The sequence below is a fragment of the Calypte anna genome, chromosome 2, assembly GCF_003957555.1.
Source record: "Calypte anna isolate BGI_N300 chromosome 2, bCalAnn1_v1.p, whole genome shotgun sequence".
In the NCBI taxonomy this organism is placed as follows: domain Eukaryota; kingdom Metazoa; phylum Chordata; class Aves; order Apodiformes; family Trochilidae; genus Calypte; species Calypte anna.
This window is the reverse complement of record NC_044245.1, coordinates 118,973,215-119,045,303: the sequence shown is the minus strand read 5'-3', so window position 1 is coordinate 119,045,303 and position 72,089 is coordinate 118,973,215. Positions and strand designations below refer to the sequence as shown.

At 37.6% G+C, this 72,089-nt stretch overlaps 1 protein-coding gene across 1 annotated transcript; it reads left to right on the top strand.

Annotated features, from left to right (window-relative positions):
* Positions 1-26,669: 26,669 nt before the first annotated feature.
* Positions 26,670-62,536, top strand: TRPA1 (transient receptor potential cation channel subfamily A member 1). The gene is made up of 27 exons (XM_030445482.1): positions 26,670-26,789; positions 29,509-29,671; positions 31,044-31,219; positions 32,668-32,775; positions 33,220-33,328; positions 33,671-33,816; positions 35,250-35,386; positions 37,560-37,608; positions 42,067-42,166; positions 43,055-43,155; positions 44,415-44,584; positions 44,673-44,837; positions 45,878-45,992; positions 47,213-47,379; positions 48,225-48,318; positions 48,968-49,027; positions 50,257-50,355; positions 51,152-51,222; positions 51,697-51,844; positions 54,146-54,235; positions 54,422-54,591; positions 56,613-56,742; positions 56,873-57,055; positions 58,016-58,084; positions 60,423-60,533; positions 61,034-61,131; positions 62,114-62,536. Exons 1-27 carry the CDS (start codon positions 26,670-26,672, stop codon positions 62,343-62,345), a joined length of 3,381 nt encoding a protein of 1,126 aa, XP_030301342.1. The 3' UTR covers positions 62,346-62,536.
* The last annotated feature ends 9,553 nt before the right edge of the window (positions 62,537-72,089 follow it).

The following is a 72,089-nucleotide window of genomic DNA, read 5'->3' as shown; positions in this document are numbered from 1 at the left end:
TTTTTTGTTGAGTGGAAGTCTAGACATTTTCAATATATTTCATTTTACAGCATTTTAAAACAAGCAAAATTCTGTAGTACAGCAACTCTTCTGCTTCATAAGGAGCTCACTGGCAATAACTGCTTTATGACAGACATTTCCAACCTATACACTAAAAGCAACTAATCCTTGTATTGCCTTAGAGAACTGAGGTTTTGTTTAATGGCTTAGGTTGATGGTTTCAGCCATAATTAGAAGTGTCTTTCCGACTTTCATGACAATTGTAAACTACTTTAGGAAATGGTCCTTTTTTCAGTGGGCAAGGAAAATTGTTCAGAAAGAAATGTACTGCAGAGCCCAAAATATATTGTCTGTGGGCAAAACTGAAGAGGGCTGATAAACCAAAGAGTTTAGGCACTTAAATGCATCTCATGACCAAAAAAAATGATCCTCAAAATGTCTCTCAGAGGTAAGGTGGGATTTCTACTCATACCTGTGTCCAAAACAGCTGTCGTCCTGTTGTCATCCACTGAGGTGCTTATATTTCTCTCATACAGTCTTCCTTAGAAGATTTGGTTCAAAAAGCTGTCTGTCTCTCTGCTGTGGACCCAGCCTAGGATGTGAGCTTAGGCTGTTCTCAATGCTTTCTGTCTTGAGTTTCTTACAAAATGCAAAAACACATCCCATTTAATCTGAAGCAGTATCTGTCTGGCTTTTACTGTTATGTATTATACTGGCTTAAAATTAGTAGCTTTTTTAATCAGCTCACCCATGCAGCAACTGAAACGTTTGTATTTAGTTCTCTTTTAGTGCAGAAGACATCCAAAGCTGTCATTCACACTTCATGAGTGTATCGACCTGCTAGTTTAGTTAGGATATAAATATTCTCTTGCATCTTGTTGCATTCCTTCCAGAAGAGAATTCAAATTCTTCTGGCCATGTGGCTGGAGCAGTTCAAAGACATTTTAACAGAGACAAACCATAGAGTCTTAGAATCATTGAATGGTTTGTGTTGGAAGGAACCTTAAAGATCACCTGGGTCTGCATGGGCAGGGATACCTCCCACTAGACCAGGTTGCTCAAAGTCCCATCCAGACTCATCTTGAACACTTCCAGGGATGAGGCATCCACAGCTTCCCTGGGCACCGTGTTCCAGTGCCTCACCACCCTAACATTAAAGAATTTCTTCCTGATTTCTAATCTAAAGCTACTATGTTAAGTGTAATATATATTTCATGTTTCATCTATATTTAATATCAGTCTCAGTTTTAAGTCCAAAATGTGTCAGTCCACTAAAGAGCTAAATGTTCATTTCAGTGCTTCAGTCCAAATTTTATGTCTTAAAAACCTGCTGTTTCACTCTGAAAGAGCCTATGGTCTACTGTCAAAAATGACACGAGTAGAAAAAACCCACAGATGCTGCAGAAGACTCCTTAAACAAAGTTTTATCTACCTAGCTTTTGCAATGTAGGCTCAATCTGGCATGTGTACAAAAAGTTGACAGCTGCAGTGACTGTGTCCTTTTTCTTAGTTTTTAGACTTACACAGAATATGAGAGTCTTAAACCTGCAGTATTCTTCTTTCCACTAGTTCAGATTGGATATGAACCAGTTGCTTCTGATTCTCTAGGAGGAACTCATAGCCTACAAGATAGGCTGGAAATAATTTAAGTGGTACTTAAGCCATTAAGAAATTTTCACACCGCTTTTGCTTTCTTTCTGTCAGGAGAAAGGCTTAACAGGGCTCAATCCCCACATATATTATGATTTGTAATCAGTGGAAAGATACCAGGATCTTAGATATTGTGCTTTTTGACTGTAGAATGCTTTTTCTCTCATGCTAGTAGGAATTAAAAGTATCAATAGGAAGCACAAATCAAGAGCTGATCTCTTCAGAAAGTCTAAAGTATTTTTAGAGAAGTTAAATTAAGGTCCTTCTGGATCCTAATCAAGTGATACAAGTAATTTATCCTGGAAAGTCTGACACTCTTGAAACTAAAAGTACTCAAAAGCCATTGGAACCTTGTAGGAAGTAACTGTTCTTCCCAGTGCCTAAGAAAAAGGAAATTATTTCCAGTAGATAATGTATCTGCACTGGAGAACTTTACTTTGTCTACCATTCTTCAGTTTTGGCATCTCTTTAACTTTGTGCATTAGGTACATTGTAAACCTTGCTGAGATCAAATTGCACTGTAAGTAATCCATCAACATCATGTATCAAGCAGAAACTCATTCTGCTGAGGCATTTGAGAGTCAGGCATGTTTGAAAAGATAGGCATTATAAAGAGCCTCAAACATCAGAGATGTTGAAGTTCTTTAGGTTGGAGGTGGAATCTTGTATTATCTAGATACAACTGTAGAATAAATTTGTGGCTCAAAATATGCTTTATTTCTTGGCACATTTCATAAAATCATATTGTACTTGTACTTTGGATAGTGTAATTGCCTATGGAGGCAAGAGGAGGTATGGATGAAAATATAAGGCCTGAGTTTTAATCTCTGAGAAATAGTCTCCAGGGGGAAAGAAGAAGAAAGCAGTAATTGCATTTGCTTAGGGTGGATATGCTCAGTGAGGTCCAGCTGCTGGCACACACCCAGACCCACACTAGCATACAGATATCTCAGTAGACTTTCTTACCTGGGGCAGAACATCCCACTCATGTAGTTTCCCAGAGAGATGCTGACTTCCCTCTGGCTGCCTCTGGGTGGGTGGAGCAGCCATCTTACTGACTGCACCTCATATACCCCATCAATCAGTGAAACAGATTTTATACAGAAAACTCCACTTACATTTGTAGCTATTCTCTGTAATATTTTATATCTAACTTGCCATTCTCTTATTTCCCACTGTCAGTCTTCCTCTCTAAAATAGGGAGGAGGGGGAAAGGAAGTCTGAGTACTATTAACTCAGTTTTGCTTTGTACATAGCAGCTCTGTACCTTGGATATTACTGTAAATGAATGACAAGAGGTGTATTTCTGTTTTCACTGACAGAAGCATAAATTGTAGCTAAAGGTTAGACAGGTCTTTATGAATGTTCCATTTTGTTTCATTTTGATGGGAATGTGGTATACCTGCACTTTACTACCTGTGCACTTAATATGAATGTGATTTTTCCTGCATTAGAAGGCATACATAGGTTTACCAAAAGATGAAGTGTCCTGAGGGTAGATCTGTGGAAATGAAAACATGTAATTATTTAACAATTAAATAGGAAGCTAGATTAAAGGGTGGCTGCTTCTCACTGGGTTCCTGCCTCTAATAATGTGTGATCTGCCTCACTTGTATTCAAAAAGTAGGCCAGACCCCTGCAAAAGGGCTATCCCAAAACAACATTCAATACAAGGAGCAGGTACATTTAGTGCCTGTCTTATATCACCATAAGCCCTTAGTGCATCACACCTGGCGCTATTGTAAATATTATACATTGTATATTGTAAATATTATACAGCCTTGCTGTATTTAAACAGACATTTTGAAGTATAAATATAAGGGAGAGACTGTACAACCAGACCTGTAGAGCAGTAACTTATTTTCCTCATTTAGATGCTGAGTCTCAAACAACAGATGCTTTCCACAGTTGAATACAGTTTTTATAGATATGTTTAAAAAAAACCCAACAAAATAGGTTGATGGAAGAATATTTTAGTTGTCTGAGCACTGGGCTGAAATCTAATTCTTACATGAAACACATTTTCCTCCTGTAGCCTTATTCAAGCTGTCTGACCTCTCTGCACTCTGACAGGCAATCTGCAAAGCCAGAGCAGCTTTCTACTTCACTACTCTATTCAAACTACACGGTGTTTGTAATTTCTTGGAGTGAGAAATCAGTCAAGCATGGTAAAACTCCCCATCAAAGGCAGAAGAGAGCAGCTTTCCTCTGCTGCAGTTTCCAGGGTGAACCTGTGTCCTGCTTCCACTCATGCTCATAATAGTCATAATTTTCTTTTTAAATTTGATTGCTATTTGTCTCCTCAGTTTGGCAACAATGGCATTTACAAAGTCCTTTTGCCTCTCATCTACTATCCAATGGTGAATCCAGGTACTCAAGGCATGTTTTTCCTGTTCAGTAAGTATTTAAGATTTCTTTTTTTCAATTTCAAATGTAGAAAAACAGTAGTAACTACTTTTGTGATCAAATAATTAAAACTAGTTTTAATCTTACAACAGGAAGCATTTTTAAAATTTTTTCTTCTACATTTGTTGACTTTTCTTTAGAAGTAGTAATAAGTAATACAGAAAACAATTTACCTATAATCACAAAATCAAAACCGTGATATTTGGATATTTTCCATTTTGAAACAAGAGTGTTCTCTAGAGTCATTGCTTATTTCCCAGGTTTCAACACTGACATGATGGAGATTCAAGAAACAGAAGTATCCGAGGTGTATTTTACTCGCTGAATGAAAACCACAGGTTCAAAGTGTTCTATCTTACTCCTGCTGTGTCTGGGTTTCCCAGTGTAAATTTCCTCTGTTTATACACTCTTTTGAATATATGAATTCTTTTCACAGGCAAGAAGTTGTGCCAGACTGGGGATTCTCTTCAGGGCAGTTATTAGGAAACCAGTGACTATAAATCACTCACAGGCTGCTAAAGTGTCTGTAACTCCAATAACATAATACGTTTCCCACAGCAGAGCTGAAGGTCAGGGGTGATGGTTTAGAGCTCCTCAGACCTCTGGAATTTGCAGGCAGTTTGGTTATTTGCATGGTAAGTCTTTTACACTGCTAACCATGTTGCAGAAACAGCAAAATATAAAGTAACACAATCATTTTGGTTGGAAAAAACCCTTAAGATCTTCAAGCCCAACTGTTAACCTAGCACAGCCAAATCCACCACTAAACCATGTATCTAAGCAGCACATCTATATGTCTTTTAAATACCTCCAAGGATGATAACACAATTACTTCCCTGGGCAGCTTGTTCCAATGCTTGACAACTTAAAAATAACCTAAATTTTTCCTAATATCCAATCTAAACCTACCCTGGCACAACTTGAGGCTGGCAAATCTTGTTTTGTGACTTTTTAATTAAAAGAAGAGAACAACACTCACATCACTACAACCTCCTTTCAGTCAGTTTTTGTCACAGGTCAGGCCCAGCCTGTGCACTGAACCAAAAAAAAACCAAAACTGTAAATATAAATATGACTCTGGGAATTTTTCCTTTTCCCTGATGTTTTTGGATGTGGAAGTCTGTTACTGCTTTTAAAGTTTAAATATAATGATGTAAAGTGATTTTATTTTAACACCAGCAACATAGTCAACACCAGTATAAGCATGTCAGGTGACACACTGAAATAATTATTTGTTTTTCCTGATACTTTTACTAAAGCATTATTTTAGCTCCTCACTGCTCTGGTGAGAATCTGGTCTTTGTGACTTTGTAATTCCCTTTCAAATTGCCACCTTGTTGGATGGTGAGTTTGTACCCAGCTCTTCTTGTGCCACCGTGGCATTTTAGAACTAATAGTTCTTTTCCTTCCCTGGTGCTTACCCCTGAGGTATTTATAGATAACAGTGTCTCCCATCACACCTTTCATGCATACTTTGCAAAGAGGATCAAATTCTTGTTCTCACCAAATTTTTCCTTAAAACTGGTGCTATTTCACTTCCAAAACAAGACAAAACAAAACAACTAAAAAAAAACCACCAAAGAGCAGACTGTGGAATTGCTGATTTGCAGAAAATGGGAGAGGATGTGATTTCACCTCAGGGAAAGCCCTAAAGAGGACTTTCTTACTTCAGAATGCAAGTTTGTCTAAGCATTCCTAATATTCTTCCATTTGGCCTTGATACCATTTCTAGGTTATTATTGTTATTATTTAAGCACTGTGTCAGATAACTGATCACAGTAGAGGTGGGGGGTGGTTTCCTTCCTTTTTGATACCGGGACTTTACATTTGGTGTTGAAAAGCTGCACTTCAGAGTTCCCAGGAGCAGCAGGCACAGGGAGTGAGGATGCACTTATGGATTATTAAAACTGGAATTGCTGTTGTGCAACTGTGTCCCTGCAGCAACTCAAGAGGTGAACAACTAGGGCAGGGAAGAGCCTTTCTGAGTGTCATGGTTCACGCCCAGCTGGTACCAACCAGGACTCTGCTCGTTCATCCCCCACTCCCACTGTGAGACAGGGAGGAGAAAATCCACCCAAAGGCTCATTAACAGGGACAAGGACAGGGAGGTTTGCATTCACCAATTACAGTAACAGGCAAAAACCAGACAGGTTCAACTTGGGGAGAAAATGAACTAATTCAATCTACAAGGAGAAAGAGAAAACATGGCCAGATTTTCATAACTTCTCCCTTCCCCCCTCTCTTCTCCCCAGTCCCGGATCCCTTCACCGCTGCCTCCCCCTCAGGGCACAGAGAGGGGCAGGGTTGGTTCAGGGTCAGTTCCCCACATGGTGTTTCTGCCGCTTCTTCCTCCTCAGGGGGAGGACTCCACACATTCTTCCCCTGCTCCAACGCGGGGTCCCTCTCATGGGGGAGAGTCCTTCAGGAACCCCTGGGACATGAGTCCCTCCCACAGGTGCAGTCCCTCAGGCACAGACTGCTCCAGCCCGGGCTGCACACAGAGTCACGGCTGCTGCGGGAGCAGTCACCTCCTCTGGCACGGGGTCCTACATGGCTGCAGATCTACATCTGCCCCTCTTGGTGATTCCACACAGGGCTGCAGCTTCACATCTGCCACCTGTGACAGTTCAGGGGCTGCGAATCCACATGTACTCCACTGTGGTCTTTCAGGGACTGCTCCACTCTGCTCCTCCATGTGCTGCAGGGGTGCAGCTGCCATCTCACCACGGGCTGTGGGGAAACCTCTGCTCGGGCACCTTTTCCCCTGCTTCCGCACTGATCTTGGTGTCTTTTCTCTGGTGCTGCTCTCTCATTTCATCCTCTACTCTGCTCTGCAGGTCCATATTTTTGCAATTTTGACTTCCCTTTCTTGAATATGTTACTCACAGAGGCACATCCAGATTCCCAGATCTGCCTGGCCTTGGGCAGAGGCAGAGCCAGCACTCCAGGGGAGCTTCCAGAAGCTTCTCATAGAAGCCACCCCAGTGGCATCCCCTCTTCCAAAACACCACTGCACTGACCCAAGGCACTGTAAAGGTCTTCCCTTAGCCTCCTTTTCTCCTGCCTTAACAACCACATTTTCCACAGCCAATCCTCCTAAGACTTGTGCTCTTGACCCTTCACCAGTTTTGTTGCTCTCTTTGGACACACTCCAGCTTTGTCAGCCACTGTGAAGAGTATCAAAGACAGAAAGCTTTTCTGTTAGCTGGTACATCACACCTTTGGAATGGTAAATGATGACATGTCAGCATCATCACCACTTCTGGCCAAAAAAAAACCCAAACAATCCATTTGTGGTTGTAAGTGGCAATTCAAATAGCACTGAAAAGAGCCTGTACCAGTGGCAAACCATTTTGTTTACACAACATTATAAACATATATTGCCAGAGCCATGTATTGAGTACTTTTATGTTACTAACCCAATACATATTTTTCACTAATTTCCATTGCTCTTTTGACCCAAAATTTGCAAATTACTTGAGTCTGTGTTTAGTTTTTTATTTTGCTGAAGCTAGGTTATAATGTTGAACACCAAGACATAAATTTGCAACTTTTTACTTTGCATTAGAACATCAAATTGAAAGGGGACAAAACACTCTTTAAAGCATGGAGAAAAAAACACTTACATAGCTTATATGATAGTAATCATACAACTTCATGAAAAATACATGTATTTTCTGCCCAAATCATAAGAGACCAGACAGTTTTGTGATGTTAGATAAGGAGACAGTTGGTGATAGTAGAAATCTTCATGCTTGTCACTGGCACTGCTGCTAAAACATCCTCACTGATGCACTGATAATCAGATCATCATGACAATTACCTAAACAAACCAGCAGCTTCCACAAATATCTGAACATCCTAGTTCAAGCCATGTGTGGTATTTTTCCATCCAAAATTTGCATGAGCTCAGCCTCATTAATGCCAGGCTTGATTGTGCTGGAAGAGGACATTCTCTTCTAAATCACAGAACATACAGAAAAGATGACAAGTAATGGTGTCTTAGGTTGAATTCTAATTTTCAATAAAACAAGATTTAATGGCCAGAGGTACTCTCAAGTTACTGCAGAAAGTATAATGAATGTTGCATTTGTCCACATAAATACCTCAGAATCAGCATTTAAATAGCTAAAATTACTTAGAATACCTAGTGGGAAAAACATTGAACCATAAAAGTAAATTCTCAGCTACTTCAAAATGCATAATAAAAAACCCTGGAAGAAAAGGCAATAGGAATGTATTTTGAATCTACTAATGAAGAATGCTCAAATGTTTTTCCAGACAATACATAAAAGTAATAAGAAAAGTTAATAGCCAAAGTTCTGTGGTTTATTCTTTATTATGTTAACTGAATAATGTATGAGACAAAGATCCACTATCCATTCCTAACTTCAATGACATCACTTTGAAGCCAATATGATGTTAGGTGCAAAATGTATGGATTTGGGTTTCAAGCTTTTTGCCAAGGAATTAAAAGAATAAAAAATCCTTCTAGAGGTACATTGCCCAGAAAAATGAAGATTAGAGCAAAAGATAAATAAAACAGGATAACTATTGATAACAAACAGGGAGAAGGATGAGGTACTCAAAATGTTTTTACCTCAGTTTTCAGTGGTAATCTCTCCTACAACATTTAAGCCCCTGAAACTCAAAGCAAGGACTGGGGCAATGGAGTCCCTCCCATTGTAGAAGATCACATTTGAGATCACCTGAGGAATTTGAACATACTTAAGTCCAAGTGACCCAAAGAGATACATTCCAGAGTCCTGATGGAAATAGCTGATGTAGCTGTCAACCCACTCTTGGTATCTGAAAAGGCATGGCAGGCAATTTAAACCCCAGTGACTAGAAAAAGGGAAACACCGCACCCATTTTAAAAAAGGGTAAAAAGGACTAGAGAATGAGGACCAGGTTTGATATGGTCTTAAAGGGAGGTTTATTAGAAAGACAGAAATACACTTTTTACCAAGGCTTGTAGTTATGAGGCAGGGATCAAGGGCCTTTAGCTGAAAGAGATTTATACTGGACATAAGGAAAATTTTTTTACAGTGAGATTGGTGAGCCATTAGAACTGGTTGCCCTGGGAAGTTATGAATGTCTCAACATCAGAAGTGTTCAAGATCTAGTAGGGCAGAGCTTTAAGCAACTTGATCTAATGAAATATGTCCCTATCCATGGCAGGAGCTGTGGACTAGGTGACCTTTAAAAGCCTCTTCCAACACAAACCGTGCTATGATTCTATGACTCTACTCATGCAGAAGGGCTCAAAGGCCCCTTTTAAAATATACATTTCTAAACTAGAAAATCAGATGATTGCTGTGCCACAGGACAGAAAAAATCACTCACCTTAAAGTTTATATGGCACTGCCCACAAAGGCTCCAGTTAGCTGTATAGTCACTTTTATTCTGCTACCTGTTCAGTCCTGCTGTGACCTGGACTATAAGGCAGATGAACCAAGATCTGTAGGTCTGTATTACGTGCAGGGCCAGGAAGCCATGGCTCTTACATTGCAGGCAACAACAGGCAATTGCTTATTGAATCTTGTTGTGCTAGAATCAAATATTTCCTACATGAAATCACATATTGTAGTTGCATTGCCCAGTCTCCCTGTGCTGAAGGATCTACTCAGCAGCAGCCTGAACTATGGTCAGCATATAATTACATGATTTTGCCTTGGCTTTCAGACATACTGTGCTGCTATCTTCCCTAGCAGAAACAGAACTGATGGTAAAATTCTTCAACCCAGTCCTTTTTATAGGCACAGACTTTGTTTGACTGTCAGGTTATCAAATCATAGCAATGTTTCAGCTGCAGTTTCCAGCTGCTTTCTTATTACAGTACTAAAACTTCTTCCTTCTGGACTGTATATTTATTGATAGTGTCTCCCTTATCTTCTTGAGATTTTCTTCTTCCTTTATGGGGAACTTTGAGAATAACCTTTTTTTATTATCTTAGATGATTTTATCACTCAGTTTGGAGCTGAGTACTGTTAAGTATATACAGCGATATAACATACTATACATCTCTACCCATTTTTTAAGCAAAAATATTTAGCTTGATTATGACTTTGTAACTTTGTAACTGTAATTATTTTTCTTTGGATGCTAAATCTTGAGCCATTTTAATCTCTGGTCAGCACTCTAATGTCAATACATTTTTTTGTTAGCCAACTGTAGTGAATTTATGTTCTCATTATCTGGTAAGAATTTCAGCCACTGATTCTGACAGATCTGGCTTTCCTCTCTTCTGAACAAGCAAAAGCCACAGAGTATGTGCATTGACGTCACATTGTACAAACATAAGGTTAAAATGAATTTTAAATGGACAGGCTGAACCCAAGTGCCAGGGCAAATAGTACTGATGGAGTATTTATTAGATTCACTTGACAGTTAGGCTAGCTGAGCCTATTTTTAAGGAATTCTTTGAGGAGACTGTCATGTTATATTGTTTTTTCTAAGTAGTTATTTAACAACATCCAAGGTTTTACTCTTGAAACTCTACTGCATAACTGTGATTATTTTCTTCTATTACTCTTTGTATTGCTTTCTAATTACCCCACTCTCCCCTTTTTCCTTCAGTTTGTTGAACCCATAAGCATAATCTACAATGACTATACTACTTGCACTAACTAACAAAACATTCCACTGAACTCAGGTTCATCAGCTTTATTATCCCAAAATTGGTAATTGGTTTTAATCTGTTCAATGTAAGTGGCACCAGAAGGCAGAGTGATGGCCCTGTGTAGATGCATATCAGGTTTTCTCTGTCATTTAAAAAGTGCAGAAACAAATTGTGTACAAATACTGACAGCTTCACCAGCTGTGACCTGCTTCTTGTGTTGTTTTCAATAATATATTTTTTTAATTTAGGCTGAAAAGGGAAGTAAACAAAGTCACAGTTTACCATGTTTGCAAGAACGCTGTTAATATCCAAGCTAATATTTACAGTCCTGACACAATCCGTGTAATAAATTTTCTACTAACATTCTAAACACAAAACAGGGACTCGGTGTAAATGTTTAAACCACTGAGATCCTTATCCAGCCCAGGCTAGCATATATGGAGGTGGCAGTATTACAAGTCTTTCAGCCAGCTCCTGACACAGGCAAGGCATGACCTAGCTCTGATTAAGAAGCCACACAGCTCATTTTTTTCCATCATCTGATGTCTCAGTTGCCACGAGACAGCTGAAAGGCTCACAGCACTTTCAGACTTCCATCTTGTATACCTGAGACTCTTTTAGACACGAACATCTTACCATTTTTTTTCTAGCACATTCTGATTTTTCAGCAGATGTGCTTTCATTTTTCATGGCAAGCTATTTTGGGCTGGGGTGACTGATTATCCTGGTGTTTAAACAATACTTCCAGGGAAACAATTGACATGGCTTATGGCTCTTGGTAAACAGAATGAGTCATATTAAAGGATGTGGTGTTGCTTGCCACCAGCCATGAGCTTACTGATATCTTGTGACTTCCTGTGCAACCAATCTGATTCTCATATGGCTGTTAAACTATTGGTTGCTCTATTTAAATAATGCAATCACTATGACCACTCCAAACACACAGTGAGAAGTTCAATGTGGTGGGCAAACCTTACAAAGGTTGTAAAAGCATAAATCATTTCAGAGGGTCTAAGGGAGTTACAAACCCTACTTTGATGGGGTATTTACTGCCATGGGTTTCTTTGAAACTTCCTAAGAGGAAGAAAAGTAAGTTGGCTTGTGTCATGGAGGCTAAAATACCACAAAAGGTTAATCCAACTAGACTGTTTATTTATATATATATATATATATATATATATATAAAAGGTACATTCATGTAAGTTTTTTATTAGTAGTAGTACTACACAGTGGAAGAGACATTATAGGAGAAAAAAATGGCCTATAATCCTTCTTTCCTTCCACTCAGCCTGCCTCCCTCTCCCCTGGCTTCCCAGCACTTATTTCATCCCCTTCCTCCCTCCCCTTCTTCCTTGACATAGGATCTGGGCTACTTGTTTTTCTCATTGTAAAAATATCTGGAACTATACATGCAAACTTAGGTGTTCTACAAACTTGCAAAAAACAGAAACTTAGCTTCATACAAATTTGGGGTAATTTTGATGTCATTACATGGGGTTTCTGATAAAATGAAAAAGATTATTCATAGTTATTTCAGTAAATTATTTTCATCTAAAAATCCAGGATTGTTTAATTGAGAATGACTATTAGGATGCACTATAGCAGGATCTACTAGTTTTCCCAGTAACTAAGCATTGACTGTTGGCAGAATTTGATGAGTTTTAATAACTATTTATTAAATAATTACTTAATGTTAATATATTATTTTTCAGTTATAAAATATACTGGGTTTTGTAATAGGAAATGCAAAATCTAATAATATTGGAAACAGTGTCTTCTTCTCTGTCTTAAGATACAGAATAACTGAAGTTTTTCTAAAGTTCTATTTTCGCAGTATATTTCATCCAGATAAATACACACATAATTTTTGACATGTAAGTTTCCATATGTTCTTACATCAAACTGAGCACATTTGTAAAGAAGACCAGATAAAACAGGTTGGTTGCTACTTTTAATTCCTGAGTATAAATACAGAACCTGTCTGAGACTCAATGTAATATACTCAGAAAAAGCATATGAGTTGGCTAGACTTACGGGGAACAGAAATTCCCAATAACTCATACTTGTTTAGCACTGAATATGGGATATCTGAAAAATTCAGCTGTTTGTCAAGTCCTAAGTTGCTTGAATCAGTTTAGTTTCAAAATGAAATGGACACATTTTCCATTATGCCTTTTTGTTTTTGTGAAACTGCAAAAATACAGATAGCATAGCTTTTATGTAGCCAGTATCTGAGAATCCTATGCTAGGAAAGGAGTGGCTTGATGCCATCTCTCCTTCCCAGAGCAGTTGCAAAGCATGCTAATATTCTTGGTGCTCAACCTGTAACTCAAAGACTGACACAGCCAGAATATTACTGGAACAATCTGATGTTCTTCTAATATATGGTGGAAATGGGGTGGAGAAGAAATTAAGGATTTTGAACTTGCTTGTAAGGTATCTGCTGTTTGAGCAAGAATATGTGAGCTGATTCATCAGGGTTTGTACTGCAGTAGTTTTGTCAAAGTGTTAAAATTCTTTACATTACATAGTAATGACTTAAATGTACTGGATAACACTGCCCACTGAAGTCAGCTGTATCCATACTCATTGGAGTGTACATTGAGTAAAAATAAATATCTATACAAGAAGGGTGTAACGTATTGTTTGCAACATGACATCAACTTTTAGATTTTAATTAAACAAAGTGATAATCAAATGTTATTTGAAAATAATCTTTCTTCTTATGAAAACCACATATTCAGTGAGAAGATAGTGCAGACACTAAGCTTGAACTTAATACAGTTTTTTTTAAATACATATTCTACATTATTTTAGCAACCTCAGTCTTGAGTCTCGCTTTGAAATCTAGTGCAGTATTTCTCTTCCAGATAGCATATATTGAGACATTAAGCAGAATAAATGTTGAAGAAAAAGGAAAAAGGTATATTCAGCTGGAGGACTTTGGACAATATTTCTTATTAAAGTCTTGTAGTGGTCAACCTGACAAATGACTTCACCTTTTACAATGCTGAGTACCTGGTGTGTTTGGTATTATGCATGAACTATGCACAAGTTTCCTCATCTTCAGTGTATAATGAATCTCATTAAAGCATTTATATGGTATTTTACTAGTTTCTCAACTACTTTTGTTCTCCCTTATACACAGTACCCACATATGAAGACAACCTCTAGAAGCTCATTATCCTACCTTTTCATTTATCATTTTTTAATTTAATTTTCCCGTAATTAATGGCAGCTTTAAGTTTATTAGATGTGATATCTAAAATCTTTACTTTGACTTTACAACTTCCTGTCCCTCACACTTTCTCCATTCTGTGAAAGGTATTTTCTCTAAAATATCTTTGCATTTATCTTTTCCCCCTTTTTTTTTGAATTTTGATCTCTTTACTTTTTCTATTGCTTTTGATTCTCTAATACCATATAATCTTTTCTCTGGTACGGTGTATATTGCTGTCCTTTTCTGCTGTTCTATGTATATATATTATCACCAATTGCCACATGAGTTAGGGAATGCTAACAGTTTCTCCCCAAACTCTCTGGCTTCTATCACTCCTGCAAAGGAACAATAAGCTTTTCACAGCTACTCTTTCTAATCTTGTAGTGTCAATCTTACAAAATGAATTCTTGAAATGGGTAAATAATTTAGGTTTACATTCTTGTGGCATTTTAGCATCTAATTCCCATTCATTTGATCAGGGACTATTTTTTAATTTGGTACATAATGACTTTTAAATATTAAAGAATGCTTTTAATACTGATGTGATGACATCTATAAAAGATGCTGTAATGTTCATTTCCACACTGTGCACCTCCTAGGCACTCCTCTGGCTGACAAAGCTGCATTCCAGAGATCTCTGCCTTCATCACCTTATACTGCCTCTTCCTTGCTTTTTCCTTAAGATGAGTATCCAGGAGTTTGCTATGCAAATTTCCTTGAATAATGGGTCCCAGTTGTTCTCAGTCCTCATTCCTGATTTACAAACCCCTACTGCCAAAGGGACATGAGAAAAAAATAACAGACTTACCATCAGGGAAAAAAAAAAAAAAAAGAAGAAATGAGGATGTTTTGGGAACACTGCTAGTCTAGTTCTGAGTAATTAAAACATGACTTCACTCTCAGGACAAAAGAAAGCCTTACAATTAGTTCACTAGACCCATTAAATGTTCTGAAATTAAGTCCTAATGCACACCTAGAACTCTTGAAAATGCTGACACTTGCATCGCTGTCTGTTTTGATATTCACAGAAGAAGAAACCTACAAACTGATATTTGGAAACAGTAAGAGCAAAGAGGAACAGGTCCCAGGAGGTTGATAGGCTTTATGAGAAGAAGATGAAATAATAGTTTGGTTTGCTGAGTCTGAAAAAATCAAGGCTACAGCGAGTAGCTTCTTCAAAGTAAATGAGGACAGAAAACATGGAGAGGGAATAACAGCTTAAAACAGAAGACAATGTTAACCAAGGGGAGACACTCGTATCCAGTTCACTAAAAAATTTAGATGGAAAATTACAGAAAAAAATCATAGAATGGTTTAGTTTGGGAGGGACCTTAAAAAAAATTCCCCCTTTTGTGGTTTCCAACCCTGCATAGGCAGGGACATTTTCAACTTCAGCAGATTGCTCAAAGCCAGCTCCAGAATGCCCTTGAATACTTCCAGGGAGGGGGCATTCCCAGCTCCTCTGTGAAACCTGTTCCAGTGTCTCACTACTCTCTCAATAAAGAATCACCTCCTTCAATCTCTTGGTTACTCTTCTGATGCAGCCCAGGATATGGTTGGCTTTCTGGGCTGCAAGTGCACATTGCCAGCTCACGTTGAGCTTTTCCTCCACCAGCCACACAAGTCCTTCTCAGTAACTCTCAATAATTCATAACTATGAAAGCAGTAAGGTATTGGAGGACCCTTGTAGCAGAAGTCTGGGTTATTAGGGTTATTAGGTTATTATTATATTATTTATTAGGGTTAATAAATGTAACTGGCCTTAAGGTAGAATTTGTTCACCCAATGAATGATATGGTGTCAGCACTCAGGTTGTCAGATGACTGAATTTAGTGAATGCAGAAGTCCCTTTTAAAAATACAACAATTTTGAACTTTCCTCACAGAAAATGCAATGGATTTTTGATTTTGAGGAAATTAGGACTGTTCAATATCCACAAAGTTCCAGCCATGTCCCTATTAATGAACTGATGGACTGTATCATCTTGTTACCTGATGAAACAAGAGTCTGTGAACCCAACACATCTCACTCTCCAAGCACTGTATGGTAACACTGGAGAATAGCTCAAAGTACACTGGTGAGAATAACTCAAAGTGCACTGGTAAATCCACATAATCTATCCAGACCACTCTTTCTCAGATTACATATTTTTAAAAGACAATCATGTTGTGCTGTAATGCTTTATATCTTCAGCTGTCATTTAGATGATTTTTGTGTTTGCATCTGTTTTCTCCTTCCTGAGGCAGAGGCTCCATACCCAAAGTTGGATTTCTAAGTTGGATTTTCTAAGTTGCTTGACTACTGAGAGGTTAGAAAGATATTTTTCATCTGTCTCCTTGAGTGTCTCAGCTATCCTGGTCACAAACTCAGCTAGACTGGCTGAGTTACAGTGGTTGGTGGGTTTCAGCAGGATGGGAAAAGAAGAACTGAAGAATCAGAAGCTTCATCGAATGTCAATTTAGGAAGCTTTATCTAAACTTAAAATAAATATTTAATTATTGTCCAGCTTCTTTGTGATAAAAATGATTGAAAAACTTGGAAATGTGCCTTTCTGAATCACGAAGAGAATTCCGTGTTTGAAAATCAGTACCACACATAGATTCTAAAGCAAGAAGATGGAAATATACAGAATTTAAGTTTGTGATGCTGCTTGGAGCATATCAGCTATTTTCTCCAGATTGCACAATTATGTATTTTAGTATATGTGGAAAAGACAATTTGATTGATATGTGCTAGCACAAGGAAACATTATTCTCTATCAAAATGCAGACCAGAGTAACTGTTCCAGCATCAGGGAACTGTGTTGTCCGACTTTCAGTCTAATGCATATGGGGCCAAAGTGTCATTTGAGAATTAGTCCAAACAAACTGAGCAATTTTGTGGCACTTTGATGATAAAGTGCAGAAAAAAAATTATGATTTGTATTTCAAAAATAAAGTGCATGCAACTCTTATGGTGCCCTGTGTTGCATTAGCTATTGATCATGGTCTGCTACTTTATATATGGCAATTCTTATTTTTGAAACATTTATTAGTAAAGTGAATCTTCATAAGTAGACAGTACTCCTCTTCAGTGATTTTTAGACTTTCCATTAGAAGCAATTAGTTCATTGCAAATAGGTAAACAAATACCCTCCAGTGACCACCTTACAAAACTGAAACTACTCTAAGATAGCGCATTAGAAATACACTTCTGGTATGGAAGGTGCATTTGCAGCCAGAAATGAAAATGGATGGGTCTGGATTAGATGCATGAAAAAAACAAAAAGCTTGAAGGATCACTTGATGAGTTTAGATGCTCCTCCCACACTGAGCAATGCACACCTACCTCTTTTAAATAAGAGTCTGTCTACACAGCATGAGCTACCAGATGGCACAGGTGGTGGCTTCACGTGACACAAGAACTTACTGATATAAGCATCAGATAAGGATGCAGATAGTCAGATCTCTGTGTTCTTATATATGTGTTGCTTCAGAGAGAAATCACCTGCAAACTCCTTGAATGGTAAGCGTGATACAGTTTTCCTCTAGCTCAGATTCTGTCGCTCAAATTTTTGTTGGGCCTGGTTTTCGTTTGCTTTGAGGGAGATTTCTGTGTTAAAAATACAAGGTAGACTACTTGGAATTCATACTTAAATGTAAATTTGGCAGAACTTCATCTAACTGAAGAACTGTATGATACATATATTAGTGAATTTTAATAAAATCCACTTTTTCCAAGTAGGAAAATGCAAGTAATATACGAATAATACAAGAACCTTTCGTGTTCTGTGTATCTTTACGTTTCTTTTTACTGGTAAAATATTTGTACGATCTGTTTCTTATTTTGGCCACCAGATATTGTTGATTTTCTCCATTAGATCCATATGAGAACATTCTAATATTGCACTTTCCTTACTGAGAGATATTACCTCTATTTTCAAGTAACATTTATAAAAATGAAATGTTTTTTACTTACACTATTGTAACTGAGGGTCTGGTCAGAGTTTCTGCTTCTGCTATTTAGTATCTACTAAAAGAGATTAAAATTATTACTACTAAAAAATTAGCTATTAAAATTTAAATATTTTTTTAAAAATCATATGTATTCCATCTAATAAGCATATAAAACTTAAATCTTAGGCAGTAAAACACAATATCTGAATGATTTTGATATGACTATCACCCTTCAGTTAGAACAGGCATGCCTAAGACCTGGGAAATGAAGTCGCGGCAGGAAGTCTGAAAGACAACCTGAGATATACAATATTGTACTCAAAGGAATTTCATTAGGATACATTGGCCTTTATCTTCTTGTCTGAATTATATTTGTTTACACTGCCTCATTTAGAAAGAAGCTTTATATTTCATTACTTAACAAATTCAGGTATGTAAGCATTTTCACTCAATTATATATGTAGTAATTTTCAAGGTAATGTTTTCTTTCATTCTAAAATAATATATAGTTTACATGTACTATGTAACATAAATTTTAATAATTCTAGTTTTCTAGTTTTTCCCAACCTGATAGAAATATAGTTTAATATACCGGAAGTTCAGCATCACAATTTCAGTGCAATTGCACGGGCAATTCTTTGAGAAGAAATAAAAGCAACACAGATATCTTGCAAAGTAAATTATGGATATCTGAAAGAAGTGAAAACCTGAGGTGTAATCTGACATATATAATAGGATCTGTAGTCTGTTTTGAAAAACTTATATTTTGCTTCAATTACCAGTCTGTGATGATCCACAGAAGCATATATTGAAGACTTCCAGAGTTGTCTGCTCCTGTGACATAGATTCAATTATTTATTCCCAGTTATTTACACAAGAGAGTCAGGTTAACCACTGGAAAAGGAGGATCCTTGTGACTCTCAGCTGTTAGAAATGGTGGAAGCATTCTCATAGAATCATAGAATTGGCTGGGTTGGAAGGGACCTCAGAGATCATCGAGTCCAACCCTTGAACCACCATTTTCTCAGAAAATGCTTGTACATAACAGAGTTAGACAGTTGAGTGAATCCTCATAGTTCAAGAAGTGAAGGCAAAGTCAGCAGAAGCTAAGGGGAAGACAGACTTTGGTTGGCTAATATGAAAAGAAAGAACAAAAATAAGAAGAAAGAAGAAAGGAAAGATAAGAAAGAAGATTAAACAGCCTCGAAATAAACAAAGGAGAACAGGGAAGAGGGGACATAGTAGAAAGGATAGGGATACAATGATAAAAATAAATTTGAAATGCCAGTGTGAAGACAGTTGGAAATAAAGTGCACAGTTATTCTACTAATGCTGCTTTCCCATGACTGAGGTTGCCACCCTCCATTTTCTGTGCCTGCAAACTAGTGACTGGGGAAACGTCCATGAGATTTTCCATCAGTCTTTCTCCAGAATTAGGGCATGAAAAATTTGAGTACTCTGGTTTAGCAGTGAGATGCGCACTGCACTTATCAAGGAAGATAGCATCAGTATGTCCTCCCATGAAAATGCTGACAGGCATATTTCCACAATTTTACCTGTTTTTGTGATTGTATGCCTGGTTCAGATATCTCTGTTGATTTGGGTTCTCTACCCCCTCCCTTTCCTAGCTGAAACTTTTCTATTTTATTCTGATTTCAAGTACTTTCTTGCAGAAATTCTCTGATATAATAGTTAATTTCTCTAAATATAATAAATAGGGATAGATTCCCAGTCACCTATTAATCTGTAAAATCTTTTCATCTCTAGTTTACTTTAATGATGAATTTTCTTTTGGAAAAGCATTTTTATATATAAAAAGTATAAAAGTGCACATACAAAAAAAAACCCAAAAAAACACCTTACAAGACAGTGAGCTCAAAATATACTGCATATTTTCATTAGAAAATAATGAGTTCATGGAAACATTTAATAGAAAGATAAATAAAGAAGTTAATGTCGTTGTAGTAAGGAATTATTCCTACTTATTTTGCCCTTCGGTTAATGTATATAATAAACTCAGTTAGATTCCTTAAAAAAGTTATGAATTACTAGGATGCATTCTGACAAGTTTTCCTTCATAAATTCATTTTTAAGAACTTCCATCTTTAAAGATGTTTATCAATAACAGGCCAATATCAATAACAACCAGTTATTGATACGTATAACAACCAGACAGTATGTCTGAAAGAACAGAAGTCATCAAAGGCTCTTTCCAGTTTTCAGATAAGAGGGATTAGAGTTGTGTCATTAAGACATCTTTAGAGAGAAAGACTTTGCTGGATGGGATGCTCAGAATATAAAGTGGTTTCTAAGCAGGTAGATGAATGAAAAGCACCATTGTAATGAGAGTGCTGTTCTCTGACACCACATATATGTGTAGGAGAGGTCTATGGATGCATGTTGGGACAGCAGTGGCAAGGTAAAATACATAGCTGATGAGAAAAGACCAAGTAGTCCTAGAAAATAATGCTTTCTGAATGTATTATTGGTCAGCAAGAAAGTACTTAAATTATGTTGCAGGTAGGATTTACAATTCTGAAATCTAGAAGTGTCTTGCCTAAAAGAATTCCTTGCCTAGACCTTATATGTACGAGTGTCCTGACACACTTGCACTTCAACCTGGTCTCATTGCAAAGCATTCTCCTGGAAAAGCTGTCAGCCCAGGGCTCAGACAGGAGCACCCTGTGCTGGGATAGGAACTGGCTGAAGGGCCGGGCCCAGAGAGTGGTGCTGAATGGGGGGGCATCCAGTTGGTGGCCGCTCACCATTGGTGTCCCCAGGGATCAGAGCTGGGCCCGGTTCTATTTAATATCTCTATTGATGATTTAGATGGGGGGACTGAGTCCATCATTAGCAAATTCACGGACAACACTAAGTTGGAGGGGAGTGTGGATCAGCTGGAAGGCAGGAGGGCTCTGTAGAGGGACCTGGACAGACTGGAGAGTTGGGCTGATTCCAATGCGATGAGGTTTAACACAGCCAAGTGCCGGGTCCTGCACTTTGGCCACAACAACCCCATGGGCGCTACAGGATTGGCACAGAGTGGCTGAGAGCAGACAGACAGAAAGGGACCTGGGAGTCTGGATTGACAGGAAGCTGAACATGAGCCAGCAGTGTGCCCAAGTAGCCAAGAAGGCCAATGGCGTCCTGGTCTGTATCAGGAACAGTGTGGCCAACAGGTCCAGGGAAGGGATTCTGCCCCTGTACTCAGCCCTGGTGAGGCCACACCTCGAGTCCTGTGTCCAGTTCTCGGCCCCTCAGTTCAGGAAGGAGATTGAGGTGCTGGAGCGGGTCCAGAGAAGAGCAAGGAGGCTGTGAAGGGATTCAGCATAAGTCCTGTGAGGAAGGGCTGAGGGAGCTGGGGTTGTTCAGTCTGGAGAAGAGGAGGCTCAGGGGAGACCTCAATACCCTCTACAACTCCCTGAAAGGAGGGTGTAGCCAGGGGGGGTTGGTCTCTTCTCCCAGGCAGCTATCAGTAGGACAAGAGGGCATGGACTTAAGCTCTGCCAGGGGAGGTTTAGGTTGGATATTAGGAAGAAATTCTTTACAGAGAGGGTGATCAGACATTGGAATGGGCTGCCCAGGGAGGTGGTGGATTCTCCAACCCTGGAGGTTTTTAAAAAGAGGCTGTATGTGGCACTCAGTGCCATGATCTGGTAACCACAGCAGTAGTGGATCAAGGGTTGGATTTGATGATCTCTGAGGTCCCCCGGCTGATTCTTTGATTCTGTGAAGATATCCTTGTTCATTGAAGGTGGTGTGGACTAGATGACCTTTAAAGGTCCCTTCCAGCACAAATTATTCTATAAATCTATGAATTTTATTACTAAGATTCTCCAGGTTTTTAGAGTTGATAGAACTAGAGGTGTATCTACACAATATTCAGAACTGAAATAAACTTTTCCATAATAACCAACGCAATACCATGCCTCAGTCATTTTGAAATTCATGGACCAGAAAGTTTCTGAAGCAAAATAATTAAGCTTTTCCTAAAATCCTAGTTCCTAGGGAAGCCCAGGGCTGATCACAGATAGTTGCTGGATTTGGTCAGAGGTAGCTGAATGTAAAACTACAAAAACAGTCCTGAAAGCAGGAACAAGAAGGAAGTTTTACAGTGTGGTAGGGGACCAGACTTCAGCACTGTGACTCTGACAGTCTGTGGTTGTGCACTGGCAAAGTTTCTACTGGAGAAGGAGAGAGCATCACTACCAGAAAGCAAGCTGCTGTTTGATGGCTGTGATAGCTTTTATCAAGGAGAGAGTGGATGTTTAATCTCTTTTAGCTTGAGGTTGGTGTATGATGCCTGGTATGTAAGAGGCCTCCTACCTTTTTAAAAGATAGTGTGTTAGATATAGCTTGATTTCCATCTCCACAGGAGGATTACTGTCTGAGACTACTGTCTGAAATGGGTACCTAAGTCTTTGCTCACCTTACACACTCCACTCTGAAGCATTCAGTTCTCACAGTGACAGGGACTGCAGTGACTTTTGCTATCGTACCATAAATCTTGCCTAGGTTCAGCTTATGTGCTTGAAATCTTCTGTCTAGGAGTGAACTTGAAGCCAATAGTTAGTTGCTGTAATTTATGTGCTGGACACCTTGGGAGGTATCCTTATCAAGAATAATCATTCAAAGCATAGATTATATCCTATGGGCCTCTATTTAAGCTTATTCTTATCCAAAACATTAAGAGCGGGACACAAAATCTGTCAGATATTTCATGTCTAATTACCATTAGAAGAAAAAAACCCAAAGTGACTCTGCAGTGAATTCACTGGTGAGTCCACACCATGAGTATGGTGTCCACTTTTGGGTCTCTCACTAGAAGACAGACTTTGAAGTTTTGGAGCATGTCCAGAGGAGGGCAACAAACCTGATGAAGAGTCTAGAGCACAAGTCTTATTAGGAGCAGCTGAGGGAACTGAGCATGTTTAGTCTGGAGACAAGGAGGCTGAGAAGAGACCTTATTGCTCCCTCCAACTACCTGAAAGGAGATTGTAGTAAAGTGGGGGTTGGTCTCTTCTCCCAAGTAACAAGTAACAGGATGAAAGGAAGCAGCCTCAAGTTGTGCCAGGGGAGACTGGATATTAGAAGAAATTTCTTCACTGAAAAAGTTATCAAAGTCAGGAACAGGCTGCCCAGGGAGATGGTTGAATCCCTATCCCTAGAGGTGTTAAAAACACATGTAGATGTGGTTAGGGATATGGTTTAGCACTGGACTTTCTAGAGACAGGTAATGATTGGACTCCATGACTTTCAGGGTCTTTTCCAAGTGAAACAATTTCTGTGATTTTGTGAATAATTGTTTTTTATTTCCTCTTTTTTTTTTTTTTTTTTTTTTTTTAATAAGGCATATAATAAACCTCTGAGTAACTTAAATCCCTCTGTTGACTGCATGTAATAGCATGCATGTAGTAGCAAATCCCTCTGTAGTAGCATGTTCCATACTACAGTAAAATCTGATGAAGAAAAAATGCCAAAAAAAAAAAATCCATCAGATCTAACAATAAAATATAAGTCAAAGTCACCATGCTGGTTTGAGAAGACAGTAGGATTTTTGATTTATGTTAAGTACAAGCATGTTTCTGAAATCTCATAGGAGGCAATGCATCCTTGCTTGTTTAGGCAGGAGCTTGGATTAATTTCTGGGAGACTGTAGTAGATACCTGAAGTAGATTCATGAATTCATCTGGCTTACTGAATGAAGCTGACAATACAAAATCAAAAATATCATTTTACACATCATATTTGTATGTCACTGTTGCCAAAAAAATAACTTCAAAAGAAAAAAACATCCACTACATCCTTTTCGTTACTGATATTTGTTTGAATTTATGATTCCCAGGTCTGCAAAATTAACAAAATTGCAGTACTGTATTACTAAGGCTACAGGACTGGAATGGTTCATATTTACTGTATATACAATTTAATTATTAAACAATCATGTTTTGTAATGAAATGCTACTCTGTGATTACCTTTAGTGAATTTTGCTTGTACTAATGGATCCACTATTCTAGCATTAGCAAGATCATGTTTGAAATAAAATGGTATCAATGTATTTTAATCCACTCTTGGGAAAAACAGCTCTAAGAAAGGTTACTCTTGGAGTAATTACGTGAATTAGTTCCTTATGTCAAATCATTATGCAGAAGTAAAAGCTGTGGTCAGCCCACTTAAAATTCCATTTCATTCCTCCTGGGAATGGAAAACTTTTGTATTATTTTTCATGCTCTGAACATTCTTCTGAATATTTACTAGAAGACTGAGAACTAACAGTAATTTTAAAATATGGGGACTGTACTATCAGATTCAAGAAAACGAGTAAAACTATGGGTTTTCAAGGATCATGACTTTTATTTTTTGCCTAGAATGTGGGCTGAGGAAACTTTTCTTCTGCCATTTTATAATGTTGCCTGATAATTGATAGGAGTAAATCTCTACACCACAAGCACTTACAACCACCCCGTTAGTCTCAGGACTTTCCAGTCTTATGATCTTAAGACAACATAGTTAAGGTTGTTTAACTTAAGCAATGTACTATAAATTATTCTGGAGTTAGAGACTCTAGGGCCAAGACAATAAAAACAGCATTTGTAGGCAGAAATCTGGCGATAACACATGCCAGTGAAACTCTCTGAAAGAATCAGAGAATGTAAAGGTACAAATGAAGACAGTGATAAGTAGATTTGAGAAAGTTCTTCAACAAAGTTCCTCATCATAGTTTCTTAATGAAACTGAACTGTCACAGGACAGGCAGGAAGGATTTCCTGAATCTGGCTAAAGGTTGAAAATATGGAATAGGAATAGACGTTTGCAAAGCAGGGAGGTTTCCTAGGAACCCTTTAAGTCAGAGTTGAGATCAATGGTGTGAAAACATTCTGGTGATCTGAAAAGTGCTATTGAATTTTTCAGAATGACCAAAAATGCAAATGATTGTGGGAGATCCCACAGGATTTGGTGATACAGTAAATAAATATCAGATTAAATTCAATGTTGATAATTGCTAGGTGGATATTCAGAGGAAACATAACTCTAATATGGTATGAATGAGTATAGCACGAGTTGTATCTATACTAACACCACTCAGAAAAGTGATAGGAAAAATTCTCAAGAAAAAAAAAAAAGGAAATCTTTTTTTGAGTATTTGAGAGGGTATGAAAAAAAACATGGAACAAAAAATTAGTACTGTTAGTCAAATACACCATGACTTTAGCATGTACGTCTTGATGCTCCATTTCAAAATTTATGTGGAACAGATGCAGGGTAGCATGATGAGGATGTTCAGTGATACAAAATGGCATCCTGAAGAAGGAAAACCATATGAACAAAGCCCCATCAGTGTGCAAACACTGATGAAAGCTGAATGAACTTTGTGAAATTATGAGCACTAATAGGGACTTTAAAAATGAGGAAAACTCTCCATTTCTCAAAATAAAAACACTAGGGAGGCGGTAAGTGAAGCTAGTGGGAAAAGAAAGCGTTTTTCCCAAACACATAATGAAATTATGGCACTTAGTGCCACAGGATGTTGTGGCATGGGCAGTATAAAAAGGGTTCAGAGAAGGCATGAGCAAAGTAATGGAGAACTGCCAGCTGACGGCTGTGGAACACTCTGGCTTGGGGTGCCACACTTGGATCTGGAAGTCCTTAAGCTGCCGGTTGCCACAAACCATGAACACGCAGGCAAAAAAGTCATCCCCAATTCCTCGGGTTGCTTTTCCTAAGAGTCTGCCTCAACCGCTACCTGACCTTTGGTGGGGCCGTTCCTATCTCATTAAGTAAACTGTTAGTTCTCTGAGTTACAAATGTTTCCCTTAAAGACAGCAAGAATGACTCAGTTAAAGTCACTTTAGTAATTAACCCTTTGAATTACATCGTGCTCCTTCTTCCTAGACCCTGCCTAGAGATTCGCTGCACTTCTCCAAATTTGCTGGTAAAATAAATCCTGGGGACGAAATTTTATGACGGCAAAATAAATACTGAGAAATTAATCATAGAAAAGTTGACCGAGTGTGATAGAGACTCAAGGCTGGACCTCTGCCCCCAGCTCCCTGTCCCCACAGTAGCACTGCCCTGTCCCCTCACGACACGGAGCATGGACAGGACAGCTTTTTTCCTCACAGGTGGCACCACGGGCACTGCACCTACTCCAGCTTCGCTGCGGACGTTCCACGTTGCCTTTATTTATTGCGTTTTTCACACGTCGAGCTCTCTGAGCTGCGGTTCTTGGAGGTAGAGGAGCGCTCAGCTCCAAGGGACCTCTGTCACGGTCAGGTACTCAATCGGGGAATGAAAAAATAAACTAAATTAAAAGAAAAAGAAAGAAAAAATTAAAAACCCAAACAAACAGACAACCTCCCCCAAACTTAGAAATAAACAAACAAAAAAACCCCTAAAAAACTAAGGCTAAAAACAAACAAACAAACAAAACCCCCTAAGAAACAAAACTCCCGAAACGCAATGGTGATCACTCAGCCCTCCCCAGCACCATCTCCCCAGCCGGTTCCGGGGACAGACGCCGACCCGCTCAGCGCCCACCCGGCACTACTTCAGGCGGTGATCCCTGAGGGGACCGGAGTTCCGCGCCGTTCCCCCGGCATCTCCCAGGACCTGCCTTCCGACCAGAGGATCCGCCCGCCCCGGCGGGGAGAGGATGGCTCTCCGGGGAGCAGCGGCTGGAGCAGCTCCCCTCCGCCCAGCTTTCCCCGCCTCCTGCCGCCGCAGCCGCCGCTTGGTCGGGGTGTCCAGGCGCGGCCTTGGCACCGACCGCCACTTGTTCTCTCTCCTCGCAGGTCGGCGGAGCGGACGGGGCTGAGAGACGGGCTGGCGGGCGCCATGAAGCGCTCTCTGCTGCGGCTCTGCCAGTCGCGGGAGAAGTCGGCCGTCTCCAGCTCCTACCAGGGCGTCGTCTGCGAGGCAGATGCCGCCTCCGTCGCCTCGCAGGATGTCTTCAAGGTGACTGAAAAAGAGGGAAGCGGAGGGGCTGGCGACTCCGAGGGTCAGCGGGAGGGTGAGGAGGCGGCCGAGCGGGCAGAGGCAGCAGTGCCGGCATGGGACAAGGTGGAGCCCAAGACTGGAGCTCGTGTGTAGGCGTCGGGACAAGGAGGGGTGAAGGTGGAGAGCAAAGTGGGTGAGGGTGAAGTGGGGCTCTGGAGGTGTCTGCGTGAGTTTGGCGTTGGTTAAGTCCCAGAGAACCTTTCCTCCAGGGGTGCCTTTCCTCTCACTTTGCAGCAGAACCATGAGGGAAGAGTGGTGAGAGGCAAGAGAGAGGTTGGGAGCCACTCTGGACATTGGTTTGCCATCTGAAGGCAACAGAAGATTGGGGTGCTGGGTGACAAGGTGCAGAAGGGGACAAGCAGAAATAAGGGAGAGGAGGTGGTGAAGGAGGATGCAGGGTGGCAGGGACACGTGGTGAGTGGAAGGGGCACACATCCCACACATCCCACCCATCCCCAGAAGTAGTCCCCTCTTAGAGAGAGGTCCCTCTAAGGTCATGATGAGAATGAATAGATCATCTAGCAAAAAGGTCTCTAAATGAAAGCTTGGAAGCAGCAGAACTGTTAATAAGGGAAGGGGAACCATCAGCACAGCCTACAGAGGCAAAATTTCTGCCAGGAAGGATGTAATCTCATCCCTTTTCCATAGAGAGTAGGACAAAAAGTGATGTATTTATATTGCAGCTAGGGAGACCTAGGCCACATGGTAGGGAATTCCTTTTTTAATGCTAAGAATAATTCAGCAAAGGCTGAAGTTGCTTACAGGATATCTGACTTGGGTAACTTTAGAGGCTTTTAAAACTAGGCTAAACATGTGGATGGGTTTGAAGACCTTTCGAGATAGCTTCCAGACTTGTTTTCTGTGAGCTAGCAACACCTTTTCAGTGTGCCAAGGCTTGTCACCCTAGTGGGTCGTCTGCCACTGCACACCAGGCAAAGTTCAGGCAAAGTGCTAAGGAACTGATGCTGTTTAAAAAAGCTTGCTTTGCTTTTCTGAGCCAACCAAAGTACTATGGGCACCTAACTGATTTCTTTTTTTTACTGTTTTGTTTCCTGCTTTGTTTTGTTCCCATTTGCTGTTGTTTCAGCATGGGTTGAAAAATCTTTCTGTTGATAGATACTTTTTTTTCTACATTTTACCTTACACTGGCAAAAATTTCCAGTGCAGAGTGGTAAAATATAGGCTAAATCAGTAGAAAGATTTGAAATTCATTGCAGTTGAATATATATATATATATAACAATAATATAAGAAGAATTAGAAGATACTGGGGTCTATAACAAGGTTTTCCTAAAGAGCCTTTTAGTCTGTGTAAAATATATAGACATTTTTGTATGTAACTGAGCTCTTATTTTTATCATAGTTGAGTCATTGTAGATACCCTTTCTATAATGATATCACTTGTTTTCTATTAGCTTTTTCTAATTGCACATGTGCATCAGATGCTTCCCCCTGTGTTTGGCCCCGGTCTTCTAAATACTTAGACACATTTATAACATTTGTCACAGAAGAAACCTCACTGAGGTCAGTGGGACTATAGAGCTGAAGAAGGTTAAACACATGCTGAAGTGTATGAATGGGCTGCCCTGTAATGTATGTTTGCTTAATGACAGAAAAAATTGCTGACTCCTGGTGGCTCAGGGGATACTGGAGTGCAGTTTTCCTTTTCTTTTGCAGCTCAGAAGAGAGCAGTAATTTTAGGGGATGTTTCCTTTTTTTTTTTTTGTTTTATCCTTTGTTTGCTTACACATCTTTAGGAAAGTTTGCATTACTTTTATTATGCATTTTCTCTCTTCGTTCTCCCAGTTTTGGTGAATTATTTTTCTTTTTGATTCACTTTTAATTTTTTAATTGTTTACATTCCTGCCCATTCTACTACAATAATTTATTTTCTATCACTTCATATAGAAATAGGGCTTTGAAACACTCTAGCAAAAATATGTGGAGAACGTCATTAATGAAGAATCATCAGGGTTTCCATAGCAGGCTTTTGTTGCAAAGCACAATATCAGGGAGGTATCAAGGTGTGAGACAGATGAGCTGTTGAAGGCTTTTTTCTATTGAAATTTGTTTTTCTGGGTTTTTGGGGTTTTTTTGTGTGTGTTTGTGTTATGCTGTGAATCTGTTGAGTTGTTTCAGACAGTAGCATCTGAGATGCTCTTAGGATACTGCTGAAACTAAAGATTTTATTGGTTCCTCTGACGTAAAGAATATCACAGAAACCCAATGGCTGAACTAGAAAGCCCAGGATATAATATCAGTCTCTGTAGACAGGCCTAGAAAAGGAATTTATCAGGATTACAGATTGTTCATCTCTGTTGAATTCATTTGGCATACCCACAGCTGGAGAGAGCATAGAACAGTAAGTGATGCATTGGCTTATTTGAGATTTTCTGTGGTGAAGGAAAGATCTTTAGTTCAGTACAAAGTAATGTATTGAAGATCATTTCCATTTTTGTTAATTTTGCACTGTTCTTCATCCGATTTTGCAATAATTTGAATCAATCTGAGTATCATTGTTGAGGCAGCCTGATCAGGATTTGTGTACTTCTGTATGAACCTAAACAGCTGGGAGGGAATTACTGGGTGGCAGCTTGCCCAGAGTAACACATTATAGAATCACTAGCATCCTGCCTTTTAGGAAGATGAGAAAATGAGAATATTTGTGTCTGAAACAGGTAATTTCAGATGGAAGTGCCTGTAGGCTACGGAGTTTCATTAAGAAGAATCGTTCTGGGCTTACCAAAGTGGATGAATTAAATGCCACCCCGCTGCATCATGCTGCTGAAGGAGGTCAAATAGAACTAATGCAGCTGATCATAGATGATTCTTCCTGTGAAGGTAACACAGATTTTATAAACTATTTTATTAAAGAGAATTTAAAAATTCAATAATCAAAGTCTCTATTACCCAGCCGAAGCAGAACTTGTATGTATTTTCTGTATTTATTAACGCAAATGTAGTTTAGACTGCCACAGTTTGCAGTGTCTCAGGAGTGGTTTGGATCACCCATGTTGTGTTAGGATTGTTTTCTCTCTAATTCAGTGATTCAATATCTCTTATTTTGCTTGGGAGTCCAATTTACAGTCTTCAGTTATGAAAAAGAAAACTGCAGTCAAGCACAGTAGGCCTGACTTTTTATCTTCCTTTTTATACATTATGTATCTTTTGCTACATTTAACATGCTGGAAATGTAAAAGAGAATTAATTTGCTTTCTCATGCTTGCAACTCAGGTGGTCATTACACTTGTTTACTTAATAGTGAAGAAGAATAAATATTTGATGGGACAGGCTGTCTAAAGAAATTTAGGGAACAAGAGATAAGTAGGAGAACATGGGGCTTTGAGTGATTGACACTCTGTGCAGAAAATGTTGTTTAAATTAATAAGAATTGTGAAACTACATGCAACTCCACTGATAGACTGTGGGCCACTGAGTAAACATACAGTGGTCCTAAAAAGCTAATTTTTTACCTAATGATGGCCAGTATTTCAGATTAATCTGTCTGAAAAATACTCTTTTTATTTTCAATATATAGTTTTTTTCTTAGTTTTTGAGAATGTTTTTTGAAGTTTAGTTTCAGCTTTGAAGCTCAAAACGTACATGCAGTTTTTAAACCAGCGTTTATTGATTTGCCTCTGTGTCCTTAAGTGGACCAGAATGGATACTGTCTTTAATCTTCTTATAATTTACAAGCACTTATTTGCCATGTCTTGATTTATTTTTTTACACCCCCTTGTTCCATGCAGCCCCTAAAGCAATGGCTGCAAAGTCAAAGAAGGTGGGAAAGTGAAGAGGCAAGGAACGAGAGAAATAAAGTAACTCTTGGGGACAGAAAAAAGGTGTAGAATTATGAGCAACAAATAGACAGGTGTTTCAACCCTCCTATCTCTCCACTATTATAATTTCAAAAGATCTAATCAAAAGGTTTATTGCTATTTGCTAACCTTATCAAGCCTCCTCTTTGCTATTTTAGTGTATTAATATTAATTAATTAATAATAGAACCTTTTTTTTTTCTAATCAATACCATGTGTTCAGCACAATTTTTAATAAATTCAACAGAATATACTTGGTGACATGCAATCTTTTCACTTTAAAGAAACATAGCAGCCCAAACCTAAACCCTCACTGAAGACAATTTTGTTTGTGTGTGTATCTGTGATCAGAACATTTGATGGTTTTGTTTTTTCTCTTTATCTCCTTCAACCTAGTACTAAATGTGATGGATTCTTCTGGAAATACCCCACTGCACTGGGCCACAAAGAAAAACCAGGTTGAAAGTGTTAGGTTGCTTCTCAGCAGAGGAGCCAACCCAAATATTCTGAACTCCAATATGATGGCTCCTTTGCATATGGCTGTGCAGTCCTTACATAATGAAATTGTTAAGGTAAGTCTAAATCCTCATAAATATACACACCTGATATGTTTCTCAACAGCAGCTGTGTGCAGCACACCAAGACCTTGACTGTGAATGCTATGAAGCCTCATATGCTTTGTTTAGCAAACATGATGTTCATAGATGTGTTTGTGTCTGCATAGCACAAGTAAAAAGTAACTTACTGTTTAATATAAACACTGATGCTTGTGCTACATAGTAGTCGTTATGTTAACACTTGGAAGTATCTTTTTTTTTTCCCGAAACTATTGTATTTTTTTTATTAAAACTAAAATAAAATCAGAAATCACAGTTCTTGAAAATGACATTTTAATAATCATTTGAATAATAGCAGAACATTTAAAAATCACAACCTTGTAACGCAAGAACAGTATCAAGATTTTAAGTAGTGTATTTTTTCTTCATATGTCCAAGTGGAAGAATGTTTTCATTCCATATGAAACACTTGGATAGAATTTTAGAATTTTAAAATTTCTTGATTTTACCACTTTTTCACTTTAAAGTTCTGTTCATCCAAACAATAGAAAGAAAAACATATAACTGTATTCAAGACTTAAACTTCCTTAGAGATTTTCAGTGCTAAAACATCTGTCTGTCCTCATACCTTTTAAAAAATCTGTATTTACTACTAATTGAAAACAATAAAATCTGAAATAGAATTACAGTTTTTTACATGGGCTTTGTATCAAGTTCTCTATTTTATATCTCTTGTATAAATAAATATGTGCTCTCATTGTTTCCCCACTCTGTTTATTCAAGCTGATTCTCCTTTGGTTTCTATTGTCAAATTGCCAGTGACAAAAACATGCTAGTTCCTCCAGTACACAAAAATTAATTGGAATTAATGAAGGAAAACTAATAAATCTGTAGGTAGAAAAATAAATATGCAGTGCAGTATGGTAATAATAATTTCTAGATCTTCTCAAAAAATTCTGGAAGCACTCATAGAGATACTTTGGTAATACTGATAGCTCAGTGTTAGCTGTTAACATAGGGACTGAAACAGGAATTCAGGACTGGAATGTTTTCATCAAGTCCATCTCCTATAATCTTATGTGGCTGTCCAATAGATGCCTAATGGAGCAGGATCTACAATATTGCCACTTTCAAGGGAATACAGAATATTACAAGACATTATAACAACCTTCAGTGGAAAATCCCCATCTGCAATTTGCTACAGAAAAGATTTTTGTTCCAATGTTAGGGAAATTTTTAAATAAAATTGAGATTTTCTGAAGCTATATGCAACCTCTATCCTATCTACCTAGCTGTCTGCTGTAAAGAATATTGCTTTATTTTGACTGTTCTCACCTGCTTTTTATATACTCAAAAAGGACAAGTCACAAGACTGCTATGGGTGATAAACAAAAAAGTAATAGAATAGACCTTTCTTTTTGTATTTCACCTACAGTTGACTGAATGTTTTCTTAACCATTTAGATTTTAGTCCAGCATAGCAGTACAGATGTCAATTTGGAAGGTGAAGCAGGAAACACACCTATAATTGTAGCATGTTACAAGGATAATCCTGAAGCACTGACAATCCTGGTAGGTATAATAACCCATCACCTTCTGGCCTGATTCCATTTATCTTGTTGCAGTGTTATTCTGTTCCTGTATTCTGTCTTTTTTCAACAGAGGAAGCTCAATCATGAACCTTATATTCAATTTACTTTTCATGGGTAACTAAGAAACTTCAGTCTTTTAACAACAAAAAAAAATATATCTGAGTGGCAAACAGAAAAAAACTTAAACTCATTTTGCAGTTTGTCAGAAGACAAAGTGAAGCACACATATATTTAGGTATATGGATATAACATGAGAAAGATTTTTGCATATAAACTTCATAATGCATAGACAATACAGAAAAGGGAGACAGCTACCCAGGAGTCTGTGTTTGTTATTACAGATATTCTATGTGTCTATTGTTATTTGTTCATTACTCAGAATTTTCAGTATGTCATCAAGGTATATCTAGGCATTATCTTTCAGATTGAAAATGGAGGAAAAATATGTAAACCAAACAAAACAGGATGTATGCCTATCCATGCAGCTGCATTTTCAGGTGCAAAAACATGTATGGAAATTCTTTTAAAAAAAGGTAAGTACACTGTTCCCAAGCAGCTATTTATAGTAGCATTACCAATTCACTTCTTTAATCCTCAAAGAATTGTGGAAACAAGCACTTATACCTGTGATTGAACTTACAAGAAGTTAATGCAATTATTTTTATGGGCAATTGATATTTCTAACATTTCTAGGATTGAAGCAGCAGCTTTTCTAAATGTATGTCCATCCATTTTTCAATGATAGATGTGAAAGGTTTGTACTTTGAGAGGGGAGAATATTATTCCACAGTTAATATGCTTGTTTTTTTTAAGCCTTTATACCTTTTGTTGTCTCATTCTTGCTTGGAATAATTTCACTTATTTTCATTTCTAAGGTGAAGAATTGGGTCACTCTGCTAAAACCCACATCAATTTTACCAATAATGGAAAGTGCAGTCCACTGCACTTGGCAGTTCAAAGTGGGGACCTCGAAATGATTAAAATGTGCATTGAATTTGGAGCCCAAATTGATCTAAAACAGGTAAAACTTGGAGTGTAGTGAAATATAATTATGATAACACCTAGGCATCTCTCAGTCTCTGAATGGTATGTAAAAAAGATTAATTTTTGTTAAGAAGATTAATTGTTGCTTGTTGTCTTCCAATGATAAAAACTAGACTCAATGCAAAAACAAGACCCAAGTTCAAATCAGATATAATGTCAGATTTCTTAGCACAAGTTACAGAGGATCTTGTGGGTTTGAAAATTTTCATGGATTAAAAATGCATTTGAGCAGATCCATAGATGAAAATGCAATCCTCAGTTACTGAATATAAAAGCATCCCCTCTGGCTCAGGAAGTCCTGAAGTCATAAACAGATGGAGTCTGGGAGAGTACTCTAGAGAATGGTATGACCTTCTTCACAAACTCTTTATTATGGAGCTGCTATTATCCCTTTCCAGCAATGGGATCTTCAGTCTAACCCTTTCTCATCATACTAATTGGATGTAATTAGTACTAATTGTACTAATTTATCCTCATCCTTGCCCTGGCATTTACCTTTACCTCCTTACATTTGTAAGGAGGCAGAAATTTGGGACACTGCTGCTGCTACCATGATACTCTTGGTGCGAGGGCTTGTGCCCAGTTTCATGATGAATAAACATTTCTGAAAGTATCTGTCATTAACCAAAGGCTGGAATCAACTCATGAGAGCAAAGATAAACGTGGTTTAGCCCTCTTTTATTGGTTTGATTCTTTGAACATACAGACTTTGAGTGAGATGATTTATCCTGATGATTTTTTGATGGGTAAGAGTGTCTCTAGAATGCTTAAGGCATTTGTGGAAAAGCCCATTCCAATGCATTGACTGAAGTGTTCTTTTCCAGAAAAGGAGGAAGAAATCCCTCAGGCATATATAAAAGCTAGTTTATCCCATCTAGCTAAAAGAAATTGGCAAAAATTTTTTTACTAATTTATTGCTTAATAATTTTAGGACTGTCTAGCTAGACTGTCTATGTTAGACCATGTTATTTTTAACATGCAATTTTATTTAAGAATGACATCTAAGGAAGACTCTATTTAAGCAAATAGAAACCATTTCAAAATTATGCATTTTCTTTATTTAATAGACTCATTTGTTTTCTTATCCATTTGTACTGGTCAACCTTTTGGTTTTCTGTAGTTTTTTTCTTCTATTAAAGAGCGCTCTGTCCATTTCTTAATCCAACCACAAAAGATTGTTAAGACTGTAATTATCTCATATCTTAGGGACTTGCAGTGATACTTCAAAACCTCTTTAGTATTATCTAGTCCTTAAGAGCTCTTTAAAAGACCGAAGTTTCATTAATTGCATAGAAATTTTGACATTTAGGAGTTACGAATCCTGGGCTAGGTCACTAGGGTGTTTAATAGGTTGGAGGTTAGGTTGTTTGGTTTAAATACATAAATGTTGTATTCCTTTCCTGTTTACAGAATGAAAAGTGCACAGCACTTCATTTTGCTGCCACTCAAGGAGCTACTGAGATTGTAAAATTGATGATGTCGTCCTATGCTGGTGAGGAATCCATTATTGATGCAGTAGATGGGAATAAGGAAACATTGCTTCACAGGTACAGTGCCAGACTTCAGTATAAGTTGTAAACAATGACGTTCTTACCTATTCTCAGCATCCAATTACACTTCATATAGTATACTTTGGAGCACCCTTCCACCAGTGTTGGAACTTCTCCATGGGATAGGGGATGGTTTTAGTACACTATGAAAGGGTCATTAATTTGTTTAGAAAGGCAAAAATTTTGGTGCCCATCTCAAAATCAAAACAATTCCAACTACCTTGGAACTGTGGCAAGGAATGGTCACTAACAGTTTGTACTGAAAATTTACTCAACTAAATTAGTAGGTGGACAAGTTTATGGAATTGTTAGCAGCTTCTGAAGTTGTGGAAAAAATGCCATCTAATGGAGTTATGTTCTCTAGTGGGGTGATATTCTGAATGAATGAATGAAAAAAAAATTATAAATAGTTTATTAAAATATGACTTTAAAAAAATCTTGTACGTAATCAGCTACAAGTAGATGTTAGTACACTTCTGTATCACTACAAAGTTGCAGATGGCATTTATGTTTGTAATAATTCTCTAGACTTTTAGTCTGTCACAGTCCATTTGAAACCAGAACACTAAACTGTGGAGAAGTTTCCTCAGTCTTCTTTAGCAAAAAGATGCTCAGCCAAGTATGATGGCAACCCACTGTTTGGAAGATAGTATATATCCCCATTTATACATCTTTGCAAGAAAGATATGTGTCACTTCATTTATGTGTGATCGTTTCACACATATGAAATAACTGGTAGGTCAGATGCAGTGAATATGATTATTCTTTGGACATGTGGAATGGTTCAATGATAGCTGAAGAAGTTAAAAAGGGGTTGTGTTGTCAAGTTAAGATAAGGTTTCAGTACACTTGGAAATGTCACTGCGGTGGAACACAATTGAAAACAAAGTGGTGACAATGTCAAAGAAAATTGTGCAGACACAATATACTACTTAATGGATAACTGGCTGTCATAGGAATGAAAATTATTGTTCCTGGAAAAGGTTTGGAAAAAGCATGATATGCTTTTACTCCCTGTGTTAAATTAAAAAAATATTATCAAGGATCATCAGAAAGGTAGAAAGTCATCCATATTCCTCAAAATATGAAAATAGGAACATTAACTTGTTGAGAAGTGAAGAACCAGTGAAGCATGAGTGAGACTTGGTCCTTTCACCTTCCATTTAAATGTTTTATAAAACTGTTTTGCTTTCTCTTTAGTCATACTGCAATTCATTTTGAATGTATATTCATTTGAATGTATATGCTGTAGACAATGGAAGCATCTTTACTTGGAACCACAACATGATTTTTAAGATACATCTTTTGAGTAATCAGTTCTTGCTATAGTACACCAAGTGTTATTAGCTTTTTTATGCAAGGGGAACTGTTATCTCTGGCATACAGTACCATCTTAGACCTGTGCTTCTGTGTTGTTCCTTGAGTCAAAATATTTAACACAAGTCTGACTTCTGAAAAGATTTAGAGTGTATTAGTTGTGTTGAACATTTTCTCTGTAAAATATAATACAGTGTCTTATTGTGGAATAAAACTTGGGATTTTTTTCATGTATATAGACAGATTTAAAATATTTTTATTAAATTAATATGCCACAACATTTTATATCCATATATTACAATTTTTCACAGGGTTTTTTGTTGTTGTTTTTTCAAAGTAGTCTTGCCTGCTACAGTCAGAATATCTGTACAGCAGCTTCCACTTTAACCTGGCTCTATAATTTTTACACAAACTATACAGCAAGTTATTTTTGAAGATCAGATCAGTGAAATGTTTTTGAGGCTCTTAGCCCTGTATAAAACAAACTGTCTCAAATTTATGGAATTCTCTATTGACCTTGTGTAGTACCTATTCTTCTGTTATCTGACATTGAGTTATATTAAAAATCAGTGATAAAATGCCTATTAACCTACCAATGAGGTCTTTGTTTCCTGCAGTGAGTTTTTTCCATGTATTAATTGTTCTGAAATTAGTTTAAAAAGAAAACTCCATGACAAAAATAAAATAACTTATTCAAATTAATTATGGAATAAGGTATCCCTCTCTCTTTATTATAAGGTGTATTTGTTTGAAAATAGTATAAAGTGCAGCAAGTGAAGACAAATACTACCATTTGGCTTGAAACTTCAGTATCCTTTCTAATGTTACTGTATTTTTGCATTTTTTTCCACAGGACAGCATTGTTTGATCATTATGAACTGGCAGAGTATTTGATTTCAATGGTAAATATTTAATCAAGCAACATGTTTATAGAGATTATTGCTATCTAATACTACAGATCTGTACAGAGAAATTCATAAAGGAGAATGTGTTCTCAGGTAGAGGTTATTTATCTATGTATATTTCATAATGCATAATTGACACTTACAGTACAACAGTAATTGTATCTCCATAATAGCATCCCACAGTGACAGAGGATGAAAACTTGCATTTTAATTTCCATTGTATTTATTCAGAAAGTTTTGTAAATAGCTTTTGGCAGATAAGAAAGGCTGGTTCAGTCATCGTCACTTTGAGGGTATAAAATAGGAAATTAATGATAAACTTACAGAATCACAGAAAGTTAGGGGTTAGAAGGGACCTTGAAAGATCATCTAGTCCAACCTCCTGCCAGAGCAGGGTCACCTACAGGAGGTCACACAGGGATGCATCCAGGTGGGCTTTGAATGTCTCCAGAGGAGGAGACTCCACAACCTCCCTGGGCAGCCTGTTCCAGTGCCCTGTCACCTTCACAATTAAAAAGTTTTCCTTAGATTTATGTGGAACTTCCTATGCTTGTACCCCTTGTCCCTTCTGCTACTGTTGGACATAACTGAAAAGAGCCTGACTCTGTCCTCCTGGCACAGACCCTTCACATATTTATAATCAGTGAGGTCACCCCTCATTCTCCTCCAAGCTGAAGAGACCCAGCTCCCTCAGCCTTTCCTCATAAGGGAAATTTTTCACTCATTTAATCATGGCTGCTCTGTGCTGGACTCTCTCAAGCAGTTCCTGGTCCTTCTTGAACTGAGGGGCCCAGAACAGGACACAATATTCCAGATGCAGCCTCACCAAGGTAGAGTAGAGAGGGAGGAGAACCTCTCTTGACCTATTAACTACTCCCTTCCTAATACACCCCAGGATGCCATTGGCCTTCTTGGCCACAAGGACACATTGTTGGCTCATGGTCATCCTTCCATCCACCAGCAGCCCCAGGTCCCTTTCCTCTGTGCTGCTCTCCAACAGCTCAGTCCCCAGCCTGGTACCTGGAGTTGTTCTTTCCCAGATGCAAGACTTTACACGTGTTGTAATTCATTAAATTTCTCCCTGCCCAACTCTCTAGTCTGTCCAGGTCCCTCTGAATGGCAGCACAGCCTTATGGGGTGTCAGCCACTCTTCCCAGCTTTCTGTCATCAGCAAACTTGCTGGGAAGACACTGTCCCATCATCAAGGTCATTGATAAAGATGTTGAACAGGACTGGACCCAGCACTGATCCCTGAGAGACTCCACTAGTTATAGGTCTCCAGCTGGACTCTGCACCATTGATACATAGAATTTCACCTGTTATTTCCAGGAATAAATTTAAAGTATAAACAAATCATTGTTTTAGGATCACATAACCTTATACTGAATTATGTGCATCATTGAGAAGTATTTTTTTCTGCAGTTTGGTTATATTTATTCACTGAATATTTATGAAGGGAAAGAAGGAATGAAACCAGGAATGCTACTGGCTATGATCCAAGTGTCCATTTATACCAATTAAACTGAGACTCATATAATCATTATGTACTGTGCTCTGCTGAGGAAATTTTCATAAGTCATCAAACTTTTATTTTTTGATTTTAGGTTTTTATTTCAATTCAAGACAACTACATTAATAAATGATCTCTTCTACCTTCAGTTTTGCTCTTCTCCAAACAAATGTTAGGGTTTGGATTATGTGAGAACTTCCAGTTGTGCTTATTTTTAATTCAGTGATGAAAAGATAAGGTTGAACTACTTTAAATCTTGCCTGACAAAGACAATGTAACTACAGAATGCATTACCTGAGAAATTCAGGCACAAGTTTTTCCATGTGGAGGCTTGTGTGTACAAAGTATTAGAGGGTATATTTTCAATGTGGCATTTGCTGAAAACAAACTTGAATTCCTTGGATGCCATTTTAAATATTTTGTCCTCTTCCATAGAATCTGTCATAAGGATTTCACTGCTTTTCCATTTGAAGTATGCTACTTTTCAAGCTTTAGGACTGCCTTCATTTGTCCTGTCTGCAAATGGATCAAAATATGCATCTTAAGTTAGAATGATTACTTTTATTATCTCATTCTTGGTGCTTTTGTGTCTGAAAATAAACATCACTGTAAACAGACACAGTGTTAAACCTAGCTCTTCTGGACAGAGAAGATAAGATTACCTATGCCAAGCAGAATTTTCCAGCTTCAATATGTATGCTATTTTCACTTAAATTACCTTTTTTTTTTTCTTTTTTCATTGTCCATCAATGGCACAACAGAAACCAGAAACAGAAACAGAAAACCAGAGAATCAGACTCACACAGTATCAACATGATTATGAGTAGATGCCATAACTGAAGGCTAAACAAAGCCTTAAAAAAAAGAGGAAAAGACAGAAACCTACATCAGTTTTCCCAACTTTTAAGCACTGCAAAGCTTTATAGCTTTAAAGAAATATTTTTATCAAGTGCAAATTAAGCATTTTAATCAAAATGGCTTTAACAGGTCAAAGTCGCCATGTTACGTTTGGTACACAGTATCTTCATTGTATTTGAAAACATTGTACAACTATAAAGAATAATAAATAGATGAAAATTAAAAAATTCCTATTAAGTGGCTAGTATCTTAGAAATTTCCCTGTAACTTTGCACTTTTTTTAATTGTGTACTGAACAACTTAGCATCGAGGTTCTGGTGCTTTCTGAGTTTACTTCATTAATTTTATTGAAGGATGCTAATTCAAAGTAAATAAGATGTAATTTTACACTTTTTCTGATTTTTCTTTACTGAAAGAAAAGTAAAATATACAAATATCAATTTAAATTATGTATATTAACATATAAGTATTAATGCATGTTCACATATGCATATTTTTTTCTAAATATAAGCTTGATTCGTACATTTTAATGTGTAAATGCAAAAGTAAAAGTGGCTCAGAAACTAAATTTACCTCCTCTTAATTGAGCTGTATCATAAATGTAGCAAATACATGTGGCAACATATGATTTAGTCCTTGCTGTGATAAATAATGATGAATGCTGCTGAATTCATTTTGCTGAAGACTGAACAATAATGTTAGATGGAGGGAAAGTGAATAAAAATTGCATTGTTAACTGGAAATTGCTCCCTTGTATTCACTGAAATGAATGAGCCTCTTGGATAAAGAATGCTCTCTGTTTCTTTGATGAATAAGAACAATTTTAAGAGATTGTCTGACCTGATAAAAAGGTAATTGAGGAAAGGATGCTGCATATGTTATTCCCAAACATTTCATTAACATTAATTGGAGACTTCCTGTTCTCTGTGGTAAAGTAATCATAGTGCGTTTATTAAATATTTCTTATTACTATATTACAGGTTTTACTGTCCTAAAAAGTAAATATTGCTCATGATTGTGATTAATTAACTCATGAATTAGCAATGGACACAGAGATTATTCCAGCTAATGGAAAAAGTCAAATTGATTTTTTTTTTCCAATCATCTTTGGATATTATCTGAAATAAAATAGATTTTTCTTTTTGGTGTACTTTGTTCAACTCATCCAGTTTGATTTTCAACTCAATATCTAGAAAAATTATATCTAAAACATCATAAAATATGCATACATCTCATTGGTTTATTTACTTGTAAGTTCATACTCCCTTGTTGGTGACAATTTTAGATAGTTGTATATGCTCATAGCAGTTTTCTGATGTGAATATAGTGGTACTGTGATCATAGTGAACATACTGTCCTGGCAACATGCACCCTGTGCATAAATGGACAGAAAAGAAAACCTGGGCTTTTGTCAGAATATCTCATTCCAGTTGTTTTGCTTCCTCTAAGAAGAAAGCTCCTATCAAAAACCTCGAGTTCGTAGAATAAAAAATTGTCTGCTCTTGGTACAGCTTCTTTGGGGTCAAAATTAACTTGGTTCATATAGGTTACAATGAAGAATAGAAAATGAAGATAGATCAAGCTATACAGATCAAACTATATTAATCCTTGCATGCATTACTTTTTGAATCACATTCTTATAACGTAGATTTTCAGAGGGGTTGTGTTCTGGTAATTGTTTGATGGGCAAAGCATCATTCAATAGTGTTGCAATTTTTGTATTTTTCCAGAGCTTCAGTCCCAGTGTTTCCAAGTTATTACTATATATTTTGAGTATTTAAATGCATGAAAAGGTACCCTACCAAAAAAAAAAAAAGAGTTGTGAGTTCAGCTTACCTAGAAGTAGGTCATTATTATTATTATATTAGGCATCAAATTGATCTTATGTAGATGACTGGGCTTTGGCTCGTAGTTTGAGAACAGCAGGAGTTTTATATAGAGGTGTAATGTATTTATTCAATTTCTTTATCTGGAGCATCTGGAGTTACTAAGAATGCCTGCAGTTCTGCTATGCTTATAAAGGGCAGCACCATGTTAAAATTTCATTTATTCATTATTCATGATAAATGTGAAATTCTTTCTTGCAGGGGGCTAATATTGATAGTGTTGACATAGAAGGTCGATCCCCACTTCTGTTGGCCACTTCCTGTGCATCATGGAAAATTGTGAATTTACTGCTCTCAAAAGGTAAAAAGGAGTGTGCACATATGATATACTTCCTTTGAGCAGGGTTCATATATGTTAAAACTTTGTTTCTAACATTCCTCTCACTTTTCAGTTCAGTACTTCAGCATGTAGTCCAGGGGCAGCTGTAGTTAAACAGCTGCACAGTACTGGTGTCCCTTGAGATAGTGGAAGATTTATGGTGATGATTTCACCCTTTTTTAATATAGAGTGAACAGGCTTTAGAAAAAAAAAGTATATGCTGTGTGTCATGCTTGTCAAGGTAGAGGTGGTACTGGCAGTCCATCCCTTCTTTTCTTAGCACTTCACAGTGTAGACAGAACTGTGTAATAAATGCACCCATTTATACAGAGTCATGTTTCATACCAGCAATTAATCTTTAAGTGTTAAAGCCCACATTTCAAGCATGAGTTGTGATTTAATGTAATCACAGTCAACTTCAAAATGTCTGAGCTCTATCTTTCAATTTCTACAGTTATGGTGCAGGATAATTATTATTTTCTCTCGTTGCTAGTAACAACTATTTTTGTTTTGAAGTTACAACAAGGTTACAACTTTAAAAGATGACAAGGGCTGATCATCTGCATCTTTAAATAACCTCTTGATCTGTGGGTGCTCAATATCTCTAAATATAAGGGCCTACATAAATCCCAGTGCTGCAATAAAATTAAAATAGCATACACACAGGAGATAACAAATAAGTCTGAGTGTCAGTAGGGGGTTTTTTTGTAAGTAAAATTACGTGTTCTAATGCTTACTTGAAATAATATTTATTTTATAGATGGATAAACACATTTATTCAACATTTGTTCCTTTGTCTTAAGCATCATCAATTAGTGCCAGGGGCCAGAAGTTTTGAAGTTGCTGGTGTTTTTTTCCATGTTTATCTAGGAGCAAATGTATCATTAAAAGATCACCTGGGTCGGAATTTCTTGCATTTGACGGTATTGCAGCCTGGAGGATTACAGCATCTGAATGAGAAGTTTCTACAGGTACAGTAAGCACCAAATTATTTCTTTGTTACCCTTAATAGAAAATGTAAGGGGAAAAAAAAAAAGCAGCAACCATTTTATTTTGGAATATTTGTAAAGTTTGTAGTACTTGTTAAGTTTCCCAGTGTCACAGAAAAGAGTTTGAAGAGGTTCATACCTCTCATGAAAACATTTCAAAGCAAATAATACAGTTTTCTTATTGCCAGGCAAAGGAATAACATAATCCCATAAATTATTTTGCTGTTGGGGGATTGAATAGCTCATGAGGTAGGCAATAAAATACAGAACTTTTCACTTCTACTTTCCCAGCTTGCATGCAGTAAAGCTAGGGGATGTGCTCATATTCAGTCAAGCTCCAGGACAGGAGCTTTCTGTGGACTGGACTGTAGTCAGTCTTGGATTTTGTTTTAAGAAGGATTTTAAACATGGATTTGTGTTTCGCTGTGCTGAAGTGAAGCACTCATGTTGGTAGAGTCCAAACTTGCTTGAAAGAATTAAATTTGCTAGCCTCCAGAGCTCCGGAAACAGCTTTGTAAATGGGAATCAGGTATTAACTGATCTTGCAACATCTGCTGAAATCTCTAAGCAGATTTGTTTAGTAAACCAGAACCTCACTTTTCAGCAGAGGTAGTGAATCTGTTTCAAACCAGAGTGATAATTCTCCATTGTCAGCATTGACTTTCTCATTATTGATCATACTAATAGTTCAGACAAAGGAGTGAAGAAGAGTGGGGGAGCAATTTTTGACTGCTTTGAGCAAGGCTATATATATATTGGATGGCGTTAGAGAGGGTACAGAGGAACAACAGGGAAATGAAGATGAGAAAGAGAAATGGGGGAATCAAAATTACTCTGTAAACCAGTGAACTGATAGTTCTTGACAGCCAGAAATTTTGCTGCTCCATGTAGGCTACAGGTTGCCATTGCATTCTGTACAGGCCTTCTGCTGGCAGCAATGAGCATCACAGCTGACTGGCAGCTCAGAAGAATCTCCTGTATTAGAGCTGTACTGTGGATGGAGAGTGGCAAACTGCTGTGTTCTTCAAAGCATAGATGTTTGGAAAAAATGGTGACCAGCAATGTTAAATGATGATTGTTGCTAAATTTACTTTTCCTAAAGTTTTTTTTTCTTATTTTTAGATACTGCTTTAAAGTATTTAACACTATTGTTAGAAGATATTGTTACGAAGCTGAGGAGCATTAAGTGATATAAATGTAATTCTGTGCTTTTGGGATTTTTTGGGGGGGGGGCATCACAGATGGAACACATTAAAAATCTTGTTGTGGATGAAGACAATGAAGGATGCACCCCATTGCACTATGCATGCAGACAAGGTGTGGCCCTCTCTGTAAATAATCTACTCAGCCTCAACGTTTCCATCTACTCTAAGAGCAGGGACAAGAAGTCACCATTACACTTTGCAGCCAGGTTAGTAGTGCACTCTAAGCAATGGAATTAATGGTGTTTTCTCCATCTGTATTTTGTTGACATTAATATGTATGTTTATTTTTCAAAGTTATGGGCGCATCAATACATGTCAACGTCTTATAAGGGATATGAAAGACACGAGGCTCTTGAATGAAGGTGACAAGAAGGGAATGACTCCCCTTCATTTGGCAGCCCAGAATGGTCATGAGAAGGTAGTTCAGTTTCTTCTGAAGAGAGGGGCTCTTTTTCTTTGGTAAGTACACAAATTTCCATTAATTAAGGTTAAAAAGACTATCACCCTACATTTTATGTCCACTTGCCAGGAAGTTTATGCAATATGATTATGTAAATTATACTAAAGATATATGAAGATATATGAAAATATTTGATATATTAATATATACAGATATAAATATACAGTATCAAAGGATATTTATAAAATATTTGTAAAACTAAGGTGATTCATGCATGATCTATGTATTCCGTCTGATGCTAGGCTATTAGTGATGCTAGCCTATTCAGTCTGAAACAAGGTGGGGAAACACCATTGGTGGGGAGCTTTCTCTAAATCCAACAGAGAGAAGAATACTGAACTTCTGATGGAAAAAATATTTTGGTAATATTATAATCATGTCAGCCTCACCAGTCATACATTAATTTTTTTGTGACTGTGGAGGACCTACTAAGTGGACTATTGTCCAACCCTTTATTTCCATTGTCCTTAGCTGGACTAGTACATGTAGCAAGGACAGAAATTATTATACATATAGATACATATATGTATGTGCACATGTGTATATGTGTATGTAATTAGACTTAATTTAGAATTAAACCTGGCATTATTAAAAGAAATATCCTGGTAGGTTCTATGTGATAAAAGGCTTAGAAAATTTCAGTATACTAAGATAAAATAATATTAAAAGGTATAGCTTTTTGTGCTTATAATCTTCTGTATATTCACTATTTTTAAATGCAAAATTCCATAATATGGCCATGATCTATGCCACATCTGTTGCCAAGAATTAGTAAGAAAGCCTTTGTGTCATTTTCAAGGGACATATAAGAACATGGGTGCAATCCTGATGTATACAGAAGCAGAGAGAGAAGAAAATAATGGCAGTCCCAAATACTGTTCTTGAGTTGAACCCTTTACTTCCAAATGGTGCATTAATAATCACAGCTCTGCAATTCATTATGCCAAAACCAAAAAGTTTGAGTCAAAGGAGTCATTTAAATTTACTTTATAAAAAAATTTCCATCTATTATTACTAATTTTATACCACTTTATGCCAGTGATTATAAAGGCTGGACAGCCTTGCACCATGCTGCCTTTGGAGGATACACTCGCACAATGCAGATCATTTTGGATACAAATGTGAAGTGTACAGACAGAGTGGATGAAGAAGGGGTATGTGTTCATGTAACATGATTTGTTTCTTGCCTGCTTTTACTTGTAGACCATTTTTTCATGGTATGATATTAGTATATTTCTGCTGTGCATTACATGTGTAATATTAAACTTCCTGTGGCATATTTAAAGCCTTTATATTTCACCACTGTTAAAGTTTATTGCTTAGATTAATATGTGATTAATGAAATTGTTATGCAATTCTTGTAACTGGGAAACAAAAAAATGCAATTAGCCTGATAGAAAACATAAAATGCTGAATATATTAGAGATGTCCTTCTTGCCCCCTTTAAAGTGCAAGAATATTTTACTAAAGTAGTACATACATTGGTAATTTAAATTTTAAGAGTTTATACAGATTTTTTAAAATCCTCTATCAACTCCTGCTTTAACATACACTTTTAAATCCATCTGTTCTGCACAGCAATGTCCAGCAGATACAGCTTCTGTCTTACTCTGAATGCAGTATCTGTTGGGTCAAGAGAGAGACTTCTTGTATGAATCTGCCCAGCAGTTTCCCATCAGAAAACATAGGGTGGTCATTCTAAGAACTACAGAGTTTTCTACACAGGTGTTGCCAGTTTCTCTGAGAACTGGTGATGGAAATATTTAGAATTATTAGTTTAGTAACAAATCTTGCCTGGCAATTAACGAGAAGCCAATGTTCAGGTTTTAGATTTCCCTCAGAAAAATCTGGATGAGTTGGAAAGACTTTCAGAAGCCAGTTTCAGTGTGACTTGATTCCTAAAGCACTCGTTCTATGAAAATGAGCAAAGAAAAAAAAATGTTTTCATAAAACTGTGCCTGCAGATTCTCTTGTAGATTTGCTTTCATGAGCATATCTGGATATAATCGGATGGTTCTCTCCCTGATTATCAAATGCAGGAGTTCTGTATCTGTAGATACCATCCTTTTTTACCTATTCGTGACTTGCAGTTTGTTATTTACAAAATTAAAATGTATTAATGATTTGGCCTTTCTTACCTACAACTGAGCTTCCTCTTCAGGTTTGGCACTCGTGTATCTGTAGGCACAGAATTAAGAACTTGCCTATAATCTCTATAGAATCTCTGATAATATTCTGCTTTGTAATGCTGCTAGAAAAAGTATTCAGGCCTCACAACTGAGAATTGCATGTGTGGGGAAAAACTGAAATATGTACTATTTTGTGGTTTTGGTAAATGCTTCTCATGGATGCATTGTTGCACTGTTCTGCACAGAACACAGCTTTGCACCTGGCTGCAAGAGAAGGACATGCAAAAGCAGTAAGGCTGCTTCTTGACTATGGTGCAAAAATTCTGTTCAACAAAGCAGTAGCTTCTTTTTTCCATGAAGCAATACACAATAGGAGGAAAGATGTGGTGTCTGCTGTCATTTTGCACAAAAGGTAAGTTATACAGAAACTGCTTTTTGAATTTATTTCCCTCTGTGGGTTTTTTTGTTTGGTTGGTTTTGGTTTCGGTTTTGGTTTGTTTTTGAACTTAAGTTACATTCTGAAAACCTGTAGTTTAATCAGCAAAACTGAGTACTTATTTCAATATTCCATAAAAGATTATGTTTTGTTCTAGTGAGAGTGAATGAAAAATGCCATGATTGTAATGAACATCAGATATGTGGCATGTTGTTTTCCATTTTAGATTCTGTTAAAAAAAGCAACCCACATAGAAGCCATTAGAAATAAATAATCCTTCACATCTTCCCTCCTATTATATACATGAGTACAACTGATACTATTCAGGTGATTTAATTTAAAACTGTTGCTTTAAATCTGGCAAATATTTTAAAATGTGGCAGTTCAGCTGTAGTGTAGAATATTTTATGTTACAATATTGTGAATCCCCACTTTGGCAATAAAAGTGTTTCACTTATCTCTTCGTATAAATTGCAGGAACACTACCAACATTTTACTGTATTTATTCCTACTTGCCTAATCCTGTAAGCCAGGATTTCAGCTTTAGTTCAAGTGTCATATTTTTTAGAAGGTCTTTGAATAGCTTAAACAATTTTGTTTAAATCATACCAGAATTAAGTATGAATCATTCTTAGAGAAGCACCCAGGATGTTTATCAGTTACTTCCCAAACAACGGATTTTCCATTTCATGGTATGTAAACTTGTGACATACTGTGATTTTCAAGATAATATCTTAAATGAAACTTGAATAATTTAAATGTCTTTAATTTAAAAGAGAAGCATCTAATTTGTTTTCCCTGATCTCAACTCATTTCTGCAGATGGGAAGAAGCTGTTGTGGCATTCTCTCACTCTTCTAGTGCCAATAAATGTCCTTTGCTGGAAATGGTTGAGTATCTTCCTGATTCATTTAAAGTAAGTTTTCTGCAGATTTTAAAGAAATAACTGCTCAAAGAAATCTAAGTGATGTTGCATTATTTGCCATTTCTTTTCCTAATGCTGTCCTCACTGATACATATTATTATAAAATAGCAACTGTAGAAATTAACAAATTGATTTAATTGTATTTTAGTGATAGTTTCACTTTGGCCAGTTTTATTTCTTTATTACAAGAAAAAGTTCTTATCTACCTGAGGTCAGTAGAGCTACGAGAGTATAAAAGCAGTATAAAAAGGAGTATAAAAGTGATGAAAGTCAAGAGAGAATCGAGTTCAAAACTATTTGACTTATTTTCACCTTCTGACCTAACTGTTTAATGATGATATAAAAATGTTTTTTATGAAAGAAGCAAGTGACTTGGTGTGTATGTGTTCATAACCACACCACATTTTGTACTTGTAAACTATCATGTAGTCTTGTTAAACACTTAGTTTCATTATTTAATTCCTACCTGTAGACTCTGGAGTTTTATGTCTTCAAAACATGCATGATAAAATCTGACTAAATCCTCACTTTTGTTAGATGCCTGCTGTATCTGGAGGTCATTTTCTTCATGTACAAACATGTACTTTCTGATGAGTGTTAACTATATCACTTTAATTCATTTTTCTGTTCTTGTGCAAAGCTGGTGTTGGACAACTGCATAATCGAGTCTTCAGAAGAAAAGACAAGTAGAGACTTCTATGTAAGTGGATGAAAAAATTTATTAAGATAGTGCAAAATCATCCTTTTAGCTTGGAATATGTCAAAAAGTGCTTCCTCTGCTTGGCAAATTGAAATCAGACAATACTTTAACTTGATTTTTTAATAATTCAGTAGTTATTCAGCAATAACTGTATTTGAATCTGTGCTTTTAAAATATATTCTACAAAAAACTCAGAATTTGGATGAGTTTTAAAAATCACTTTCTCAGATACTGGCAGCCTTCAACTATTAGTCTCTTTTTTTGTTGTTTCTCAGCAAAACCACTGATTTAATTTTCTTTTTTGCCTTTGTGACACTGAAAAGAACTAATTTTTTACTTGAAAGTTTGGGAAGTGCACAGTATGTATAATTTAATGTACAAGTCAAGTTCATGTTGATAATATACACTTGTATGTCAGATCTTAAGAGGAAACACAGGTCTTATTTGGGCTGTAAACAGCTTTAAAGTTCAGTTTTTGTAATCTTCATGCTTATGCATTTTAACAAGTGTAACATTAATCTTGAGCAACTATAAACTTTATCTCTGCTAAATCCTTGCAATCAAGCTGGGTAATTAGTTATGAATATTTCAAAATAAAAGTGATAGAAGGCATAATGTTTATACTGCATATCAAAAGCTTGCCTGCCATAAGTACTACAATTGCCACCAATAATTCAGAGTCCAGTGTGTTTCTTTTTTATAAATTCTTATGCAAAATCTTAAGCAGTAGATTGCTTTCACAATGCTAAGGAGGTCTGAATGTTCTGAAGTTACAATACCTTTGAAACTATACTGAAAACATCCCCCATCAATTGGGCTGTGCCTCTGCCATTAATGAAAAAGTTACAAATTTTCTACTAGTAAACATGTTCTTTGTATTGTCTTTTCAAAACTTTTAAATAGAAGCTTTTCTTCAAAGTCAACATTAAAACAAAATACAGTTATGAGAATTCCCTTTCAAAAATGTAGTATTTGAAGAAGAAATGTGTACATTTTATTTTACAATTCAAAATGGCTGTTTAATCATCTTTGTCACAGATGTGTATCTTGATGGCAGGTGTTTACTGGCTGGGTAACTAACAACCAGTACACATCAGTGTTCTAACTATTTAGACAAAATATGCCCTTTTTTCTCTAAAAGATAATTTTTTAAAAAATTAAGTGCATTCTCTCAGTCTCAGATTATCAACTTCATCACATTTAAATGCTGGCGTGTGTTTATTATTCAGATTGAATACAACTTCAGGTATCTTCAGTGTCCCCTGACACTTAACAAGAAACTAAAGGAAGATGAAGAAATTTTCTATGAACCACTTACCACTTTAAATGTGAGTGATTTGTTTTACTCTGGCATAATTCCATGCTTGTCTTGCTTTAAATAAAATCAAAATGATTGTTTTTTCACACCTTCTTTTCCAAGGCCTGTAACTCTGAATATTTAAAGTATACTGGAATGAAATATGGGCCAAAGATCTTATAGTCTAAGTAATAAATTAAAATTGTTTTGATTTAGATAGAGGTTCTTATTTTATTTAACAGTTTTATATGAATATTTCAAAGGAACATGAATATATCCATCATAATCCAGTGACTGCATTGACCACGGAATGGAATGTAAGGCATTGAAAAGCCTGACAAAGCTGATATTTTCATACACTAACTGGAGTAGAATTTATGTGCCTAAACCAAATTTTACTCTTTTTCACATTGCCAGTCTGTTCTCTCATTCTTTGTCTTTCTGGTTTAATGTTATTACTGTTTGGGCTTCCTGTTGGCAATTAGACTTGATATGCTATCTAATAATAAATTAATAAATGTTGTCTCATTAAATGTAGATAGAAATCTAGGTCATCTCACAGCTATAACTGGCAATAGTCTAATTTTTTTAAAAAACTTGAAATAGACCAACAAAGCAGGACGAGAGAAGCTGAATGCCTCAGTAAGAAGCAAAGACAAGACAGTAATACCTTTGAGCTACTGTGTGTAAACAGAACTTTACAATATTTTACAGCAAATTTAGTTTTCATGGGGCTTATTTTCAAGTGAAGAAGGTGACTTAGCCAGGTTTGTAAGCCTTGTGCTTAGATGGGGTAAGGTTGATCCCTCTGGTGTCTTGTTTTGTAGGCCATGGTACGCCACAATCGCATGGAGCTACTCAGTCATCCTGTGTGTAAAGAGTATTTGCTTATGAAATGGTAGGTGTACTTCAATGTACATAAAATATAACATTGCATGACAGGGTAAAGGCTATTTTGTCTGAGTCTTGTTTACTAAGATATAAATATTTACAGTGTTGACTGAAGCAAATGTCTTTTCCAGCCAATCTTTCGTAAGCATATTTAGAATATTCTGGTGACTACCACAAATAATACAGCTTAGTATTTCGTAGTGATTCTTTGATATTTACAGCAAAGTCAACCACTATCTTTGTTTCTGCTTTATTGCAAAAATATGTTGGAGGATTGCCAAGCTAAAAGGAAAAGGAACATTATTTCAGAGTGGCCAGTGCACTGTTCTACACATGAAGCTCAATGAACACATTTGTCACAGAAGGATGTTTCAAGAAATGTTTATTTCCTCATCTTGAAAGCAAGGTTGGCTGTTACATTTAAATGGATGCTCTTCTAAATTTGTAAAATGTTATAACTTTAACATTCTTACTCTTCAAGGATGGCCTATGGGTTTCGAGCACATCTGATGAATTTAGGCATCTATTCTCTGGGTCTCATCCCACTGACTCTTCTGGTCACTCACATACAGCCAGGAAGACCCTTGAATGGAACTGAGACCTATGAAGCAAGACCATTAGAATATGAGGTACTGAGCTTTCTTACTAGTTACAACAAATTATGGATTTTTGTGGTAAAAAAGTGTGATTATTTAACTTATTTTTACAATTATTTATGATCTAGTAACTCTAAGGAATAAAACTTAACTGTGTATTTTCAAACATTCAGTAGCAACTTCTGTAGATAATTTTCAGTTCTCATTTCTTATTTTTAATCTTTTCTGAAAATCTACATCTTGCATATAGTTACTTTAATTTCTTCCCTGAAGTGCATATTTCTTCAATTTTGAAGAATAAAGATTAATGTGTATTTAACTATGAAAAGACAGAAAAGTGTGGATTATTTAGCTTTCTATGTCCTTTCAATTTTCAACCAAAACAATTGGATATTGCATATTTAAACTTTGACATTGAAAGAGTAGTAAAAAGGAAGTGCCTTTAGGTATTTGAATGAAACTTTTTTTGCCTTTATTATGTATTAATTTTCCTTGCAGGCCCAGTATTTCTTCACTAGGCTCATAAACTGTGAGGTTAAGACAGAACAATTTTTGCCAGTCTTTCTGTAGTTACTTCATGTACAACAATAATGAAAAAGGTAACATCAGATTTCAGTCATATATGGATGGAAAGCTTTCCATATATGGATGGAAAACATATATAGATGGAAAACTTACATCCATATATGGATGGAAAACACAATTGTGCTGTGCTGAAATGTGAATGAGACCTCATAAAGAAAAGCTTGGTTACTTAGCAAAGTACAGATGCATCGTAGTTACCTGAGTATTTTTATCTTAAGCACATCTGTGATAGGTCTGGGGCTACTCTAGTAGTTTATGAATATTGATCTCATTCATGATATGCATTGAATGGAAATGATAAATTAATTGACAATCCTGTGTCCTTGTGAGGGGCAGGAGAGTCACAGAGCTCTGTCTGCAGAATATCAAGTCATAAATACTAAGAGACACCTGTATCATCAGCCCTGAAACTCTAATATGCTGATCTTAACAGTGACAAGTTTTTGTTCTGTGGCAAATTTTTCCAATGATCGACTTCAAGTAAGTGATTTTATCACAAAACTCAAGGATTTTTACAAGGAAAAAAAAAAAGGCAAGTAAATATTTTACAGTCATTTTCAGTTATTTTGGGGCACAAAAGGCATAAAACCGCAATAGGAACTCAAAAAAGATATCGTAGTAGAAATATGAAATAAAATAAACTAAAAGGATGTAAAAAGTTCATGAGGATATCCTGATGTAGGAAGAAGCCTGGAGAATCCCATGCCCATCCCACCCAAGTACATGTGGGATCCTCAAAGATTCAGAAGCCAGAAGGACTCTCAGGACTGGAAGGATTCCTGCTCTTCTAACTCACACCTCTTCTCAGAGGAAGACAGAACGCCAGGAGCTGCGTACAGCAGGCAGAGGAATGGCTCAGGCTGACAGGTCCTTGGATCATCAGAGACTGGGTGGAAGAAGCTTTAGGTGTAAGAGGGAGTCCTGGCCTTCAGGGAGGGATGATTCCAGCTGGTGGAGAAACAGAGTGCACGGAACAGGAGCTTGGAAGCTCCTGAGCTGCTTGAGACTGGAGCAACAGCAGCGTGTATGAGATGTCATGCCCTGGAGGAGACATTGCCTTAGAGACATATTAAAGGGAATGGAGTGGGGAATGCCAGGTCTGTAAGGAGCACAGACAACATAACAGGGCAGATGTGGATGTGAGTTGCAACACCACTGAAAAGTGAGTGCCATGAATTTATGGCCTCCCTGTAAGTCAATGAACGCCTAAGGCGAGGAATTAGCTCTACAAGTTGGAAGATGAGATTCACTGTTGTTATTTATGCCAACTTAAGGGGTTTTTTTGGCCTGTGCTGGTTGTAAAGGGAGACATCAAATGGAGCAGCCACAAAAGGATGACAGGACTTCCCTTTGTTCAGTGACTTCTATTGCCATTCCAGTTACTGAAGTTATGGACAATAGAATCCGACTTCATGTTCATCTAGCAACAAAGCATACTGAAAATGTGGCATAAATATTGCAGTTTCAGTTCCCAAGCTTGAATTGTAGTAATAAGGAAGCTACACAGAAGATATTTATCATGGGAATGCATGATAATCCTACTTGGTTTAAATTACTTAAACACAATATGCATGACATGATTTTCACAATAAATATTAATAGAACAGAATTTATATGGTAATAATTTCATTTGAAGCAAACTAACAGTTTCTTTCTTAATTTGGTAACATAAAGTACATGCAGTAGAGCTTAGAAAAGCATTCATTTAATAATTTCTAATTTGTTTTGTGCTCTGATTTTTTGTTTCAGAACTCATACTTCACAAGGGTGTGCATGTGTTTAGTTTTAATTATGAGTTTACTTGGAATTTGCAAAGAAATATTTCAGCTCATTCAGCAGGTAAATACATTGAGAAATAGCATTAACCAGTGTGCATGCATAGCAGTTTGTGTGAAACTGAAATAAATCTGATTTTTACATAATTAAAATGGAAATACCAAGCTATAAAAATTAAACAGTGTATTGAATTCAATCATTTAATAATGCACAACTTGTAAATATGTATCTGTCTCTCTTAAATCCTAGAAATTGAAATACTTGTTGGATTACTCCAATCTACTGGACTGGACTATTTATACTACAAGCATAATTTTTGTGTCTTCTTTATTTATTAACACACCAGCTCATTTGCAGTGGGAATGTGGAGCTATTGCTGTTTATTTGTCTTGGATGAACTTCTTGCTTTACCTTCAACGGTAAAAGTTGCTCACAAGCTTTGCAATAACATATTTTCAATATTTTCAGATATTTTCCTTATCCTAAGGCCTGACTGATCAAGTTTGGTAGCCCTATTTTTCAATTTTATTTTTTTCCAAGCTGCACAAATTTCCAGATTAGGATCACAGAAACATTTTATTCTGATGAACTGTAGCTTTTAGTGTTTTTCATTAGAGAATAACAGCATGTGTTATAGCAACTAAAAAAATAACAAGATCTATTTTAATGTTAAGTAAGCAAAGCCCCCTCTTACGTCTTTTTAAAAACATTTTTCATTATACTGTATAGACTTTGACTTCAAAGAAAAAAAAAAAGTGAATTGCAAAAGAGAGAAGGAAGTCTGTTTTCATAAGAAATACCCAAGAGAAGGTAAATTTTTGTATCCTTTTACAGACTGAATGGCACACCCCCCTTTTTTACACCATAGTGTCCCATCAAAGAACTATAAAGGATGAAATTATTTCTTTAGTTTACCTGGGGTTTATTTATTGCCATTAATGATCTTAATGTTCTCCAATAGTTATGGCCTGCAGGAGTGCTGGGTGGAGGGGAAAATAGTGTGGATGTAATACTTGAAACTAATAAATTAAACGTGTCTGTCCCTGAGCAGGACTGTCTTGAACAAAGATGAGGTATGGCTTATTAGCAAAAAAAGTGCTGATTTGGAGCTGATCAGAAAATAAGGATGACATCTGTAGTACCACTGCATATGTGCTCTTCTGTTGCTTATTGCATGCATCCACTAATCAGTTCCAAGAGGTCTGGCAAACAGACAAACACAACATTTGCTGATTACTTCCAGGATCATTTTACTGTACTTAAGAAGTTTAAAGGCAACATTTGTAAACAGAGTTAATGTCATAAGGACAGATTATTTTTACAGTACTGCCTCTGCTGGCAAACCTCGTCCTATGTGTGTCTGACCTCAGATGATGAATGAGCATGTCCTCTCCCCTCTGCTGTGGGTAAAATAGGAGCTGAACCTAAACTGTAAAAAGTAAACTCATGATTCCCCAAACTTCCTGCTTCTGCTAGATGAAATACCTCCCTGGCCTGAAATTTATTTTTTTTTTGTTTGTGTAGCAGTAGAACTCTATACATATATTTTTTTTCTGACTCATTCAGGTTGTCTATTATTGAAGCAACCCTTAGCTCCATTGACTTCAGGGGAGTTTTGCCTAATAAGCCCTTAATGAGTAGAAGATCAAGTTACTTTACTTCCAGCTTGATCTTTTTAGCTTTGCTTTTAAGGGAGAAAAGCCTTTGAAGGGATTTTCTTGGTAGCTACTGCTGTAGCATATAATAGTCACCTGGTTCCTGAATCTGACAGAGGATGTGAATTCCTAGGTTTCGGGTTTGGGGGAAAAAGTAGCTTAAACCATGTTTTGAAAAGTAGTTTTTGTTTAAGCAAAGAATGGGAGGCTTCCCAGATGACAGACTCTTGGTGGAAACACAGGAATCCTAAAACTGTGCTACTCTTCTCTCCCTGAGCAATGTATTTCTTTTTGCTTGCTTGTTTTCTGTACTTTGTTATGTCAGAAGAAACTAAACTTTTTGAATCAGGCATGTGGCATTAAGATGGATCATGGTACCAGTTTCCCTTTTTTCCTGGTTGCTAATTTGCTTTCATAAACACCAAAAAAATCATATAATTTACTAACATTATTCTGAGTGTAAGAGTGCTTCAATATTGCACTGTCAGTGGCTCTTGAGAGAGTAGAAGTTGTTCATGAAAAGTTGTACCTTAAAGATGCACTGCCATGGTGCATTAAAATACAAGATTCTGTAGTTTAGGCTTTTTGTAAATCAGACCACTTGCTTTCTTTTGAATGTGAAAGATGTTCATGTTCATACCCTCTCAGAATGTCTCTCAGAGAAGCAAAATATGACTTTTCACTCATGAAAATCAGGATTACTTATTGTCTTACATAAAAACCTGCAAGGGACTCTAACTTCAGTTTTTAATTTTACATATCTTTTCTGTGTACTTCTTGCCTAGATTTGAAAACTATGGCATCTATGTTGTGATGTTCTGGGAAATTTTGAGGACTTTGATTCGGATTGCTGTTGTTTTCTTTTTCCTGATACTGGCCTTTGGACTCAGTTTCTTTGTCCTTTTGGGTTCACAGGTTAGTTGAGTGGCAAATTTAATTTTTTTTAACTATAAATATTATTTTTTACTAAAGAATCTCAAAGGTATTTACACAATTAATCAGTTCAAGTTTTTTTCATACATTTTTGTATTTTTTATTTTTGCAGCAAACATACAGCACGCCCCTGCTTTCTGTAATGAAGACATTTGCAATGATGCTGGGAGATATTAATTACCATGATGCATTCCTTGATCCACTATTAAGCAGTGAATTGCCATATCCATTCCTGAGTTACACAGTTCTCATTATATTTACCTTGCTTATTCCAATCCTTCTTATGAATTTGCTAGTAAGTAAACTACTTGTTAATGTATGAAAGTGGTTAAGCACATGCTTATCAGTTTTTGCAGATACAAGTACTTCAGTGCATATTCATTAGATTCACTGATTAATATATGAATTTATATTTTCAGTGATGTGTTAAAAAGTTCTTTGCTCTTGTTTTGCATCCAGTTTACTGTTCTGTGGAGTTTTCCATAGTCGCCTCTTGCAAGGTTTTCTTCTATATCTTTATGTAATTCGAATTGGAGCTGCAGTGCATTATTATGAGGTCTTGACAAAAAATATTGAGGAACAATGATTTAAAGAAATACTTTGGTAAATTTAAGCCTCCTGGGCTGGGTATAGTCTTAATGGTTCAACCCTTGTTGTATCACACCCTAGTGTAATGCTAATGATGTTTAAAAAAAAAAAAAAAAAAGTCAAAGCCCAGATCTTCATTGCATGCAAAACAGTAGTCAGTGGTACTGCTAAAACTAATGAACCTGACCTGAACAGAAAGAATCAAAAAACCTGGTAATTGTGAGAAATGGAGGAAAATATATAATACATCTTCAGTCATGTTCTTGAATATACAGTTCATGCTCATTAACATATTTTTTAAAGAAAATAAGAGCTGAGAAATAAAAATCAAACAATTCAGGTTTTTAAATGTATTTCTTGCTGCCATGATTCTATTCAATCAGGGGATCCACAAAATTTTTAACTTAACAGCACTAATGAAGAATCAAAAAGAAGGGATGTTATCCTTGACAAAGCTTTGAAGTAGCTCTTCAGTGCCCTACTGCAGACAGATAAATGGCATTAAAAAAGTGCATTATCTTTCTTGGTTTTCCAAATATTCACAGAAGGGGCGTGTTTCCAAATTGAGTTGAAACAAGATTTATTTTATAGTAATTTTGGATTTAAATGTGAATAAGAAAGACAGATTGGGGAAAAACAAACCTGAAATATTTCTTGGTATTTTTAGATTGGTTTGGCTGTTGGGGACATAGCTGAAGTACAAAAATATGCTGCACTCAAAAGGATTGCAATGCAGGTGAGTAGCATATACCATAAAAGCACCAACTATGGGTAGTAGATATGGCTGTTAGCACATTATTCACATAATTATCTGCTTACATCCTTAACTAACAGCTTAGCATCAGCAGAGCAACTGGGTGAACAGAGACATCCCATTCTGAATCTCATTTTCAGTCATGTGAGGCATTTTCAAGGAAATGTTAAGCAAATGCATTTTTAGGTAACTTTTGAGCAGATAGTTAAACAAATTCGGAGTTCCAACAACAGAATTGAGTGAATTTGAAATTGAAGAGCTGCCTTTTATGGAGAGAATTGATACACTGGAAAGAAGGTTAAGATGAGAAAAGGAGGGGTGACCTCATCAATGTTTTCAAATATGTAAGGGGTGAGTGTCAGGGAGATGGAGTTAGGCTTTTCTCAGTGGTGACCAGTGATAGGACAAGGGGTAATGGGTGTAAATTGGAGCACAGGAGGTTCAAGTTGAATATTCGAAAAAATTTTTTTCCTGTAAGGGTGACAGAGCCCTGGAACAGGCTGCCCAGGGGGGTCGTGGAGTCTCCTTCACTGGAGACATTCAAAACCCGCCTGGACACGTTCCTATGTGAAGTGCTCTAGGTGGCCCTGCTCTGGCAGGGGGGGTTGGACTAGATGATCTTTCGAGGTCCCTTCCAACCCCTAGGATTCTATGATTCTATGATTCTATGATTCTATGCCCAGAAGTCAGAAGAATGCCAGATTCATTGCAGAATATTTAAGACTCATGGTGGACTCTGTACTGAGGAGTTACTATGCAATACTGAGTATAACTAAGGAAATTAGCATCACAGTTCAAACTTTTTACTTATCTTAAAATGTATTAAGACACTTAGCACTTTCTGTTCAAATCTAAAGAGTTTAGTAACCAATATGCTATTGAAAACAATATACCTTTCAGATATTTTCAAAGAAGCCTTTGCAAATGTAGCCATTAGGGCTGACATACTGGGCCTAGGGAAATAGCACAACTTCATAAGAGTTTCATTTTAAAATATGATAAATTTGGCATACAGTTTCGAGAGCTTTTTTTCCTTGTGAATTGTATATCAAGCTTTACTTTCGCAAGTAGAAATATGTATACTGTATGTATAATGTGTATACTGTACATATGTACATACATACATTATGTACATATGTACAATATGTACAGTATACATCTGTCAAATAAAGATTACTTCTCACAGTTCTTAGAAAGTGTCTGTCCACATGCTCCCTGGAACTCCTGCTCAAAGTCTGTGTCATGAAAGAAAGAGACCATTCATAAAGTTGACTCAGGAACTGGCTTTGCCTGTGTTTCCTGATGGGTCTGCTTTTCCTAAAAAACCCCACAGCCTAGGTAGTGTCTGGCCATAAAGAAGGGAGACATGCACAGACAGAATACCCAAGATCAAGAACAGCTCAATTATAACTTCTGGAAGTCATATAACTTTCAATTGTGTCCTGTATTTGCTTAGTTCAAGTGTATTTGAGGAATTCTCTTTTGGATTAAAATTTCTTCTCGCAAGATCTTTCTTTTGCTGGAGAAAAAAATTACCAAAGTAGAGGGGCAGTTCTTGTATCAGTTAATGCTTTTCACCTGTTTAGGTGTTCCTTTGCCAGCAGAATGCTCAGGAAGATTGATGTCTTATAACTTCAGACAGTACCACAAAATCTTATCAAGCATGTAATCTTCTGTATGTTTGAGAGGATTATGGCTGTCTGCAGGAGACTGATACTGTCCATCCTGTTTTAGACACATGTGTTCTGTATTTCTGTAGTAATTTGAGAATGAATGGAAAGGTAATACCACCTGAAAAGATACTCATATATAACATACTTGTTTCTACCCAAAGGAAAACTCCTTTTCTCATAGGCATTCCACTAGCACTTTTATCTATACTGACTCTGTCATAATCTTGTAGAAGGCTATAGCACAATTACAGATAGAAAGATCACTTTCACATTGCTATTTGCTTTTACAAGCCATGGCTGTGATGGATATTCTGTCCTTTGAATGGGTGTTTCTGCTCTGTAATTCTACACGGCAACCCACAGGATACTAAGGAGCTATTTAATCCATTACACAAGAACTAACTCATTATTGGAAACAGTTATAAGAGTGCACATCTATGTGGAATACTTAATTCTGCTATAATACTTACTACTGCTGTGACTTGATGGTTTCAAGTGTCTGGGATGGACCTCAAATATGCAATTCTTTTCAGAGTAGCTATCCTCTAGTAACTGTGATTTCTATATAATAACATGATGCTTATTTTGACATCAGTGTCTTTATCTTGAGAGGATATATCTTATTCTAAATACAAAACTACTTTTAGGTAAATCTTCACACCAACTTGGAGAAGAAGCTGCCATTTTGGTTCTTAAGTCGAGTGGACCAGGAATCAATCACTGTCTATCCCAACAGGCCAAGATACTGTGGATTTATGGTAAGATGGTGAATCTTGACTAAAGAATTCATACTGAAATGTCATGTGGTTGACTAAGTTTTTACACAGATTGCTAGGAACATTGCATTAAGAAGACTCAGTCATTAACTGACACTTGTGGAATCGTGATTATGCCTTGATTATCTTCAATGTAAATGATAAGTCTGTTTGAGTGCATAAGTTCTGCACTGTCTGAGTTCTCAGTGACCTGTGACTTTTTTAGTCCAGACAAGCTACAAAAGTTATTCAGGCAGAAGACAGAATTACTCTTTTTGCATTTCTTCTTTTATTTGTTTCCTTTTCATTTCAGCTGTCATTGTTCGGCTGAAAATTCTGATTAAACAAATTTTGCAAAACAAATGTTTAATATACAAAAAAATGGCTCTATAACATAAACTCCTTTCACTGCGTAGAGACTGATGCCATTCACTTATTTAGGATTTTTAGTCTATTGTCAGACTATAATATCTGAGTTCTGTTTGGTTCCATGCTTTGTTTAGAGTGTGTTCCAGTATTGCTTTGGGTGTGAGGACTCTACCACAGATGCTCAGAGCGCTGATACATCATTAGAACTAGAAGTTCTGAAGCAGAAATACAGGTATTTGTTGTGTTAATTTACTGCTGTAAAAGTAAGTAGAAACAACATTACAAATATAATCCTTTTTGTTGTTGTTGTTTAAATAGTATTTTAAAGCTCCATACTATACCTAAAAAGTAAAATTCAGTGTATCTATCATCCTTAAGTCAATATGGTAACTATGGTAACTTAGTATTACAGTAATCTTAATATTGCAGTAATATTAATATTACAGTATTATGTAATGTAATCACCTACAAAATTCTTCTGTGGTAGAGAAATATTTTTATTCTGTGGCAGAAAAAGAGTACAAGTGGTTTTGCTTATAAATATAGAATAAAGTGATGGAGAAGGCACTTGTTCATTTCAAAATTACAGGTTTTCAAGAATTATTTTAAACTCACAGTTGAAGTAATTTCAGTTGGTTTGCAAATACACACAATCTCTATTTGACTTTTCACTGATCCAAAGCCTTACTTTTATTTACTATACTTACTTTTTTTAAACTAGTCTTACCACTATATCCATAAGAATGGTTTCAGAAAAATATTTTCTGAATTTACAAACAGGAAAATCTGTACTTCCTCACTCTATCTCACTTTCTCCTGCTGTCTTTTTCTCTCTCTCTTTTTGTTTTCCACTCTCCTTTATTTTAATCTAGTAAATTTTTGCCTCCCTGTACACATTCTGATTAAGTTGGGTTTTTTTGAATGAAGGATTCAGCAAGAGTTGAAGGGGTGAGAATACACTCTACAGATGCTGGCAAACCATTGAATTTAAAAAGTCTTTCTTCAAATCCATACTACTTCAATATATTAGTAACCAGCATAGAACATACTCTTTTCTTTTTTTTCTCTGCTTTCTTCTACATCTTTGTTAGCAGAAGGGTGAAGGTTTAAGAGCAGAAGCTGAGGATTTCCAGGTTTTAATGACTAAAATGTCCCTTGAAACCAAATTACAAAGCCTACTGCGTGCCTATTTTTTTCTTTTTTCTTTTTTTTAGGCTCAAAGATATATCAACACTGTTGGAAAAGCAACACGATCTCATTAAACTGATTATCCAAAAAATGGAGATAGTGTCAGAGGCTGAGGATGAAGACAGCAATGATTTATTTCAGCACAAGTTTAGAAAAAGGCAGTTAGAGCACAAGAATAGTAAATGGGATACAGTGTTAAAAGCTGTTAAAACAAACGTGCCTAACCCAAGCACAGAAAAGAACAATGTCTTATTCTAGACAAGGCTATGATATCATGTTGCATCCTCATTTTGTTTTACTTTAGGGTCACTTCTCTTACTGTCTGTGCATAATGTTAATGTGACACATCATGTATTCAAGTGTAAAAAAGGTCAGATCTGAGAAAAGGATGCAGGTGCTCTAAACAGTGTTTAAGGTAGCTGACGATGTCTGCATCCCACACCGTGATCTGGATCAGGAAAGTGCCTCACTCACCATATGCCAACCTTGCTGTCCTGACAGTTCCTCAGTTCTTCTCTCTACATCTGTTTCTGAATTTGGCCCCAATGCTCCTAATTACATTCTTTTCTATTATGACTGTTTTTAGAATTTCCAAATTTTTAGAACTTCAGGCTCTAGACATTGAGTATTCAGATGTTTTGAGAGAGCCAATGGGCTTCATGTAGCTTAAAGGAAAAGTAAGAAGCTAACCTGACAGATTGCATTGGAGGTTTTGCTGAGTAAGGACTGCAGGATCAGGCCTGAAAGGTAAGAAATAAAAAGGTCATGAAAATGTAATGTAAGGGAAGGACAGGTTTTTTTTGTAGATAACTATATGCAATTCTTAAAGAGATCATTTGTACCTAGCATGCTCATAGCAACAGTAGAATAACCTGTTAGATATTAGTCGTTTATAACTTGCTGTCCTTATACTGCTAATGTGGTTTTTCCCTTCCTGTAAACCCAAAAACTGACCTTGCTACTTCAAGCTGCACTTTCATTTTGTTATTTATTGACTGGATATTCAGTGCATTATGTAATATACAGTAATGTACCTAATATGGAAATGAACATGAATTAAACTGTGTTTAAGTAACTGAGTAATATTTGTTTCAAAACCAGTGCTAATAAACTAATTATGACTCTATGTGGTTGTAACGCTATGTGGTCTGCTTTTGAATTCAGGCATTTTCTTTAAGAACTCAATATATGTTATTTCTTCATGTAAAGAACCAATTTTTATTTTAGAGGTACCCACCAGAAGGTAATTCACACTGTGCAGAACTTGTCAAATCTTAATAAAGCAGAGGAAGATGCACTGTAAATTAGTGAGACTGGTGTCTTAAAACTAACATGCATGACAGGCTCTTTGGTAGGAAAAATGCTTTCCCACTCAACTGCTTTATCCCAGCTTTCAGAGTTAAAGTCCTTGCCTGGTAAACAGAGAAATGAGGAGGTCAGCACTGCTTTTTGCCTATTCTATTATACTTTGTAAGGTGAACAGCTGCTTGATATCAAATGGTGGGTGGCATCTGTATAGGCTTGGGAGGCATTTTCTTCATTAGCAAGATTAATTGAAACCCATGGCATAAATCCATGACAGTTGAAACTGAAGATGTTTGTTGTTAAAAGTGAAGTTCTATTCTGGATTTGACTCCCAGACTCTCCGTGGGCATTTTGCATTTAAGTGTGACTGGAGTAGTTTAGTTAAGATGCATGCCAAGGCAGGAAATAACCACCTGGCTGCTCCATTCATACAGAAAACTGGGGTGGGGGTGAGGAGTTAGGAGATGAATATCTGCACTGCTGTGTCCATAAATGTACTCCTGGGTGCCTCAGAGACCTGGTATCAAAAATAGAGAGAACCAAGAATCAGGTTAAGAACCAAGAGAGTAAAGTTGAATGTAATATTGAAGTTTCATTGTGGCCTGTTCACTGAAATCTGTTCCTATGAATGAGCTCTTTTGGATTTTTTGATTTACTGTGCATCTGCAGCTCCCTCTGTCTGTGGGAACGGGTTCCCAGGATAATGACAAACTTGAAAAATGTATTTTTTTTTGTTCTTCGGACCAGAAAATTCTGAGTTAATGACGATCTGTACCATCAACACTAGATGGCAGTGAGTGATAACGTTTTTTAATAAGTAAATTGGATTTAAATGCCTAGCTTTAAGTTAAGAGGAACATCAGTAGGGTTACAACAGAAGCAAAGTAGTCAATCTTTATAATTTTAAAGGTTAAGCTTTTCAAGCCTCTTTAAACGGAACTCTGAGACCTGCATACACAGCAATCTCTTAGGACAGAAATTTAATTTACAGTTCCTGAGATGTTCCAAAGCTGACCCTAACACCATTGCATAGTTTGCCTGCATGGAGGACTGTAGTCTAAGAAGGCAACCAGGTGCCACTAATTGCCAGGTAGAGGGCGTGAGCTTGTGTTAAGCCCAACTGTGCCTGATCAGGCCTCACCTTTTATTGGCCCCCTGGTTCTGCTCATGCGCAGTTGGGGCCCACCCTTACCAGGCACAGGTGGGCTTCACACAAGCTCACGCCCACTACCTGGCAATTAGTGGCACCTGGTTGCCTCATTTCACTACAGAGGACCATTTGGTAATGGATGCTAGGAAATTCCAGATCATGAAGTGGTTTTGTTTTGGTTTGGTTTATTTTCTGTGACTTAGCTGTAGTAGCTTCACAGTCTGGTGAAATTCTTAGCAACAGCTCTTCCACAAATCGGTGACTAGACAGTTTGGACATGCAGTATGGATCTCTTGGCACATTATTAGGAAGCCAACACATGGCATGGCATGCAGAAGGGACTTTGGTTATGGAAATACTTTTGACAAGCTCCATGGTGTGTTGTAATGCTATTTATAAAGGTAAACACATCCATACAATTAACTAAATTATTCACCTTTTCGTAATGTAAAAGCTATTATTAAAATTGACCTGTAATGTTTTCATCTCTTGATTTAAGGGAAAATTACTAAAGAATCATTTACTGGGTAATTTGCAGGCAAATAGGTAGGTGGATAGACATTAGGATTTATGATGCACTGTTTTAGGTAGCTGCTCCTGTGTGTGGACTGCATTCTCAAGCTCCCAAGGCCACTGAGATAGATTGGCAGAGAAATGGTCATGTCCATTCTGGTGACAATAGGACTATGCAAAATAAGGGTGGCAGAAAAGTTTCTGGTGGTTGGGATATGGAGAGTGCCTGCAGAGCAGGACTCTCTTGGTTCTGTGCTGAACCAAAATGGACCATTCCTGGATAGAAAAGATAGAAGCTTAAATAAGATGTTTCCTGTACTTCGTGGTAAATATGCAGGGTTAGAGCTCGGCTTTAAAGCTTCATGAAGAAGCAGTTCTCAGCAGATACCAAAATCTCAGTGGACAGAAAACCACATGTATGCCAATTAACAGGCAAACAAACAAAAAAAAAAAACCAGTTTTATTCAATAGCTTTTATATGGAAAGACAGAATGTATTTTCTAATTAGCTAGCATTACAGCATTGAAGTATTTATTTGACTTTCTGTCTAAATCATAAGACTGTGATTTAGTTATGGAAAGAAAAGGAAGTGAGAGCGCATCCTTAATCCATGCTGGAGGACCCAAGATAAGAAACCAGAGCCAGATTTTCCTTCAGGTTAATGCCTTTTACCCATCCCTGTCAGCATAAGGAATCATTAGGCTGCAACGTGGTATGCATTGGTTGTAAGATACCATTGCATAGATTATCCTGTGGGCAGGAATTAGGCCCATGTTGAATGAAGAAAGAAAAAAGAATGAATAAAGAATTCTTCAATGAATGAAGAAAGAACAGGAGTGTAGCAAACCCCACCCTGGAGCTGCAGACAGCAGGAGAGGTTTTTTGAGCTTTCCTACAGGAATGATTGAGAAGGATGGCACAGGAAAGAATAAAATCTCTGATACCAAAAGTAAGAGTACTGCTTAAATGCAGTATTTTCTGAGCAATACCAAGATACCAAGTGGTGCCAAGGAGTAAATCCTCACTGGCATGTGAAGTACAAGAGAGCTCCATGTGAGGCCAGGCGTCTCTATTCAGTATTTCTAGTTTCAGGGTTGATCTGTGCACAAGCCACTTAGGGGTGTCTGAAGCTGTTAGGTAAATGTGTTTGGCTTCCATATAGAAATGCAGCAAAACCAGTGTTGCAATAATCATGAGAGAAGGTGGTTCAGACACTGAAGTAGCTCAGGAAATCCCAGCAATGATAAGATCTGATTAAATAGTCAGGATGGGAAATAATGCAAGTGATGAGAAGCACTGCATTTGATGTCATTTCATGACTGGGAATCACAGTTTAGATAGCTGAGCAAAGTTTAAAGCTACCATTTCAGAAATTAGTAACATTATTGCTAATCCTTACTCATTCAGAGGAGTGACTGCAGTCTCAAAACCATTCAGCAGCAAGAAACTGGGGAATTAGAAACACAGCGAGTTCGAATAAGCCAGTAACTTGGAAGAAAATGAACATGAGAAATGGGAGAAACTGGGAGTGTCAGATCACACTGACATTTGTGTGATCACACAAAAAAGGACCAGAAGCTCCAAAATGACACTGGCCCAGTCTGAATACACTACTGGGATGTCAGGTTCAGCAGAATTCAGCTGTCTGAGATTGAGAACAGGGACACTTAAGATCATTCAAACTTTTAAAAACAGAAAGCATGCTTCTCAGCTCAGTCCTGATGATAATCCCTGGAGCTGGCAATGTCCACGGGAATGATTCAGCATCGTGGAAGTGGTGCTGTGCTAGAGATTCATAATGGACTTCAGAGTGATTTCTCATCACTCGAGCTGACTCACTTCCTGTGGATCCCTACTTTAACATTTATTGGCATATTTTCTTAGCCTGTGGGGTAATTACAGTTGCATTAAATGCTTGAAAGTAATCATGGTTAAGAGCTACCACCAGCACTGATGGATGATGGTTTTGAGGAGTAGAGCGTGCATATTTGAAAGGATTTAGTCTGCCTCAGTTCAGCTTGAAGGCTGTGTCTACATCTGTGCATGAAGAATTGAAGTATGGTGGCTTCACTGTAATGAGGGGAAGGGATTCTCAAGGCAAGGGACAGCTGCACTTTCATAGGCTGTAATAGTTTGTGTAAAATTGAGTATTTGAGAACCAGAGGAACCGCTTTGCATTAGCATCAATCAGCTTCCAGACACATCTTTCACATTACACACTGCTCCCTCAGAAGCACTCCTTGCTCTGAGCTCTGCCCTGTGCTAAGTCTCTTCCCCTTCAGCTTTTGCTGCCCCTTCCAGCTGCCTTCAGTGCCCACCAGGCCTCTGTGAAGCTACTAGAACAAAAATGTTAAGCAGAGCCAGGGAAGTCCTCTAAACACCCAAACTCAAAAGAAAAAGACTTGAATTCATGTTCTCAGCTTGGGTAGAATACTCAGCAAAGGCACTGCCACCTTTATTATGTCCTGAGAGCAAGCTATCTGTTAGTAACTGCTTTATATATGAATTTTTATGTCAATTTTATTTTAGATAAAAGCTGGGAAGCTGAGAGGTCTTCCCATATGGAACCACAGTTTTTTCCAATAGGAGACATGCACAAAGAGGCTAAGAAAAAGCAGTATGGAGCAGTGAGTGCAAGGTGAGGAAAAGAAATCTGACCCAACCTGGGGGCTGTAGGGAATTATGGCCAAAGATAAAAGGAGGGGAGACAGTGTGAACAGTGCTATAGTGCAGGTAGCTTTGGGGACACTTGTAGTTTCTGGATTTAGGACAGCAATGTTTTCAGTGCTGTAAAGCTTCTTATGTTCAACTTTGTTAGTGAAAGAAAAGGCAATGAGTGCTGAGGGGATTAAGGATGGAACCAACAGACCACAGCAGGGACTGTGAGTCGCCAGGGATCTTTATTTTCCAACAGTTGTAAAAGCATTGTCCACTTATCTGAATAAACACAACCATGCACAAATTATTCTTGAGGAACTCATAAAACATGTATTAATGGCTCTAAACAATAGGATTCTAGCTCCAGCATGCATATTTTATGATGTGAAAGTCTGTTTTTAGTGTCTACAATCTTACTTTACAAAATATCCTTTAAATAAAGACCAAATGATTGGTAAAGAACTTATTCTTAAATCATAAATCAAGTAATAATAAATTTCTAGGTGGATTTCATTCATCTTAAGCTGTAGAAATAGTTAAAACATCTAAATAGAGGAAAAGGAGGTGCTGTAGAAAATAAAAATAAACACCACTTCAGCTTGGATATTTGGTTTATTTTATAATATATCTGAATAGCTAGGGTCACAAAATGCAAAATGCTTTTATGAGACTAAAGCAAAATTAAAGCAGGGCTGTTCTTTCTTCGATTCAGCACCCAAAATCCTTATGTATCATCCCAACCCCTGGTCTGCCCTAATGTGTGTATTTAAACAGTGCTGCACTGGACAACAGCAGATAAAAAGGGGGAATGAATACTCCTGCTTATCCTGGCCCCAGCTGTGATTTCTGTGAGATCTCAGTGTCTCTGAGGTGATGTTTCCTTCAGGATCCTCACCTGCAGGTGACAGTTCTTGTTCAGTCACACTGACCCCCCCTCAGCCAGCCCAGGCAACCTGCTCCCAGCCCTCTCCCATGCTCTCCAGGTCCAGTGGTTCTCCTCACCTCCAAGGCATGGGATGCATTGTTCTGCTGTTTTGTTCAAGTGGAATGGAATAACCTGAGGATAATTTACTCCAGACACTGCATTTCTGGCTCACTTATATGGGGTTTTTTTGCAGTGAGTCTTCCCTACTTTCCCTCCACATCCAGCCTTCACATTTCCTTGGAGCTTAGAAAATGCTCGAAGTGCCTGCTGGTTGCAGGTGACAATCCTGCCACCTGCCAGAGATGGGGTGTTGCACCTTAGTTCAGGTATGGCATTCCCAGCCTCAGAGAAACTTTGGAAATTCCTGAATGATTCATAAAAACCTTCCAGCAAATTATGCCAGTTTTCAGGACACGTGTGAGATGCCTGAACACATCCTGAGGAGAACCACCAGTGGTGTTTTTCCCTGTGTTAAACACACACAGAGCTCATCCTTAGATGAAGGAGTACCAAACCTGTCCCTCTCTCAGAGCATGAGAAGATTTTATGGCCCCTTGCTGCTCAAAATAACAGCAAGTTTCTCTTTAATGCCAGTACATCTGTGATAGCACAGCTCTTCTTTCTTAGTTTTTATCAGCAAAATCAGTTTCTATCAGCAAGATAAAGTGATCCTGGTTGTGGCAGCATTAGTGTTGGCATTAGTGGCATCCACCTTATGCTAAGGCCCTGGTATCCATAATTTCAGCTGGTTGGGCTCCCTCTGTGGGCATGTGGGAGGTTTGCTCCATTTTTGCCAGCAGTGACACAGCACAAGCTATTCCCAGGGTGGCACTTGGACATTGCTACTTTCCCTGGGCTCTTCCATGGTGTTCACCAGCAGCGAGCAAGTCACCCAGCAGGAACAGACCCCAGGCTGGGAAGCACAACCAATGCCACAGACAGGACCGCTGGACATCCCTGGGTGTCCTAGTTTGGGCCAGGATAAAGGTGATTTTCTGTCTTATACTTTTCCTTTCAGCTAAGTCTCTTGTAAGTAGTTGCACTTGCTGAAATTAACAGCAAGTTTCTCAGACAGTGTCTGCTTCTGGGACTGATAACACTTGACGTTTATAGTTACAGCCAGAGGCTGGTGTGCAGAGCCAAGTACACTGCTCAGCTCTGAGGAACATTTTGCCCTCCAGAAGGAATAAAAATGTCACACCTGAACCCCTCCTCTGGGGAGGGCTGGACAAGTTAGATGCCAGAATTGACCAAACATAGTATTCCATCCCGTCCACGTCATACTCAGTATAAATTTGAGGGTCAAACCCCTTCCTTCCCTTCCTGCTTCCCCTTCTCCACCTGTCCCTGTTTGCTTCAGAATCCTGGGAGGATTCCATCCATTTATCTGCCTGTGATCCTGATCCGTGCCAGCCCATATCTGTGTGTTCCTGCCTCCAGCTCCCGACTGCTGCTGACTCCAGGAGCCCAGCCTGGACTTTCCCAGGGCTGCCCTGCAGCCTCGGTGGTGATGTGAGAGTTACTGGGGGGAAGGGGAGAGGAATATAGTATCAATTTTCTTGTATATTTGTATATATTTAGTATTTTTTCCTATTTACCATTACTGTTTTATTAAAGCTGTGTAGTTTAGTTTCCAATTCATCAGTTTCTCTCCCTTATTCTCTCCCCTTTCTATATCAGGGAGGGGAATTAATCGAGAGCATCTGTCACTCGGTTTAATTGCTGGGCCAGTGTTAAATTGTGACACTGGGTCTGCTCACAGGGTGTGCTCAGCAGGGCAGCATCCAGGAAAATCAAACAAGAGGTGCTGTAGCACAGGTTAGATATTCCAGGATGAAAATAAACTCCAAAAGCAGTTTTGGCCCAAGTGGTTGCCCTAATCTGCTGGGAAACTTCTAACCTGCTGCAGAAACAAAACTTTTGGTTTTGTTTTATTTTTGCTGGGTGTTGTCTTCCTGCAACACCCCCTCAGCATGTTCATAAGGAGAAGAATATGTATTACTGCTCTTATCAAACAGAGGAAGACATTTCAAGATCACCCTCTACACCAGAACCAACACAGCAAAGCAGTGACTGGCAAGAAATGTGTAGCAGGTGGCACAGCTGCTGTGTGTGGTCTTTCCCAAATCAAAGCCACATGGCACTTTGTGAGAGGCTTTCAGAGTTGCAGAGTTTTGTACATGACCTTTCTCTAATGTCACAGCACTTCCAGCACAGCTTGCAGCCACGGTAGCAGAGCGATGGTGTAGCTGTCCTCGAAGCTGCCATCGACTCCTCATGCTCTCCTCATATTTTTGCTCTTTTGCTAATTAATAACTGTATAAAAGCAACAGTATTATAACAACCATGACAGCAAGTCTGTACTGTGGACCACTGAAAGCAAAGGAAAGATCTATTTAGACTTCAAAGAGCTTGAAGTCAGCTTCTAGGAGCTTGGAGATGATTTGGGCATATTCAGTACAATTGATAGGCTAAAGGGAAGCAAGTCCTGATTGAGAAGGACAGAAGGACAGATAACAGTAGCCTGTTTTTTCATAACTCTTAAATTAGTTCAGCTATCCATACAGAGTGGGAACTGTCTTAATTTCTTTCTCTGCTATTTTGCCCCTGGCCAGGGCTCAAGGCTGCTGAAAGGTCCCTGGCCCTGACACAGATCAGTGACACTCAGCACAGAGACTCAACACTGTGCTCCCAGGAAGCTTCAGATGTCAGTGCTCACCCCCAGAAGGTTACAGAAAGCTCCAGGCGAGAGGATTGACCCCTCCTGCAGGCACAGCAGGGCAGTGTAAGCAGCCAGCAGCCCACAGGGCTAAGTTACTGCCCAGGAACATTGGCAGGACTGCCAGCCCTTCTCCCACCCCTGCGGCATCAGCCCTGGGATGCTGGAAGGTCTTTGCTAACTGTAGGAACTGACCCTTCATAAATTACCCTCTCTTTGGTAAATTTATCCTAACCACAGATTTGGGCTGCTGAGGTGGTGCCTGACTAAGCAAAACCTCAGCTCTGCATGCCCATCCCCCTCACCCACACTGCTTTGGTGTGGTGGTCTCTAGAGGGAGTTAAAACCACCATGATTCTGTTGCTGTTGATCACAATCACGTCAAACATTTTTTTACAGAAAGTATTTTTCATCAGAAAACACTGATTTATCGAATCCTGTCAAACTGTGTCCAGTTCTGGAGTCCCCAACATAAGAAGCACATGGAGCTCCTGGAACCCGCCCAGATGAGAGCTACTAAAGTGATCAGAGGGCTGGAACAGTTCCTTGTGAAGACAGGGTAAAGAAGTTGGGGTTGTTCAGCCTGGAGAAGAGGAGGCTCCAAGGTGACCTCAGAGCAACCTTCCAGTATCTGAAGAGGGATTACAAGAAAGCTGGGGTAGGGCTTTTCACACAGGTGTGTAGTGAGAGGACAAGGGGAAATGGTTTCAGACTTGAAGAGGGGAGGTTTAG

Excerpts from the sequence above, each read along its gene's own strand:
- TRPA1 (XM_030445482.1), top strand. The coding sequence starts at position 26,670 with ATGAAGCGCTCTCTGCTGCGGCTCTGCCAGTCGCGGGAGAAGTCGGCC. Across the intron at positions 26,790-29,508 it reads CCTCGCAGGATGTCTTCAAG|GTAATTTCAGATGGAAGTGC; the intron begins GTGACTGAAAAA and ends TGTCTGAAACAG. Across the intron at positions 43,156-44,414 it reads TGAATGAGAAGTTTCTACAG|ATGGAACACATTAAAAATCT; the intron begins GTACAGTAAGCA and ends GGGGCATCACAG.